Below are 72,089 nucleotides of genomic sequence, written 5' to 3'. Positions count from 1 at the left end.
CTGCCCCACCACTCATCAATCACCCTTCCGCCATACTCTACTCCAGCCGCTCAGTTCCTCAAATCATATCTTTTATTTCTAGGTCCCTTCTTATGCTTTCAGAGACAGTTTGCATTGTCTGAAATCTCCTACCAAATGATCTTCCAGCCTAAAACCTTCTTCCATTCTCTTACCGAAAAAATATATAAAGGAAGAAGTTTTAAGATAATCATTAGAGGGTAACCTGATAGAGGAAGAGGAGAAAATTGAACATAGTTTTTATGACAATCTTTTGATGCTCAGGTCTGAATTCCCTCTAGGGTGTCTGCTTGGAGGGATCCACAGGGAAATCAGCCTTAAAGAGACACCTAATGAGCAAGTCCAAAGCGGGTTTATAGTGGCTTCTGCCATATTCAAATAAAGCAAGGTGGAGGTTTCCAGAGTGAGAAAGCGTTGAGAAGCTTAAAGGCCATGCTTCGGTAAGAAGGAGTTTGAGGAAGAGTCTCTGAGGGGCACAGCATGATCTGTAGCTTTGGTCCAGCAGTGACCTCAACAGCAGGGAGGCCCAAGCCTGCTGCCCAGGAGAAGCTTCCTATATGGCCCTGTCTTGATTCCACCCACCCTACAACTTCCCTTCTCCACATTTTGGCTTGAGCATCACTGTCCAGCCAGCATCTAGGGGTTCCTCCCATCTTCTGGGTTCCTTGCCAAGGTGTTAAATTCTTATCACCAAGGAATGCCCACAATCCAATACGCTCTCCACTGATCAATGCTTTACTAACCTTCTTGCTCAGGCACCTCAGAACCGAGTCCCATTCATACTCTTCTAATTCCTGCCAATGTGTGTTATGTCTCACAGCACATTTGAGGTACATTCCCTCTCCTCCTTTACCAGGCCCAGCACATCCCAGCACATTAATTCTGGAAACAGGCCTCATGGCTGGGAGGAAAGATAAGGGAAGATACCAAAGGGCGCCTCTGAATCACCTTCAACAAAGGGAGAGTGCTAGCTATTGATAGGGGGAGGGATGGTTCAGACTCAGAGAGGTCAGGGGAATCTGGGAATTCAAGACTTGGGGATCAGGCAAGTGGGATTTATTCCCAGGATGCAAGGGTGGCTCAATATTCACAAATCAATGTGATGCATCATACCAATAAGAGAGAGGATAAAAACCATAACTGCATTTCAATAGATGGAAAAACAGCATTAGATAAAGTATAACATCCATTCATCATATAAACCCTCAACAAAGCAGGTCTGGAGAGAACACACCTCAACAAAATACAGGCCATCTGTGAAAACCCCACAGCTAACATCCTATTCAATGGTGAAAACCTGAGAGCTTTTATCCCAAGGTCAGGAGCAACACAAGGATGTCCACTCTCAATGCTTCTATCAACACAGCACTGGAAGTGCTAGCCACAGCAATCAGACAAGACAAAGGAACAAAAAGCATGCAAATTGGTAAGGAAGATGTAAAACGTTCACTATTTGCAGATGACATGATACTATACACAGAACACCTTAAAGACTCCACCATAAAACTACTAAACAGATGAATTCAGTAAGGTTGCCAGATAAAAAATCACTGTACAGAAATCCATCGCATTTCTATACACTAATAATGAAGCAACAGAAAGAGAAATTAAGAAAACAATTTCATTTACAATTGCACCAATATGATAAAATATCTAGGAATAAACTTAACCAAGGAAGTGAAGATCTACACTCTGTAAACTATAAAACATTAATGAAAGAAATTGAAGATGACAAAAATAAATGAAGACCTTCCACCTCATGGATTGGGAAACAAATATTGTTAAAATGTCCATACTACCCAAAGCAATCTATACATTTAATGCAAACCCTACCAAGATACCAACAGCATTTTTCACAGAACTAGAACAAACAGTCCTAAAATTTGTATGGAACCACGAAAGACCCCAAACAGCTAAAGTAATCTTGAAAAAGAAAAGTAAAGCTGGAGATATTACAATTCCAGATTTCAAGTTATACTAGAAAACTATAATAATCAAAACAGCACTGACACAAATGCAAACTGGTGCAGTCCCTGTGAAAGACAGTAGGAAGGCTCCTCAAAAAATTAAAAATAGAACTACCTGACAATCCAGTACACACTACTGGGTGTTTACCCAAAAATACAAGACATTAATTCAAACAGATACATACATGCCGATGTTTACTGCTGCATTGCTTACAATAGCCAAACTATGCAAGCAGCCCATGTGTCCACTGATAGATGAATGGATAAAGAAGATGTGACATATATCTACAATGGAATGTTATTCAGTCATAGAAAGAATGAAATCTTGCCATTGCAACAATATGGATGGAGCTACAGTGTCTAATCCTAAGCAAAACAAGTCATTCAGAGAAAAACAAACGCCATCTGGTTTCATTCAATGTGGAATTTAAGTAACAAATGAACAAAGGAAAAGGGGAGAGAGAGACAAACACCAGACTCTTAACTACAGAAAACAAACAGATAACCACCCCTACCAGAGGGTAGGTGGATGGGTGAAATAGGTGGAGGGGATTAGGAGTACACTCATCTTGATGAGCACTGAGTAATATATGGAATTGGTGAATCACTATACTGTACACCTGGAACCAATACCACCCTATATAGTAACGATATTGGAATTAAGATTTAAATTAAATTTTTTTTAAAATTTTAAACTTTAAAATACTTATAATTTAGAGAAGAAAATATTTGGGGATCAGGGGAATCACTCAGTCTATGTGTCAAGGTCCCCTTCTTTCTCAGTGAGGGAGCTAACCAGGACATACCTGCTGTGGTTGGGAGTTTAACCCTCTCTGGAGTTGAGCTACTCTGACAATTAAGTGCTAGGCCTGTCTGCACAGTCTTCTCTGAGCTCCCTCTTTAGAAGATGAGAGCCTCTTTATAAGATACCTAGGCCCTCTGGCTTTCACGCTTAGTTTTCACTGCCTATTGAAATTCTCTCAGCCTTTCATCATCATTTCCTAGAACATCAGTCAAACTTACCCAGTTCCATCAAAATCTACTGTTCTTAAAGTCACAATTTCCTCTCTACTTTTCAAATACTTGATACACTGCACCAGCTAGTGGAACCCTTTTCACCAGCACAGTGTCCCAATTAACCGCCAGTAAAAGTTTTACCCACTGTAGCACCAATGAGAGCAATCTGCAGCCCACCTTCCAGAGATGGGTCTCTGGTATCATATCAGCCCCACCTTGAGTGATCTAGCTTCAGAACCTATCCTTTTTCTGTAATGAAATTTTTTTCCAATTGTTTTTGAAAAATAACTGACCCGCATCACCATATAAGGTGCAGAGCATGATTGGTTTGATTTACATACAATGCGAAACGATTACCACAGTAAATTCAGGGATCCACCCATCTTCTCATAGAGGTACAATAAAAAGAAAGAAAAGAAGGAAAAAAACTTCTCCTTGTGATGAGAACTCTCAGGATTCACTCTGTTAACAATACTTTCCATGTATCACACGGCAGTGTTAGCTGTATTCATCACGTCATACATCACATCCCTCGTGCTTATTTATCTTTACTTGGAAGTTCATGCCTTTGACCACCTTCCTCCAATTCTCCCTCCCTCCACCCCCTGCTCTGGTAACCACAAATCTAATCCCTTTTTTGAGGAGTTTATTTTTTGTTTTGAGATTCCAAATATAAGTAAGAGAATAGAATATTTGTCTTTCTCTGACTTATTTCACACAGCATAATGTCTTCAAGGTCCATGATGTTGTTGCAAAAAGCAAGATTTCCTCATTTTTTTATGGCTGAATAATATTTCATTGGGTATATATGTATGTATTACAACTTATTTATTCCCTTATCCTTTGATAGGCTGCTTCAATGTATTCACTGTTATAAATAATGCTGCCATGAACATGGAGGTACAGCTATCTTTGGTTAGTGTTTTTGTTTCCTTATGGATATATACCCAAAATCAGAATTGCTGGATCATATGCTAGTTCTATTTTTAATTTTTTGAGGCTCCTCTGGGCTGTTTTCCTTAGTAGTTGTACCAACTTAAAACCCTACCAACAGTTCACAAGTGTTCCCTTTTCTCTACATCCACATTAGCCAAGTGGAAAAATAGTTACAGCCCAGGCAATGACAATGGAGTTTAGACCTGTGTTGGTCATGGAAGCTTTGGGGCAAGGGTGATCTCATCAGAAGTGGGCATTGGGAGGATTAGTATAGTACCATTCATCACTCTCACATTCATTCAACTAACAGATATTAAGAAATGTCAACGTATTATTCCCAAGGTTGTATGCACTTGGGTCCTTGCCCTCAAAGAAATAAGCAACAAACAAAGACAATGCTGACAAAATATAACTACAAACGTTGTCTATGGGAGGACGTCTTTAATACCGGGCTCAATGTGGAGGCTGCTGTAATGGTCCAGACAAGAAACAAAGACAACTTAGTTCAGGCTCTGAGGAATGGCACTGGCAACTGAATGTTCAGGCCAGAAATAAAGCATGAACATCTGGAAGCACAAGGGGAGGGCTGTGTGATGGTGGCAGTAAGAGAATCGGTATTTTAGGAACTAAGAGGCGTGGTTAGTTGGATTACAGATGCGATGAATTTTAGATAGCCACAGGATATCTAGAGGGATACTATAAAGAAAAAGAAGGTTTAAATAATAATAAAGCCTTTGGTAACACTCTGGGATTTCAGGAGGAAAAGAAGAGCCTTATCGATTCACTTCATCTCACTGCGGCTCAGCTTCGTTGTACTGCTAATATTACAGGGCCTGAAGGAGGATTTAAAAAAAAATAATAGGTGTGAAGACACTGGTAAATGGCAGACAAGTAAAGCTTTCTAAGAAATGGCCTCAAATGATACAGGAAAGTCAAAGCAACTGGGGAGCTGCAAAGGCCCCCTGGTGCCGCCATTTGGTGGTAGAGGAGCAGATGAAATAGGAAGAGAGTAAAAGTGGCCTCCCTTCTTGAGGCCCAAAGATACAGTGACATGACAATGATGTGCTCCACCTCTCTCTCTCTCAAAAACAAATACTTAAAAGATCAAATTTAAAGAAATCTTTATTTTTTTAATACATTTTTCCTTTACTTTATATATAGAGAGAGCATGCACACAGGGGAGAGGGGGAGAGGGAGAGAGAGGAACACAGAGGGAGACAGAGACAGAGAATCTCAAGTAGGCCCCATGGTCAGTATAAGCCAACACAGGATTCAGTCCCACAACCCTGGGATCATGACATGAGCTGAAATCAGGAGTCAGACGCTCAACCAACTGAACCACCCAGACACCCCAAAAGAAATCTTTAAGATACTTTATTACCAAACATCTTTTTTTTTCTCTTTAAACTCAAAGCCAAAAGCACTGTATGCTTCCCTTCTGTATCCCTGGCATATAGCACAATGAGAGACGGTCAATAAATAAGTTTTGACTGATGAAAATACACGAGGAATGGTGATCCCCGTTGTACTCCTACTCGAGTATCTCATTTATTCCTTCAGCGCTTTTCCTCTCTCCTGGTAGCTCTTTCCAGTTCTTCATACAAATTATAGTAGGCGGTCAGTTATGCTTTTAGACATCCAAGCACTGTGTGTGCAATAAATATTAACTAAGATTGACTTAAGATAACACGTAGTCTTTTAAAGTCCTTTTCTATTAAAAAAAAAATATGAGGATATATTTATCCTTCACCCCATAAATACAGAATAGGAATCAAGCAAACATATTTTCAACTTTTTATTTTCAAAAAGCACTTGGATTTTTACTAAGCCCGTTGCTGATACTGCAGGTTTGCATTTTTTGTCCTCATAAGCTGGAGGATGCTGCCCCCTGCAGGAAAACTTAGGTAATTTCACAAACGGTAGTAGATAAATCGGGAAACGGGTCATTACCCTTACTGGGGAGAAAAAACTGGCCTGAAAAGGGCGTCTGAGAAAAGGCAATTTGGAGAAAATGGCCACTGAAGTGTAGTATTTTGTATAAATTTCAACAAATCTAGGTGAAGAGGAAAAGCTCATTGTTTTCTCCTTCCCATAACACCTCAAGCAAAAAGAAGAATGAAACAGGAAACTTACTCTTCCTGGTCTGGAGAATAGCCATGGAGTCTCTGATTGAGCAAGAATATCTCAGGAGATGGCTGAGAAGGTCAGGTAGCTTGGACTGTTTCCTAGAATGCCCTGACAAGTTAAGGCTCATTTTCTGCCTGGGACTATTCTCCTAGCTCGGGGTGCAAATGTTTATGTATTCAGCTTTTAACATTTTATTTGTTCATCTATTTTGTTTTGATAATTCACATGAGGTAAGGATATAATGGTATATCTTTTCCATATTTTTAAGCATTTGGCCTAGATATATTTGACATTTCATCTACATTGAACTATACAGGTTTCAAACTCAGAGCTCCCTTTTTCACCAAAAAATTCACAATTTCAGATACTCAGTAAGTGGTGATGGTAGCCAACAATTTGGTAGAGATGGCTGCCCCATGCCAAAGACAGTGAGGGAAACAGAAACCATTCTAGACATTTCAAGCAGAAAAGGATTTAATACAGGAAACTGAGTGCTTGTAAAAATTGCTGATCCTGGGGCGCCTGGGTGGCTTAGTCGGTTAAGCGTCCGACTTTCACTTAGGTCATGATCTCGCAGTTCATGGGTTCGGGCCCCGTGTCGGGCTCTGTGCTGACTGCCAGCTCAGAGCCTGGAGCCTGTTTCAGTCTGTGACTCCCTCTCTCTCTGACCCTCCCCTGCTCACGCTCTCTCTCTCTCTCTCTCCTAGAAATAAATAAAACAACAACAACAAAAAATTGCTGATCCACTCTAAGCCAGGAGCCACCAGCAGCCAGTTTAGATTTCAAAGTCATACTGCTCAGCTTTAATTCAGACATCGGGTAGGTGCTGATGCTACTCTCTTAGCTGCTGCCACCACAACTGCCTCACACCTGCGAAGCTGATACCTACAGGGGCATCTGCTACTGAAAACACACACATCTATCCAACTTTTCTCACCAGCAAGCACAACAGTAGGAAGATANAGAACCGGGCATGGCGCTCAAACTCACAAACCATGAGATCATGACCTGAGCTGCAATCAAGAATCAGATGCTTAACCGAGTGAGCCACTCAGGTGCCCCCTTCATGGGCAGAATCTAAATCAAGTCCAGAACTATAGCTGCAAAGGAGCCTGGAAAAATGTAGTTGCTAGCCTCCATCCTTTCACAATATAGGAGAGAATAAAGAACACACATGAAGCTCATTGCCAAGAATATCATACCCAGAATACAACCTGATCTCAAAAGTGAGAAAAGAAAAGCTTCCCCTGGATTCTCCCCTCTTCAACTTCTACATCCAGTCACTTCCCAGGTTATCTTCTAAGTACATCCTCTTCCTTGCGCCTCAACTGCCATGTCATACATAGCCCAGGCTGTTGTCATCTATCCACCTGGACTACTGGAATGGCTTCCTAACCAGGCCCTTTTTCAAGGCCTCAACCGTCACCAACTTGTCTTCTAAACTGCCTTTCTGAAATGCAAATAATCATTCTTTTCTCTGCTGCAGGCTGTTCGGTACCCGGTTTCCCCTGAGCTACAGAATAAAGTGCAAGCTCCTCCAAAGGACTCACTAGGCTCTTCATGACTTGACAGCTGCCTTCCTCCCGAGTCTTATGCCAGATTTCCTCCTCGCTCTCATCCCTCTGCCAATCCTGCCATTTATGCTTCAACCACTCCAAACTTCTAACTCCCTGCAGATGCTCTGCGGCCTCACAATGCCATCTTTACACATACTATTTTTTCTAACTGGCACATCACATCATCCTTCTCTGCCTAGAGACTAGTTTTTCCTAGTTCACACACTGTATTATCCAGAAGTATTTATATGACACCTAAGATCATTAATCGCTATGAACTATTTCAGTACTTGTACTGGGGAATTTAAAAGACCAGAGAGTAGATGCTCTCAAGTGGAATTAGCATTGATGCCATAGGCATTCAATTTGAGGGCCAAACATCCTTCAGCAGATGACAGTTTGGTCTGCATTCCTCTCCTCAATGTTCTCTGAAGGTTTCCTCTTAAGCCTTACTTAGTTGAATAACGTTCTACAGAGCCCTTTTGTAAGAGCACCTAGTTACCTAAGCAGAGCTGAAATGTTTTACCTTAATGTCTGTGCTATACAGGATTTTGTGCAGTCCTCACGTTCACCTAATTTATTGAGGACTGGATATTGGTGTGGGCACTTAGGTCCTCAGTAATGTCTGTTACGAAGCAATCTAGAAGTTTGAACTAGAGAGAACGTTTATATAGTGACCGCTCAATCCTGCCTATTATATGAGCTCCAAGAGAAGAGGGACAATGTACACTCATCATTGTAAACCCAACACTAATTACAACAGGGAATAAGTAGGCATAAAATACATGGCTGCCGAATGAATGAATATAAGGGGTCTGTATATAGAGCACATGAGACCTTCAAGGATGAACTCTGTCTGATTAGAGGTGAGAGGGTACACCAGTTCTACTTGGTAACAGGGCTACTGCTCCTGCTTTTCCTGAGAATGGCTTCTATTGCTGGTTTTGGAAGGTCAGTATCGCGGCAAAAAAGATCACTGTGAAGAATATTTAAATGTGGGGAGGGACTTCGCTTATATAAATACGTTTTAAAACTTTATGTTGGTCTGCATCACCTTATCAACTATTCCTATGACATATTAGAGAAAAAAAAGAACCCTCCTGTCCCAGAAACACTGTCTTTGCAAGGCAGTGTACATATACCAGAATTTGTTTTCTCAGCATTTTCACGGTGGGGGTAGGCTTCCGGCTACTTCACCCAGGGGCCCTCTACTCCTATTTTCTTGTAGTTTTCCAGACCCCTCAACACACTTCTCATTCTCCATAAAGGGTTGCAACAGCTCAAGAAGTAACTCTCCTGGAATCTGATACCCTTATTTATTTTTATTTACAGCAATTTTGAAAGCTGTAGTATTCTCTAGCTGTGCTGAAAGCATGGATCATGTGTGGTCTTGTTGCGTTTGTTATTGTTCGGTATAGTTTCTGGAGGATGTATAGATATGGATTTGGGAGACCTCCATTATCCTTAGAATAGTGGGTTCCAATGTTTTTATTTCCCCCTTAGCCAACTGATTTTTAGAAACCCTCCATGATACAAGAGACTGAGTAAGGAATGGCAGCACAGAAAGAATACTTTGCACTGTCATACACCATTTCTACTTGACAGCAGTGTGACTTGGACATGTTCAGGTGATCAAGTGATAATCCAGTTCATAAGACTTTCTATTAAGGCCTAACCATTAGCTAAGGGCTGTTTCTCAAAAGGCAAATTATTCATCTCAGAGAACCTTGCTTTGTTCCAAATCCTAGTGGTATTCTCCAGTATGTGTCATACACAATTAGTGACATATTTTAAATACTCTGGACCCATGGAGTCAAAAGCAGTGAAGTACATAGCTGCTTATATTGTTCCATTTACCACCTGGGTGTGTTTTGTCCTGGATCCCTACTCAAAATACAACTTCTTAAAAAATTTGCTTAACATTTATTCATTTTTGAGAGACAGAGACAGACCGCAAGCAAGGTAGGGGCAGAGAGAGAGGGAGACACAGAAGTGGAACCAGGCTCCAGGCTCCAAACTGTCAGCACAGAGCCAATGTGGGGTTCAAACCCATGAACTGTGAGATCATGACATGAGCAGAAGTTGGACCCTTAACTGACTGAGCCACCCAGACGTCCCTCAAAACCCATCTTCTTATCACTAATCATTGTAGCTTTCCCTAATGTATTTGTGTTCAGATTATGGTTCATTAGAGATCTTCATTTTGGTTCTGAGAAGTTATGTCTTTTTACTTTACAAAAAGAGGAGGGGCACCTGGGTGGATCAGCTGGTTAAGCCTACGACTTCGGCTCAGGTCATGATCTCACAGTTCATGGGTTTGAGCCCCACATCAGGCTATGCGCTATTAGGATTCTCTCTCCCTCTGCCCCTCCCTGACTTACGCTTTCTATCTCTCAAAATAAATAAATAAACTTAAAAAGATAGATGATAGGTAGGTAGATAAACAGATAATCTTACTGTGTCTGGAGTAAAGGGAATGTTAAAGTGTGATCTTACCTACTTTCTCAATCACTTAGTTTTTTCTATTCCCTTCCAGTGTTTGGTATGCAAATATAAGCACACGCAATGGTTTTCTTCCTCTATACCCAAAATACATATTACACATATTTCTTTTTCACTTAACATTATCTTTCTATATTGGGAATAAAAGTGCCCTTACTCTCTTTTGTACAACTTCTTAATATGCACCAAAAAAATGTATTATTTTATTTAATCAGTCCTCTAACAATGGGTATTTGAGCTACACAAAAAGTTTCAACGAATCACCTTTTTACATATATCATTTTGCACACACATGCAAGTATATTCTAGAATTAGGATTGCTGGGTCAAAAGACTGAAATATTTGTAACTTTGGACAATGGCTGCCAAATCTCTTTATATGAATTATACCAATTTATAACCCCAGTGGTAATGCATGAGGTTTCTTTAAAATCTCACCAAAACTTTACCAAGCCTTTGAATTTCCGCAAATCTGAATTTCTAGTTTGCATTTCTAAGATAAAGCATCTTTTTATACATTTAAGTGCCACCTGTTATCTGCCTATTCATAAATTTTATCCATTTTTCTCTTCAGTGAATGTTTTGATATTTAGAGATGTTAGAGATTAGCCTTTTGTGAAAATAACTTGCAATTCTTGTTCAAGTTTATCATTTGTCTTTTGACAAATGGTACTTTCTTGCCAGGCTGACTTTTTAAATTGGACTCGTATTTTCTGGAATGGCTACCAGATTTTGTCATAGTTCGAGAAATCTTTCCCACTGTAACAATTCTAAGAACTACACTAGAGAAATAAGGCTAAACTTTCTGCATAACCTTTTCATCTGTTTACAAGGGATTTTATGCAAAATGGATCATAAAATGGATTTTATGAGGAATACAGGACCTATTCCTCAGCCATGGTCCCTTGCACAAAGGTGCACAGAGAATTTTCTAAAGGACTGTCTTTAGAATTGTTTCCCTGACCCATGAGCTATATCAAATGACTAAGAGGTTTATGAATAACAGCTTGCGGTCAACTAACTAGGGAAGCCCTTATTTGAATCAAAGGCCTTACAGCCTATGCTGTAAGAATTAAAGCAGGAAATAATTAGCAGCTATGTTCACAAGCCAAATGAAATTTCATATGCAGTCTGAAAAAAATTAACTGCTCATCTATAATACATAAAGGGACAGTGTTTGACATGAATGTACTGATTTCTAGAGTTCTGCTTGAAGGGAGAAGACATGAAATGCTGAAATAGTATATGATTTATATAATTATACCCAAATAATATCAGCTACCATTTTTGAGTGTTTTCTATTTGCCAGATGTTTTACTTTTAACATTATAATGTATAGATCACCATTTCAGAAATGGAAACATATGACCCAGACAGATCACTAACTGTGCCCAAGTTCAAAGAACTGTTACTTGGCAAAAGTGATAATCAAATATGATAGCCAAAGCGTACATATTTTCTATATTATTATGGATTTCCAAATAGACTATGTGGCTGGTAAGTTCTCTTAATTGCCTGTGGGGTTTTATCTTTTTTTGTTTATTCATTTTTTTAAAAAATCTTTTAATGTTTTATTTATTTCTAGGAGAGAGAGAGAGACAGCGTGAGCAGGGGAGGGTCAGAGAAAGAGGGAGTGACAGACTCTGAAACAGGCTCCAGGCTCTGAGCTGGCAGTCAGCACAGAGCCCGACGCGGGGCTCGAACCCACGAACTGCGAGATCATGACCTAAGCGAAAGTCAGACGCTTAACCGACTAAGCCACCCAGGCGCCCCTGTTTATTCATTTTTGAGTGAGAGACAGAGCATGAGTGAGGAGTGGGAGACACAGAATCAGAAGCAGGCTCCAGGCTCTGAGCTGTCAGCACAGAGCCCCATGCAGGGCCCGAACTCACAAACCATGAGATCATGACTTGAGTTTAAGTCAGCTACTCAACAGACTGAGACACCCAGGTCCCCTTTTGTAAATGAAAAGGTACAGTAATGTGTTTATTCTGGCTTGAAATCTGAGTAACCTCTGTATCCCAAGGATATTAGCACAGTACCTGACTGAATAAACACTTCATGTTTGCTGAAGGAGTGATATGAGCCTGTAAATCATGGTAATTAAGTTGCAAAATCTACACAATTCACAGTTATGTCAGGAAAAAACACTGGTTAAGTATGGTGTCTATGCTCATTTAAATTAGAAAATCTAAAATTAACAACCTGGGAAGTACTGCATATGGTTATATGGAATGAGCCTTCTATACAGAGGGTGAAAAAAAAAAAAAGACGAAAGTTGACCCTTGAACAACACAGGGGGTTACGGGAGCCAACCTGACCCTCCCACACACACATAGTCAAAACTCCACATATAAGCTTTGACTCCCTCAAAACTTAACTAAGAGCCAACTGTTGATCTGAAGCCTTACCAGTAATATAAACAGACTATCAACACAGATTTTGTGTATTATATGTATTATATACTGTATTCTTACAATAAAGTAAGCTAAAGGAAAAAAACCATAAGGAAAATACATTTACATTACTGTACTATATAAAAATCCTTGTTTAAGTGAATCCATCCAGTTCAAACCTGTGTTGCTCAAGGGTCAACTGTAATTTACTCTCCATATAGCTTCTTTATTATTTTTTTAATGTTTATTTATTTTGAGAGAGAGAGAGAAAGAGTGAGCAGGGGAGGGGCAGAGAGAGGAGACAGAGAATCCCAAGCAGGCTCCACACTGTCAGCACAGAGCCCAATGCAGGCCTCGAACTCATAGACCATGAGATCATGACCTGAGCCTAAATCAAGAGATGGACACTTAACACACTGAGCCACCTAGTTGTCCCTCCATATAACTTCTGCTAGAAACTTATACTAGTAGAAGAAATTATCTACAACCATTTCATATTCTGTGTATGCAAATCCCACGTCCTCTGCAGCTATATAATGAGTTAATCAACAAAGTTAACAGCTAGTACCTAAGAGCAGAAAAATTTTTGTCTCATTTTCAATTATGTAAACCATCATTAGAAATTCATTATAGGGGCACCTGGATGGCTCAGTCGGTTAAGTATCTGACTTCAGCTCAGGTCATGATCTCATGGACCATGGGTTCAAGCCCCGTGTCAGGCTCTGTGCTGACAGCGAGGAGCCTGGAGCCTGCTTGGGGTTCTGTATTTCCCTGTCTCTCTGCCCCTCTCCCACTCCTGTACACACGAGTGCTCTCTCTCTAAGATAAATAGCAAATACTAAAAAAAAATTTTTTTAAAGAAATTCATTATAAACATACTTCACCAAACCATTAAACACTTAAAATGACTGGATTTATTAAGTATTCATTAAGTAAAAGAAGGAAACTTTACTGGCTTTACCAACAAAGTATTTCTATTGGCTCCTGAAAAGGTATGTTCCACCAAACTAACAATCTTCTGCATGCACTATCCTTTGCTTTGGTCCCATGAAAAGCTCAAGGTGATTATAAGAGCTAATTTTCTTATGCATACTAATAAACAAAAATAAAACACATGCGTATTAGAAACATCACATATTTAATGTCAAAGAATTTGAATTCAAGTACAAAAATTAAACAACACATGATTTCAACATTAAAAAACCATTAACACTTATTCAAACAACTATATAGTGAATATCAAAAACAAAAGAAGCATAACTATAAAAACCTGAAATACATTAACAGCAAAATTATAATTTATTTCTATAACAAATAATTAAACAAAATATTTATAGTTATTTTCAAGGACCACAATGGTAGACTGCTTTTTCTCGGTACTGCATAAAATCTGCATCTTAATCTTTTTTCCCTTCATTACTTTCTACATAATAGTTAGATGCTTCTGGTTATATAATTCTTATAATCTCTAATATAGATAGTGATCCTTGGTAATCAAATCTAGTGTAACCATTGTTTGCAAGTGCTTAAATATTTGTAAAATGCTATTTAGCAAAGTTTTTATGAAAAAATTTAACATAAACTACTGGGTTCATTGCCCACTCAGGAATTAGAAGTATTAAAAATCCCAAAAGTTTAAAAAGAACAGTAGTTTGCTATACCTTTATCAAGAGAAACCACTGAATAACTTTTTAAACTCAGCACTTTTGTAAGTTCTACAACTGTAGGTTATTCAGAATTATGACTGATGTTTACTATGTTGAAATAAATATATATTTATCATTTTAAAACCAAATGTGCAAACCCAATTCTAAAATGAAACAGTATTTTAATCTGCATGCTTTACAAAGAAACTTTCATACTCATGTTTACAATATCTTCTTCAGAAGAATGAGGCCTGATTGGAGATATATAGTCGCTGTCCAACATGGCTGCCATTAGCAAGTGATATTGTTGGTGACAAGGGATAGCTTGGATAAGAATAAGGCCTTGAAGTATAAGGAAGCACGCTGGGAGTCGCAGAAGAGAGGGTAGCACTAACAGGGGGAAGACTATTTATTGAGCTGCGACGGAAATTGTAGTCTGTAAATAAATACATGAACAATTATGCTGCACATCTTTATGTATACAAATTTAATTCAAAGAGACAACGCATTACAACTATAATCACAGTTTAACATCATGTTCTAATATTCGAAATCCTGCTAATACTATTTTGCTGGTAAAGACTGAGCACTCACTGCATTACAAGTTTTGATAGTTTTATCAGTCAGCATTACGTTTCTTTCACTGACTCAGCGTTTCAGAGATCTACTAGAATGCATTCTTGGATATTTTTTTCTTACATATCTTTTAAGTTTTGTGTGTTTTTCATCACAGAAAAAAAGAGAACCTCTGATTTCTCTTGCTCCACAATGCAGCTCCTTTTAAATTTGGTTCTGATGCTAAAGGCTAGTCCATGAAGAAAAGATAAAAAACAGCAAATTCATATTTGCTTATTTTTTCTTGAAACTGTATTAGGCATCAAACTAGCAGAAGCATTCCCCCCTGGACTGCAAAAACATTGGTGTAAACTAACTGACCAATATTTCATTATTTAATATTATATAAACATTTCTATAACTCAATACACCAATTTAACATTAGAGTTCCTACTTGTACCATAAAACAGTAAAATGAATCAGGTTTATAAAATAAACTTCAAGAAACCATTATCAACTTACAGTACAGAAAAATCCAAAAATTAAAACCAAATTATTTTTTTAAAAACCAATTATATTTGAAATATTACTATTCCACAATAAACATTCATCTTATGCATCAATAATTTCCTGCTTCATTAATTGTAATGTTTATATATGTTTATGAATATTAAAGACCAAATTTGTAAATCCTGTACTTTCCAAAAACTCAACTATGTTCTTTAGGGTAGAATAAGCCAAGGGTCTGACGCTGACTATAAAATGATTATTTATAAAAGTTATGGTGTTTCTAGGAAGGAAAGAAAAGGAATTAGGTAATCCAATGTACAAGTAAAGTTTTTTCTATATTTTCCTGGTATTATGGATGAGGCCTAAAACATATAAGCATTAACTTAACGTTGTCATGGGACTTAATATTTAGCCAACAGGAATGAGATCAACTGCAGGAGAATAAGCTCAAGCAACATCAGTAAGGACCTGGTTAAGAAAAAAATGGAAAAAATAAAAATCAGTTAAATATAGGTTTAATTTCTAGCACTGTAAAACTCTAACTTAATTTTATAATCTTTTTATTTTCTATGAATGGTACCATAAGATCAATAAAAGCATTCTGTTCCAAGAAGAAATATAAAATTAAAATAAATTTAAAATACTCTGAGACCATTTGCTTTTCTAATATCCAAAGTAGGATAAGTAGGTATCACAGAATTGTTTTTCTTCTCTTAAAGGGTCCAGTATGCCTATGAAAGGTATGTTATTTAGTATTAACAGAAACCTTAGTGCTCCTATAACTCAAATTAATTGCTTCAAAAAAAGTTATGATTCTCCCCTCCTAAAGATTATTACACAAATACAGTCAATTCCTTATTAGCCATGTATCTATGATACAACTAGTTCTTTCAATTTTTAACAGTGTGGTCATAGACAGTATGATTTAGAAAAACAGATCTTTTAATCGTTAGACTTCTCAGGGAAAATGTAGTTTTCAGAGAAATTACTTTCACGTTAGGCTTATACCCATGCAAGAGTTAACGCAGCCTATTCACTGAAATGTAAATAAAAGAGGTATCTTCAGGAAATGATTCACAAAAATGATAGCCAGGCAACTGGCTACGGGCATAGTACTTAGGTCGGTAAATGAGCATTTCTAATAGTTTCCTACAGTAAACCTTTAATTTAAAAATACACTAATCAGTGTGGGTCTTCTCACATTTCTAAAGAGGCTAAAATACACAATTAAATGTTGACTTTGTGATAGAACAAGAGAAAAAAAATCCCCCTAAAACTACAAAGCTTAAGAAACGAAAGCTTCAATGTTTATAAGATTTTACAAGCATTTCAAAAATAAATTTTATTACAATATAAGATTCTAAAATCTATTCAGAAAAACACATCTGGGTGATTAGAAAATACAATGCATACCAAATAGTAACTAGTGACATAAACCTAGATGAATCCTTAGCTCTAACATACGATATATATCACAAAAAATAAAATCAGAAAGCATCACTTTCTTATGAAATAACAAATTAATAAGTGAGTCAAAATTCCTAGCATATACTTACTTGCCCACCCCTGGTTTTGCTTCCCAGTGAACATCCTTAGCTCTTCAATCCCACTGTTTCTGCCTCAGATTGGGATCTACACTCCCCTTTCCCTTTATGAAGGGAATGCTAAGAGTTTTACACTGAGATGTATTCAACTGTCTTAATACTGTTTAAATTAAGGTATAATTTACATACAATAAAATGCATATATCCTACGTGTTCATTTCAGTGAGTTTTGATCACTGTATAGCCTATGCCAACAACGCTCAAAACAAGATCTAGAGCAGACCCATCAATCCAGAAGTCTTCTGGACTCCTTTTTAATAAACAGCCCCTCTGTTGGAAGCAGTCACTTTCTGACTTCTCACTATAGCTTAGATTTGCCTATTCTTGGACTTCATACAAAATGCATTTTTTATGTAATTTTTATATCTAGCTTTTTTTCTCTCAGTATAATTCCTAAGATTCATTCATGTATATCATATATGTCAGTTTATTCTTTTTATTGTTCACCAGTATTCTGTTGTATGTAGGGACCATAATGTTTTTTTATCCATTTACCTCTTGACAGGTAAATATTTGAGTTGTTTCTAAATTCCGACTATTATGAACAAGGCGATTATGAACATTCTTATACAATTCTTTTTGTGGATACAGATTTTCATTTCTTTTGGGTAAATAAGTAGGCATGAGATTGCTGAGTCACAGGGCAAATAGATACTGCTGAACCATTCTCCAATGTGACCATTTTATGTCCACACCAGTAAAATTCAAAACTCTGGCTGCCCCACATCCTCACCAACATTTGGTATTGCTAGAGTTTTTAATCACAACTATTCCAGTGATGTGAAATGGTATCTCCATTTTGGTTTTAATTTGGATTTCCCTTGTGACTAATAATGTGTTCAGTTCCCATTTGAATTTGTTCTTTAGTAAAGTATGTACCAAGCCTTTTGTTCATTTTTATTGGTTTGACTTTTTATTGTTGATTATTATTATTAAAGTTTTTAGCTAATCAAGTTCTCTAATTTAAAATCATAAACCAGTGATCAGTTAAGTCCTCCTCAGTAGCCTCTAATTCCAAACACCTCTTTACACTGAAGAATGACACAGACAAAAGACGGCTGATTAAGTGGCTGTTCAATACTCCCAGAGTTGAAAAAAAAAAACAAGTTAGAAATTAGGCCTCTTAATTCCTAGAAAACTACTCTTCTCAACCACACTTTTTCACTCCGGCAATCTTCTCCGCAAAGGCAGGTTGGGCAAAGTGTCCCAAGAGGTTGTCGTGGCCCGGGGAATAAAAATATGGTAGATGGTGCTCTAAGCTACCTGCCTGAGGCTTGCACCTACCCAGCCCCCACACTTCATTTCAACCCACACAGCTCTGCATTCCCTTGTTTTATATGCGAAATGTTGTCTTAATAATTTCATTTGAAGAGAAGGCCCAATTGCAAAAGAAAAAGTGTGAGACTAACTCGCTCTAATTAGAGATAGCATTTTGATCAAATCCTCTACAATTTTGTTATTTATATCTTGAATGAATACCCACATTTTCACAAAATAACTTTGATCTATCTATAGACTAGCAAATAGGCTTAACCTTAAATGCCAATTCTAATCAAGTAGTAATGGCTAAAAGGATCCCGGATTCCAAACGATTTGGAAGCTGAGTCTAGAATAGGCAGGAAAGTGAACAGTTAGTAACTGCTGCAGCACTGACATGAAGCAAGTGCAGAAACTGGCGGTACATTCACCACCTACTTATCAATCACACTTCTGTAAGCGATACTTTGGCCTACTGCATTTTTCTGTCCAACACAAGAGACAAATACCACTGATACATTTCTCACTGAAAATCTACACAATGGACATACACTGCTTTACTCCAGGTTTTTGTTTTTTTGTTTCTAATTCTCTTATATACCTTGAGCAAACACCATGGATTCTCTGCTTTTATGCTTCATATAAAGAGGGAGGAATCCCTTAATAGAGACCTTAAGTTGAGTTCAATGAAAGTGTCTTCTTATATACTTATTTTGGCTATCTTTTTCTTTTAATTTGTTTCTGATCACTCTCTTTAATTTTCCAATAATAAGGACATTCCTCATAGTTGTTTTTTTCCTCTCCTTCTTAACTATTTAAGTTCTACCTTCACATCCACTCCCTCTTTCTGATGTGCCCTTTTTAGGTGTACAATTCAGTGTTTTAAAACATTCGCAAAGTTGTGCAACCAACACCACCATCCTTCTTGATAGNTTTTTTATATAAATGAGATCATACAATTTATGTGGTCTTTTTTAACTGGCTTATTCACATAACATTTTCAAGGTTCACCCATGTTATAGCATATATCAGAACTTCATTTGTTTTTATAACAAATTAGCAGTCACCACCACCCCCAATTCTCTCCCTCAGACCCAGCATCCAATAATTTTTCTGTTTCTATTGATTTGCCTATTCGGTATTTTTTATATAAATGGGATCATACAATTTATGTGGTCTTTTTTAACTGGCTTATTCACATAACATTTTCAATATGTTATAGCATATATCAGAACTTCATTTGTTTTTATAACCTTTGTGTGAATATACCACATTTTGTTTATCTAGTCAGTCAATGGACATTTAGGTCGTTTCTACCTGTTGCCTGTTATGAAAAATGCTGCTAAAGAATAACATGTACAAAATTTCATATGGACATATGTTTTCCATTCTCTGGAGTAAATTACTAGAAATGGACATGCTGGGTCATATGGTAATTTTTCTAATGTTTATTTATTTATTTTGAGAGAGAGAGAGTGTGTGTGTATGCAGGAACAGGGGGAGAGGCAGCGAAAGTGAGAGCGAAAATCCCAAGCAGGCTCCACACTATCAGCGCAGAGCCTGACATGGGGCTCAATCTTCCCACCATGAAATCATGACCTGAGCCAAAACCAAGAGTTGGAAGCTCATCAAATGGTAACTTTATGTTTACCTTTTGAGGTACTGCCAAACTATTTTCCAAGGTAGCTAAACTATTTTCCAAGGTAGCTATATACTGTTTTACCCTCCCAAAAGCAATGTATGAGAATGAATCACCTGTTTTTGATCTATAAAATACATTTCCCGTGTCATTAACACATATCCCTACCTTTAATATATATTTTAAGTAATTGTTTAGATTTCTTTGGGGCTTTATTAAAATGTCTTTAAAATTTTCCTCGTTTCATCATTTTATTATTTCAATTTCTAATATTCAAACAGCCACAACTGAAATAACTCAGTAACTTTCTTCACTGTACGCTAACTACAAAAGTGTTTTTTAACAGCATTGTATACACACACAATATAAAAACATGGCTGGGTTCAAACAGATTTTAAAAATCTATATTGTAATGTAAATAACATTTATCATTATTTTGTACTTTTCATCCTAGTAAAAAATATCAAGAGCTAACTTTAAAGCAAAGGAAGGAATTTTCAAAATTGCTAATTATCAAACAACTTCTAAAATCATTAACTAGAAATTTTTAAGTAATACTTTGGCTACCACATGAGTTATTAATATTATCAAATTTATGGGCATTTTTATCTTATTGATTTTCCCTATTACAATTAAATTTTGGACCAAAAAAACAGTACTTTTATCCTCTACTTATATTTTGCTATACGCAACTGACAGCAAAGAGCAAGAAGAGACATGAAGTCACCAAAGTTTTTTTCTAAGACTAGCCTCACAGAGTACCTTAGGTCAGTTCTTCTGTTTTGAGATTTTTCAAAGGCTTTGAGAATGCTAATTTTAGTAATGGCGGCTGGATGAGAACAAAAGTTATGATCTCTAACTCCTTTCTTATAAAGTACAAATTAGTTAGTTCTCAGTTTTTACTAAAGTCATTATATCTCTCAGATTCAGTTTTGGGGTAGGGAAAAATTATCTGCTTTTGTTTTCAATTAAAGTGTTTTTTTAATTTACAATGTATTTTTCCATATAACTTTGGAAGAGTAATTTAAGTTTCAAATTCTTACTGTGAAACTTTTGACAGCACGTAACAATTTGCATAAACGTAATTGTCAGATATCTGTAGTTTTATTTTTAAATTAAAACGGTTTCATTCTAAATTATCTAAAGAGAGCAATTTAAACTTTCAAAAACAAAGGTTTGAAATGCTAGATAAAGCAAACTAATAAACAGTGCCAGCAAGCAAGTCAGTGGTGGCCTGGGAAAGAAGGCCAAAGGAGTAACAGGTTACATTAGAGATGTCAGAAATGTTTGTTTTCTTGATTATGATATAGTTTCACAGATGTATACATACATCAAAACTGACCAAAGTGTATACTTTAAATGTGCATTTTATTGTATTTAAATTATACCTCAATAAGGTTAAAACAAAACCCTTGTTTCTTTGAGCTAGTTTCAGGGTTTCCCAAACTACCCCCATACAATTCAGGTACTTCAAAACAAGAATCCCTTAGCCAAATAAAATCTTGAAAAAAATTTAGTCAAAATGGGTTTAACACTTACATAGGTTGCTCCTACAATGATTTTCAACATGCTAATAAGCATTATGATTTTCCCAAGGGCAGTATGTAGTACACAGTTTTTCCCAAGCTTGTCTGACCTTAGAAACGTTATTTCAAGGAACAACTTTGCAAATGACTTTGGAGAGAACTTTTAATGGGGCCAATATGTGATGGGAAAGCATTGAAAGTAAAACAGGAAAATTCTTGAACTATGTTAAACACAGTGATTACAAATTCAAAAGCCCCCAGAGGCTAAGATGTAACAAACAAAGAACTCAAAGAGGACCAAATGTAAAACAGCAGGTGTCTAGCTATTTGTACTACATACAATTAAACCAAGCTGCTTTCTTTTCAAAAAACAAAAGAAACCAAACCATATCTAGAGCTTTCAGTTTGCTACCTTTGTTTAATAGATTATGTCAAATTCCTTTTAATGACAATTTCTAAACCGTTTGGAAAAGATTAACAGAAAAGCAACCGATAAGACAGAGAATTACGATCTGAGCTACAGTTTACCTATCTTCAGTATGGCTCAAAAACTGCAGCTCACTAGAAAAACTATCTGGGCATAAGTGAAGAGAAGAAAAAAGCCTTAGGAAAGACAGCAACTCTTTTCAAGTTTCATTTCTATTGGTAAAATTAGTCATCATCATTCAAAATTTCAACTACAAAAACTTGTAAAAAAGGTATTTCTGAGAAGAGTAACACATACTTGAATTTTTATGTTAGGGTTAAGATATATAAAGTTAAAAGCCTCAAGCATAATAAATATATTTCCTTATATCTTAAGTGTTAATTCTATTAGTGAGTTAATATTTACTGAACACTTACTAAGTGCCAAAAATAACTGTGCAACATCAGCACTACCTTAATCCTTATAATAGCCTTACAATAAGTACTGTTATTTTCTTCTTTAACAACCAGGAAATTGAGGCACAGAAAGATGAAGTAACTTACTCAAGAACACAGAACTAGTACATGGATTCTGCCCAAGGAACAACATTCTTTTTGCCTCAACATGTGAAAAGGAGTTTGAATGGTAATTATTATTCAAACTATAAGCCACCTTTAACGATCTACTAAAACTTATCCTTCTCAGTAGACTGTTGGAAAAACTAAAGGGTGAATCCTAGTAAACATAACTTTTATTCTAAATTGTATCAAAAATAATTTTGGTTTTATAAGTTCAAAAATATTCAAATTTTTCAGATAAGTTTGAGAAATGCTGGATAATCTACATATTACATTCACTCCAACTACATCTACATTAAAATACTGTTTATCATGTTTGGTGGTTCACAATGTACACTAGTATGTTTATAAGCTTTGAGAAGACCTGAAATATGGAAACTAGTTTAACTTTTTAAAACTTTTGCTTAGTGAATCTATAATTAAAGCTATTATAATCAAAATATTTCACAAGCTTTCATTAGACAATTTAAAATATATCTTCTTATAACCATAAGAAGAATAATTTATAACTGACTTTCTAAAAACTAAACATATCACTTAATACTCCTAAAAGACTTTTTCTTACCTGTTTATTTTCTCCAAATTCTTCTACATAGGTCCAGGCTGAAGAGATTGTGTTCCCTGTCTGTAAGCAGTGAAGACAGAAAAGAATTGAGTCTTTAGATTGATGTTATCCCTAATCTTGGAAGTGCATGGGATCCTTGATGACTTTAGTTAAAAACCTTCTGATCAGTAAATAGGAAAATAAAATTAGAGAACAAAAGAAACAAGTGACAATTATAATTTCTGAATTTCTGCAAAGACGAACAAAAAAACAGTATTCTGAACAAAAAGTATGAGTTAATACATTACCAAAAAAAAGATCTTCCTATACAAACTAAGTCATTAGTTGGTCTTCCAAGAAATATTAGTCTACTAATAAAATAAAGAAAGGACTTTAAAAACAAATAGGGTGCCCGGCTAGCTCAGTCGGTAGAGCATGAGACTCTTAAAAACAAGTAAGACTGCCTCATTTCTGGTAAGTAGACAGCCAAAGAACCTAAACAAATTTGAAAAATATCAAAATCCTTTCCTTCTGTCTTAAAAAGATATAGATGGCTAAAATAATACTAACCTTAAAAAATGTTATCATCTGCTAAACTTTACCTACTTAAAGCCTAATGTAACCATGTATGTATAGTACAACTTTGGACATTCATACATTTTAGTGGTTATCTCTTCATATCCCTTAAAGTTTTCTGGTAAGGATGTACACCCAACTCCATGCTAAGATATTGTGCAAAAAAGTATGAACAAATGAAAATGTTTGATGATCCACACAGAATGATAGACTATTAAGTTGCCATCTTAAAGGGTACAACTCAGTAGAAAAAAAATTTCACAATACTTTGATTTTTATATGATGAAATTATATAACTTCAACGCTCCTGGTAAGAATTAGAAAATGTAGGTAATTATTAAAAGCAAAACCTATCCATCTGAAAGCACTGAGAAGAACCAAGAAAGACAGTGAAGAATTATGGGACTATGATCTTGAATAAGAAGGAAACTCAAAATGGTTTATACATCTTTTGTAGGTGTGTTTCCCCCCCTAGAAGGTTTGACCAACTCAAGAGGGATCTGACAGACCAGGGAAGATAACAAGAGACAAATTTCTGTGCATAAAAGGGCAAAACTAGAGCTAAGGAGCTAGTGATAAGGCATGATTGCAATCTGAATAAAACTGAACTAAAAGTAGACCAACTTTAACTGAGACTAAATTCAACTTCAATTCTTCCCAATCCCTGCCTGGATTAACGCAATTTGGGATTGCCAGTCCTTTGGCCATCTTTCTGAAGTAAATCTCTGAATAAACCTAACAGCATACTAGCTTGCAAATTACCTCTATATTTTATAGACAATATATGACATTCAATAAAAAATAATCAGCAATACAAAAATAAAACAATGTGACCTAAAACCAACAGAAACAACAACCAATAGTATCTGATCTACAGAGAATTTAGATAAAATTTTCAGAACTGAGTATTAAAACAACTATGCCTAATATGTTCAAGGAAATAAAAGACTGAAAATTTTGAAAGAAAAATATAAATCATATTCAAATGAAATTCTAGAACTGAGAAATAAATCTAAATAAATGGTTTATCAGAATGTTAGACACAGATTTAAAAAAAGAATTCATGAACCAAACAAAGGTCTGAAGAAAATACAGACTAAGCATACAAAAAAATGAAAAATGCAAAAAGAACATAACAGATACATGGTATACACTAAGGAGGTCTAACATAGGTGTAACTGGAATACAAAAAGGAAGAAAAAAATGAGACAAAAGCAGTATTTGAAAACAGATTAACTTAGAATTTTCTAAAAATAAATAACATTGATCTACAGATTTCAGAAGTGGTGAAAAGTGTCAATTAATATAAAAACCAAGAAAATAATAGGTAAGTCCATCACAGTGACACTTCCAAAAATCACAGATAAAGAGAAAATATTAAAACTTCCCCCAGGGATGGAGCAGTAAGTAAATTACAGCTGACTTTTCAACAGAAACAATGGAAGCCAGAAGACAGTGAGTAAAATTATAACTTCAAAGGGCTAAAGAAGAACAACTGATCTAAAAAAACTTTTTTAAGTTACAAAATTTTAAAAAATACCCTTTTGAAAGGCAGGTGGACATATTCAGCTAAATAAAACTGAGATAATCCGTCATAAGCATATCCACACCAAAGGAAATACAATGAATATTCTTTGGACAGAACATAAAGAAACAATCATAATAGAAGCTTAGAGATTTAACAGGAAATGAAGAGTGAAGGAAATGATAAATATATAAGTGGTAAATGAATACAAATGTATATATTAACAAAAAGCAATTATAATTAGGTATGCAGGGGTTAAAATTACAAGTTTAAAACATATGGAAATACCAAGACACTACAGAAATTTGAAGAAGAAATAAGTATATGAAGGTTCCTGCATTGTTTAGAAATGTGGCAAAAGCATTAATTAGTATTAGATTTAGATTAGATTAGAGTGCATGTTGTAGTTTACAGAGTAACCACTAAAAGAAAGCAAATACTCTACATCTAATAAAGCTAAAAGAGAAAGGGCCAAGTAATCATCCACCTAAAGAAGGCAAGAAAAAAAGAGAAACAAGAAATAGAAAGCAAATGGAAAGATGAGAGATTCTAAGCAAATCAATAAGTACATTAAATGCAAGCTGACGAAACACTCAAAGAACAGACTTTCAACAAAAACGAACAGCAACAAGAACAGAATCTAACTATACAATGGTATCATCTTACGACTATGATACAAGAGAAATACTCACAAAATGGTAAAATATATAATATGCAAATTCTAACCAAAAGACAGCTTATAGGCTTATGTTAATATCAGAAAAAGAAAGTACACTTTAAGGCAGGAATGCAAGAAAGAGATAGAATGACAATATGATAAAAGGTATACTTCACCAGAAAAATAGAACAATCCTAGATTTCCATTCACCTAATACCTAACCTCAAAATATATAAAGCAAAAACTGACAGAACCAAAAGGAAGAAAAACATGTATCTACAATCACGGTGAGTAGTTTAACCCTCTCTCAATAACGAATGAACAGACAAAAAATCATGAAAGATAAAGAAACTTAAATATGATTAACAAACTTGACCTAAATGAACTGTATGCCCCAAAAAGATATGCTGAAGTCCCAACTGCTCTCATCTCTGAATGTGACCTTACTTGGAAACAGAGTCATTGCAAATGTAAGTAGTTAAGATGATGTCATAGTATAATTTGGCAGGCCCTTAATCTAATATGATTGGTATCCTTACAGGAGTAGAGAAAAAAGAGAGGAGACTGCCTTGTGAAGACACAGACACACATGGAGAAGACGTTATTACAATAGAGTGACTGGAGTAATGCATCCATAAGCCAAGGATTGCTGACAAACACTAGAAGCTAAACTAGGCAAGGAAATTCTCTCCTACTGGCCTCAGAGGGAACCTGGCCCTGCCAACAACTTGACTTCTGGCTTTTAGCCTCCAGAACTATGGGAGAATAAATTTCTGTTGCTTAAGCTACCCAGATTGTGGTACTTTACCATTGCAACCCTAGCAAATACTGCAATTAAAAACCACAAACATTCTTTTTAAGCAGGCATGGAATCTTTACATTAGTTGGTTGCTAAAACAAACAAACAAACAAACACAAACAAAGGACTGAAATGCTAATATACTTTATGATCATAGTAAATATATATATAACTACAAAAATTCCATATATTTAGATTTTTATACCCATGTTCAAGATGAAATCAAAATAAAATATTCTGAAAAAAATTATAAAAACAAAATACAGCAAAAGATAACTGATGCAGCTATACCCATACTTTATTAGAGAAATTTGTAGACTGAATATACATATATTGCAATAAAAACAAGGTTGAAAACTCTAAACTAAGATCAAAGAGAAAAATCTTCCTGTTTTTAGGAGGAAAGGTCTGGGCCAATATCACTAATGACCACAAATATAAAAATCCTAAATATCAAAAATGAAATTCAGCAATACATTAAGAGGATAATGTGGGATTACCAAACTGCATCTATTTCAGAAATACAGAGTTTATATTGACACATCCATGCGATTCAATACATTAAAAGAATAAGATAAAAATAATGTAATTAAGTAGATGCAAAAAAGCATTTGATGATCACCACCCAACTCATCCTTGATAAAAGATCTCTTAACAAACTGGGAATGGAAGGAAATGTCCTTAATGTGACAAAGGACTTTTATTAATAAAAGCTACAGGAGCACCTGGGTGGCTCAGTCGGTTAAGTGTCTGACTTCAGCTCAGGTCATGATCTCAGGGTTCGTTAGTTCGAGCCCTGTGCTGACAGCTCAGAGCCTGGAGCCTGCTTTGGATTCTGTGTCTTCCTCTCTCTCTTTCCCTCCCCCACTCACACTCTGTCTCTCTCTTTCTCAAAACTAAACATCAAAATAATTTTTTAATAAAAAAATAAAAGCTACAACAAACATCATATCTTAATGAAAAATACTGAAAGTTTAAAAGGATACCTTCTATTATCATTTGTATTCAAAGCTGGACAAGTGGTTCTAGCCAGTGCAATAAGGCAAGAAAAAAAGAGAAGTTTAAGGATAGAAAGGAAGGAAAAAGCTCATTATTTGCAATTGACATGACTACATAGGTAGAAAATCAAATAGTTTTATTCAATACATAAAAAATAAATTGTATTTATACAAACAAGATCAGAAATCAAAATTAAAAAGCACCTATTACAATGGTTAAAAAGCACCTATTACAATGGTATTAAAAAACATTAAATGTCTACAAACAAATCTAATAAAAGATGTAGGAGAAATTTACACAGTAAACTACTGAATGTTTGGAGAAATTAAAGAAAGCCTAAATAAATGGAGAGAGCTATAATGTTCATGGATCAGAGAAGTTCCAATACTAAAAATGTCATTTATTTGCAAATTGATCTACAGAAGCAATTCAATTTTAATCAGAGTCCCAGTAACACTTCTTTTTGGTATAAATTTGATCTAAACTTACAATCTAATTGTAAAGTTAATATGGAAATACAAGGGCTGAAAAGAGTCAAGACACTTGAGGGGGAAAAAAAGGATAAAGATATTCTCTACCAAATATTAAGACTTTTCACAGTCATGTAATTAAAACAATGTAGTAAATTAAATTAAATCAATGGAATAAAGAATCCAGAATAAGGCATGTATGAGTATATAGGTGTGCATGAGTGTTCATACACACATATACATATAACACATTTGGTTTACACTAATGATGGCACAGGAAAGCAAAGAGAAAAGAGTAGTCTTTTCAATAAATAGTGCTTTGTAAATGATTATACATATTAAAGGCAAAATAAAACTTGAACACATACTTCACACTAAATTTAAAGGATAAAAATTTTCTAAAATTTAATATAGGAAAATATTTTATGAATGTGAGGTAAGCAAAATTTTCTTAAGCAGGACACAAATAGTACTAACTTTAAAAGACTGGTAAATTGAACATACTAACAGTAAGAACTTCTATATTTTTCAAAGTATATACCATGAATAGAATAGAAAGTTAAGCACACAGAAAAAGATATTTTTTTTCAAACACAGCATATTTTAATTTGTTTCAAATAAAGCAATATTGTTTTTTTCCCAGAAAAACACCAGATATTAAGTTCTACAAAAGCGCGTGTGAAGCCGTGTGTCTTCAGCAGATCATGTTTGTCTGATCAGTAAGATTTTTTTCTTCCAACATTAACTCTCTAAAGACAATCAATGGACTGACATCACTGCTACAACACAGGTTGCTACTGAGCCTCTGATCTTTAGCCACATGTTGATTTTCCTAACAAATGAGTAAGTACTGCCTGGCTAAAATGCTGCAATGGCTTGATGAGAAAAAATGTCAGCAGATCAGGCAAAGCCATGGAAGTTATAAAAGCAAGCGAGAGCTGATTATCACAATTAGTAAAAATGACTAAGAGAGGATAACACAACCATATAGGATTTGTATATTCTGATTGACTCTTTTGCCAGCAAACTGGGTCAGCACCTCAGGCAAGGAACCAAAACTGAGTGAAAACAGCTTTTTTTCCTCCTAGCTCAGGCTACCAATGTCAAAGATATTTGTAAATATGTATCAAACAAGGACTTTATCTTAATAAAGAAAAAAACCAAAGAACCCAATACAGAGAAAAGAGACTTAAAATTAGACATTTCCATCAAAAGGAATACCTTAGTACCATATTATCCTATTAAAAGATGTTCAATATTATTAGTAAACAGCGATATAAAAGTTATAATCTCAATGAGATAGCAATATATCCTAACCAGAATGTTCAAAATTTTCAAAGACTAAAAGACCAAGTGTTGGCAGTAATGTGAAACAACTAAAACCCACATACTGTTTGTGAAATGTAAATTTATATACTGACTTTGAAAAGCTGGCATTATTTATTAAAGTTTTAAAAATATGACCCACTTTTACTCCAATGTATTTAACAGGAATGTACGCAAGAATCTTCACAGGGGCGCCTGGGTGGCTCAGTCAGTTAAGCGGCTGACTTCAATTCAGGTCATAACCTCACCGTTCATGAATTTGACCCCCACATCAGGCTCTCTGCTGTCAGCACAGAGCCTGCTTCAGACCCTCTGTCTCCCTCTCTCTCTGTCCCTCCCCTGCTTGCACTATCTCTCCCTCTCTCTCAAAAATAAACATTTAAAAAACTGAGATAAAAAAAGAAACTTCACAGCATCATTATTCGAATAACCCAAACTGAAAGCACGTCAAACTTCTATCAACAAAAGAAAGAGCAAATAAATTCTAACATTTGGATGGATCAAAACGGGATCAGTAAGAGTGAATCAACAGTACTATCACAACACGGACCAGCTTTATTCATAAACATAATGTTGAAAGGAGCCAGGCAAAAGTATATAAAATGTATAAATTTCAAAAACAAAGAAGTGAAAAGGATGGTTTCCTTGGGGAAAAGAGAAGGTAATGTGTCAGTGGGACTACAAACAAAGGAGCCTTTTGGGGTGTTGATATTTTATGTCTTCACCTGGTAATTTAACAGATGTGGTCCCTCTGTGGTAAACACAAAGCCCACCATCACAATTTGTGGACTTTTGTTTGTATTTAACATAATAACTTACAAAGTTAAAAAAGGAGGGAAATTACAACAGTTTCCATTTATATATATAGTGATACACAAATATGAGAAATTAATCATTTACAGTGATGATTAAAAAATAATACCACTGATTATAAAACAGTTATGGTCAAAATAAAATAAAAATGATTTAGAGTAACGTAAAAACCATAATGGTGATTTTCAGTCGAGATGCTAATTGAAATTATTATTAAATGTGGAATCAGACTTGCCTCCATAAGGCCTTCACATACTACCACCTAAAGTTTTACAATTAACTTTTTGTTAATCTTTAGTCAAATTTAACAGGAAAAATGCTAGGATTTAAATTGTCAATCTAAGATAATTACATTTCTGCTAATATACACAAGAGATGATGATAATCCTCAAAGCAAAAGTAAAAACCATCAGCAGAATTTCAAGTAAATGTCAATACAAGGTTACTACTAGTACTTTAATTTGCCACTTGTTAGTATCATTTCCTTTAAAAAGTATGATTGTTAATAAATATATTCCAAGAAATTACTTCAGAAGAATTTTTTATTTTTTTTTTTAAGTTTCAGGTATACAACACAGTGATCATTTAGTAAGGGATTATTCAGTAATCGAGACACAGGGAAAAAAACTAGGGAGAAGAAAAGGCATGTTGGAAGGTCAAGAATAGGATACATTAAAGCTCAAAGTTCAGAGACAGGATCTTATTTTCTATAAAACTGGAGTCATCAGATACATTACTTTTGTCTTCTGTTATATAAGAATAAAAGTCAGAAAGAGATAAACTAGTAAAACTACTGCTAATTAGGGTATTAATTTTCATTGTATCCACTAGGACCTAACATTGTAGATATAAATTGTTCTATAAACATGTGATGAAAAGGTTTAAAAGTCACTTAAAACTAACAATATGAGCATATTATACATCTTTGTAGAAGATTTTACTCATTTTCAGTTTGAAAAATTCTACGTAAATTTTAAAATAACTGGTATGCAAAATGAAGAATTATTTTTAGACTCTCAAATATGGAATACTGCTATTTCTTTTCAAAACAGAAAATAACTAAATGCACAGGATTCCAGTATATTCCAAATAAAGTATCTGTATTAGCAACCTGAATTTTCAGGGGTTTTCCTGCCTTTAGAAAAATATACTGAAAGAACTCCATCTTCTCAGTCTTTACCTGTGTAGAAGAATGAAGAAGAAATGTAAGCCATTATAACCTAAAGTTTAGAACTAACATACAATAAGCTATTGCCAACTATTTTCCATTTGTAAAGTCTTAACAAATGCTATAGATGGCATGAAATATAACTGTGGCTTATGTAATGAACTTAAGCTATCATAATGGTTAATGAAAGTATAAAATGGTATGTAATATAGATCTACTATATTCTATACTACTACAGTCATAGTCTCCTATTCTTCCACTATACAAATTTCATTTATATATATATATCTATATATATATACACATAAATAAAATACATATGTCTTTAATACAAAATAACCCATATGACTCAGCCTGTATTTTAAGGGTTTCACTATTTTGAAATACTCATTTAATCAGCATTAAAAAAAATTTTTTTTAATGTTTTATTTATTTCTGAGAGAGAGAGAGAGCATGAGCAGGGGAGGGGCAGAGAGAGAGGGAGACAAAATCTGAAGCAGGCTCCAGGCTCTGAGCTAGCTGTCAGCACAGAGCCTTACGCGGGGCTCGAACCCACGAACCGTGAGATCATCACCTGAACCAAAGTCGGACGCTTAACTGACTGAGCCACGCAGGCACCCCCCCTTTTTTTAATTTTTTTAATGTCAGCATTTTAAAAACTAGATATTGATCATTTCTACTTAATTGAAATATAAATCTATAGTGTCCTGTTAACCACCATGCATAATGTAATTGTTCTGTACCTACCAAATCCATATCTCAGATATTTATTTTCCAATCTATTTTTACTTTCTGCTCAAAGCATAGCCAAATTTCATTTTTCCTAAGAATCATCATCTTTTAATCTTACAGCATGTATATCATTTTCAATTATTTGAAAAGCACTACACGCTAAGTATTAAAAGGAGGAGATAGTACTGACCTATATAAATGCAGGAAAAGTAACTAATTAAAAAAACTTACGTACAAAGTCCCCTGGCTTTACAATCCTGATGGATCAAAAATATAACAGTGAATAGTAATATAAAAATCACTAAATTGTTGAGTAATATTATGAAGAACAAGTCATTCTCAGTTACTCTAAGAAAAGCTTAACGTAAGAAGGTAACTAATAAAAGCATGTAGAAGAATATTCTAAGCGGAGTGAACAATACTAAGAAAAGCCTGGAAGTACCAATAATCATGACAAATTCAGATGATCAAAACAAAGGGTATTTGTCTGTGGTTTGGCAAGATGGGGAAAAACAGCAGAGTATTCTGAAAAAGAGAATGTGAAGTTCAGAGGACCTGCTCATACCACAATAGCAAGCCATTGGTAGGTTCCTAAGCAAGGGAATAACAATGAAAAAACACAGTTAAATATAACTGGAGTGAAAAATTATATGGATGAATCATATATTCAGATGTTTTTTAATATAATCAGATAACAAAATGAGAGTACCAAGCAACAAGGGACCATGAAATAGATAGAAATAAACTCTGCGTATTTGAAATTCTGTCTAGCATCTGATAGACGGAAAAAGAAAACATCTATCATCTGCTAACTTGATACAACATACACTACTGGTTGTCAATGCTTATCTTAAAGTAAACTTAAAAATCCCACAGTTAGCTTGTAAACAATGTATGTTTACAAGATCTTTGTAATTTAGAATGATTCGCTTAGGCTTGAGAGATCTCTGAGGTCCACACTACACTGAAGTGGTCTAATATATGGGCTTGAAAGGCTGATACGAAAAAACTGTCTCTGAAAAGAAGTAAAACATGGAACACATTCATTTTAATGTTTAGAAGAATATCCTACAAGTTCACTGTCTGTTATCATATTACTAACATTAGACTAAGGTCAGTTTTTCACTAGAATCACATGATTACAGCCTCTTAGCTAACTGAGGGATCGTGAGCAAATTATTTAATCTACTAAAGACTCAGTTTCTTCATCTGTTACCAAAAAAAAGGGTAGACATTAAAGTAATATTTACCTCAAAGAACTGTCAGAATAATACATAAGGACATTTAGTATAGTACCTACAGTAAGTGTTCAAAAAATCTTAACTATTATTATTAATAATAATATTTATTATCGGAGCTCCTGGGTGGCTCAGTCGGTTGGGCAGCCGACTTCAGCTCAGGTCATGATCTCACAGTTCGTGGGTTCGAGCCCCGTGTCAGGCTCTGTGCTGATTGCTAGCTCAGAGCCTGGAGCCTGTTTCAGATTCTGTGTCTTCCTCTCTCTCTGACCTTCCCCTTCTCACATGGTCTCTCTCTCTCAGAAATAAATAAAATGTTAAAAAAAAACTAAAAAACTAAAAAAATAATAATAATATTTATTATCATAAATGATTGGAAACTCGACTGTTTTGAATTTGTTTTCTGAACAAATATTTTTCAGTACTTATATGACACATTTTAATATACAAAAGGCACTATTATGGGCCTTCTAATTTTAATTCATTTAATACATATAATTATCCTTCGAGATAAACACTGTTAACATTCCCATTTTATAGATGAGGAAACTGAAGAACCTGAAGAACAAAGAGGTTAAAATAACTTTTTCCAAGTAAGTAATGAAACTGGGCTATAGACTCAGGAAATCTGGCTCCAAATGCCAGGCTCTTTTAGTCTATGAAGGCTATATGCTATACAAACTAAAGTACTGAATTTTATTTTGCTGAAATTCTTTCTAAATGCAATGTACTATTTCCTGACCCTCTCATCCCAGATTAGGTCAAGTCATCCAACTACATATTCTCATACACCCTGTACCTCTTTCACAATGTTTATCAGAATTTTAACTATCTCTCTCAATGGAATGTAAACTCTATGAAGGCAGCAACTGGATGTGACTCACTACAGATCCTCAGGACTTCATAAAAGCAGTGTTCGGTATTTATTTAACAAACATACATATTAACAAGGATTAACAATCAGCCAGCTGTCAGGTAATAAAGCAAATATGAGAAAAGAAAGCCCACAAGAGTGAATAATAATAAACAAAAGGGTTATTCATATAAGAATAAGAATGCCGAAAACAAACTTTCTTAAGTCAAAGTTTTAAAAAATACATTTTTCAGAGAACTTCAAAACAGCAAGGCTAATATTCTCAAAGCATTGTTAAAGAAGATAATTCTGAGTTATTATAGTTTAGTAAAAACTCTTTCCTTTCCCCAAACGTTTAACAATTTGAACAGATTTAAAATAAATATTAATATTTTTTTCTTTTTTAACTGAGAGATATAGAGCTTTTAGTACTTTAAAAAACTTACACAGTTCTGGGTTATATTAAATCATAATCTGCCTCCCTGAAGCTTTCCTCTATTAGATTTAATTCCAACCCCTGGAGCTTCATATCAAAGTCTTTTTTTTCCATGTACCAGCTCTACAAACAGTTAAATACAGCAATCATATTTCTCCTATAAATATTAGTATTTACAGACTAAATAGCCCCATATTCTTTAGTTGTTCACTGTCCTACTTCGCATTACAGAGCTTCCAGGTCCTCCATTGTTGTCAAGTTTTAATTAAACTCTGGTGCCCAAAAGAAAACATTTCAGATATAGTCTGAGCAGAATAAAAAGATCTGGTCTAGAAACTACACAACTTTCCTTTATTACCCTGAATTATATTAATTAATTTGAGAATCTCTAAAGTACAATGACTCATTCTAGTTTTGACAAAATAATTTAAGTTCTTTCTCTTGGCTGACTGGCTAACTTTCATCTTTGACAACTTAATTACTTAATTATAAAATAATGTTATACAAACAGAAAAAGGTATAATATGTAAATGTATGGCTTACAGTATTTAAAAAATAAAAACATGTACTCACCACTCAGGCTTACAAGCAGAAAATTATCAATAACTTAGAATTCTCTCTTGCATCATTTCCAATTTCTCCTTCTAACCCTGAGAATTATCATGATCCTGATTTTTTTCAAGATCCTGATTTTTAAGTGTTAATCATTCCCTTGCTTTTCTCTATGGTTTTGCCACATATTTATACATTCCTAAGCAATAAACTGTTTAGTTTTGCTTGGCTTTATTTTCCTATTCATAATTCTCCATTGCTTTAATTCTTTCAAATTAAAATTTGAATCCTTCTGTATTTTACATACTTTTAATAATCCATATATTTCATAGAATGAGGTAAGATTAAAGGGAATAAGCCATCCATTGCCAGTTAAAAAAAAAAAAAAGGATAGATATTTTACGTAAGTCCATGTACTCCATCACTATGAAACAATGCCACCCCTCCCCAATAGAAAGCTGAGCTGAGGGTAAGTTTCCAACTTTTCCTAATAGATTTTATAATAGGGCTTTAGAATGTATATAAATTCCCTGAATTGATGAACTATACATTTAAACAGCATCCCAGGATAAATGTAAATAAATAAGCCAATTATACTTGGATTATTTACTTCTGGTTTATTCATACCTCATATCTAAATATAAATATTTGGGAGTTGACTACAAAAATTTTTCCTATTGTAGAAAAGCTCTCAATATAAAATATCAGATTGAAGAAATTAAAAAAATTACCAGAAAATTGAGATAAAATCTCAATGAAATAATTCTCTTATTTCCTGATTCAAATTAAAGAGTGATTGACATCAATAATCTACTTTCAGAGGCTTGAGAGAATTAATGAAAAAGCTTGTCTATCTCTCTCCCAAGTCATATTCACTAATGTAGTAACTCCTTGTTTACACATAAACTACAATAAATAAGTAAAAATAAATAAAAGTACAAAGACTTAAAAATCAAGAAAGGTGAGGTTTTTTAAAAGTGCCAGTACATAAATAAAAAGTAGATGACTGGAAAAAGAGCAGAAAAATCACAGATATCCTAGATGCACTGCAATACAAGAAGTTAAAAATCTTAAGTCTACTACTAAGTAAATCATAGGGAAAAATTTATGAAGTGAAAAAGGAAAAACAATCCTTTCATCATATTCATAAATCCACCTCAGAAGCTAGGAGAGTGCTTTCATAGGGCAAGTAATCCTATTTTTGCTTCATTAAGTCCTTTTCTTCTCTAGCTTAAGAGAAAAGGAGTAATGTTCCAATGCTCTTATATCATCACTATTTCTGTGCTTGATAAACCTAAATTTCATACCAAGGAATCCCTAAGGGATTCTTGATCATACAATGAAACCTGATTTGTGAGATCTCAAGGAAACACGTAGACACATAGTACACACAGGTAAGAATCACTGAAATTAGTAAACACGTCCCTGCTTGAATTATTATTTTTTCTTACTTTTGGTAAAACTTGTAACTTTGTAGTGCTGAATACAACATTAAACCTGTTTCTTAAAGATTCATAATGGCTCACTTGGAATCTTATAAATTCTGTGCCCAAAATAATCTATAATTTTCATCAATTCATAACTACAGATTTGGTCACCCTTGAACCAAACATTAACAAAGCAATGGAAGAAAAAAAAGCCATACACATATATGGCACATAAGCTGCAAAATGATCTGTTTACCGCATAACCTGGCCAGTAAACAAGCAGACTGGAACAAGTATTGCTGAAACAAAGGTAACAATAAAAAATATTAAGTTAATGGGCTTGCACTGCAGTCTTATAAAAACCTACATATAAAACAGGATTACCAAAAAAAAAGTTAAAAGAAAGTAAGGTATCTCTATTAATATCCTTAGAAAGCATAATGAAAGAAAATCAAAATGTACAAGAAAAAAAGTGAAGGTCAACATAGTTATCTACTGTATAAGGAAGCTGGAATTGTACAACCTAGTTTGCATGTTTTTATTCAACTTTATTTATTCAAATGCCAATCCCCTGAGTTGTATATAAAAAATAAGCTACAGTTTAAACACAAAACAAAAGAGATACTTCAGAGTGTGCTTACCAAATTATCAGGCAATAATATTACATCAGATTGTTTTCTAATAATTGTATTACTATCTTTTTATCCTAAAATTATAGATACAATTACAGAATTCATTATCAGTATGATACATAGATATTTACTGAATCAAAACAATGCAGGGAGGTATATAGTTAGACAAATCATTTTCTTAAAATATGAACTACATTATGTATAAAAATGTATACATTAAATGATGTATACCTGACATTTTTATAGTTCAAATGTCACTTACTACGAGATAAATAATGCCTCACAGGTAACTAGCATATCTTTAGGTCAATCCTACAAATTTAAAGAGCAAGAAAATCCAAGTACTTATTAATATTTTGGTGATTTAAAACTTCTAATTAGATGAAGAGACTAAAGTTTTTTTATTTTGTTTTCTTTGTTTTGAATCTCCAAAGGTAAGTGCACCATTTTCGGAGGTAATGCACTACCACGTCTTACACAGAGGATGTATTACTCTAGAACAGAGGATAAATTGCTCTAGAATAGTTGATAAATCTGAAATTAACTAATAAAATTAGATATTTTTAATCTAACCAAAAAGCCTGAAAGCAACTGATACTGAATAATTTTAAAGTAGTTAAAAGCCCAGATGATCACTTGAATAAATTCATCACAGTAAAACCATTTTCCAAAACATTCTCTCTCCATTCACTAGTCCACTCACTAAATTATACTGCTATAGCATAAGCAATTATTGTCTACTAAATTTTAAATAGGAAACATAAATAAAGGCATGATAGGCAGAAGTCTAAGTACAGCTTCTCATCCAGATTTTACTGATACTAACCACCCACTTCTACAAAAAAAAGTAGCCCATAAAGGAGAGAAAAATCAATATAATGTTTAAATTTCCTTTCTAAAGCCACACTAAAAAATATATTTAGGTGATATAATGTGACAAAAGTATAAACTGCTGCTGACATCTAAGAATGAAGTATATATATGCAAAACTTATTGTGACATTTGATACAAGAGGGGAAAATTTACAAACCATTATTTTTTAAATATTAAATGACAAAACCAGATGTTAACTTTCAAAAGAAAGCAGTAGCTACTGTTAAAATGTGTAGTAGAACGAGTATTTTAGGAATGTATTAACCACAGATACCAAGAAATTATAGAATAAAAGATCAAATATGATTAAATAAACGTATAGAGTAAATGAAATCACAGATTCCATTAGCCAGTTAATAACATGGGACAATTGAAACAAATACTGGTCACATGGTCTATTTTAATACGCATTGTTTTCCTAGATTCTGTTATAAAAGAAAATGAATTTCCAAACTTTTAAGTAATGACATTGTTTTATAAAATCTTGGTTTTGATTATATTTAAGAATCAAATTCAGAGAAGGAAACAGCCATAAAGCAATTACTTGCCATCATGCAAATAAAACAGGCCACTGACTCTCTTTTTTTTTAACCAGATGTTCTGTTGGGAAGTAGACAGATAAAAGCTTTCAATTATATATAGGAAGGGATATTAAAAGATAGTTAATTCTTACAAAAGCTGTTTTGATTTTAAAACTATTTGAATCCAAATATGTATTTTGGTATACATGAAAAAAAAATCTATTACTATTTTTAGTCCTTCATAAGGTTTTTAACTATATTTTAAAACAAAACCATGAACTGGAGGCGATAAAGGAATCCTTAAATCTCACCAAGTAAAACCCTGATATTTTAGAAGTGAAGGCACTGTGGTCCACAAAGAATAAATGATTTTATTTGTCACCTAAGGTCACAGTTTGTTGGTGGCTCAGGCTACATACAGGCTCTTGCGTTTTTCCTTAATACTCTGTTAAATAAGCTGCTTCTTTCACAGTACTAACTCCATGAGAATTATGGTTCATTAATACAAAAGTGTTAGTAACATAAGAATTACAAATAATACCAGATTGATATTTCAGGAAAATAAAGTTTCAAGAGGAACAGAAATACATTTTAAAGAGCACTAGGCCTACTCAAAGGGTCAAAGACACATAGTTGAGTTAATGGAATTTTCATCGCACCATTTGGTCATATGAAAATAAATTAATGTATAAATGTTGATGCTAATCCTACTTCTTATTTAACTGGGTGAATTTTAAAGCAAATTCAGCAACTTATTTTTGTTCTTTAAAGTATCGATTTGAAATAGTACCATCAAAGAGAGGTCTGTAATTAAAACTGGAAAAAATAACTTATAAAAGTATTAGTTTTCTTTTAATTATTTCTTATAAATTTCATCATGATATGATACAACCATTATACTGTATTTAGTGTCTCCCAAAACTATTTCCTAAATTAAAAAAACATTGGAGAATGGTTTCTTTTTGTTTCAAAGCAATTTATTAGCAAATTTTTTAATTTAAAATTTTATTTTTGCTTTCTGCCCATCAATCTGGAAATAACAATAGCTCATACGAAAAAAAGCACCAATTATTTTTCAGACTAAAAGTCAGAAGTTTCACTTTCATCCTGTTGTGTCTTTTATTTTGTAACTTTCTACTAAGTTACAAGTGGTAACATAAATCAAAACCTAATTTTAATGATACTGAAGGGATAGCAAACATAATGGTTATCATGCTGAGGATATATATTTTACCACTCCACAACCATGAAAAAATTAAACATTCTAATGATGTATGTCATCACAAAGTCAAATATGAGAAACAATATGCAAGTCAGCAATAAAATGAACACTGAAAATAGACAACACAGGAGATATTAAAAAGATGACCACAAAATAACACATAAAATAGTCCACACAAATTATGATGGATTCATCCAGAAAAAATTACTTGTTCAGAAGAAAAGCAACAAAAGCCATCATAGATGTACAAAAAAACAAAACAAAACAAAACTTGCAAAGTTTTAAAAAGCAAGAAAGACTGATGAAATTTTAATGTCCTTATCTTTTCAATTTCTAATCCTTAAAATCTGACTGAAGTACCCAAAGCAAACACTATCTACAACTGTTTGCCATTAAACATACCACTATGCTATTTTTCCAACAGGTATGTGCTCACATTGTGCCCCTCTCTACCCATAAACTCTTCTGAAGATCTACAACTCAAATTAGGTGGGAAGCGTGCTCTTCCTCTATTCTCAAAACAACTTATGCAAAGTTTGTATCTCTGCCTTCTTCAGTAGACCATGACTCCTTAAGAACAAAAACCAGCTTTTATTTATGTTTAGCTCCTGATTGCTTACGAAAGTACACTTAGCACTTGTGAGAGGCAAATAAGAAAAATTGGTTCTTTAATTTTATTTCTTCAGTGAGAAATAAAGTTTTGTCATTTAAAAAATAAAATAAACTTCATCTGTCATAACCAAAACAATAGTACACAAGTCAATGAAAATTAATAGCACAAGCTGGTATGTGACAGAGGTTCTTTACTCCTGTTTGAAAGTTTTGTGTAGTCATACAAGTAAAAAGCTGCCACGTGCATTAGTATTATACAAACATGGAAACACGAAAGAAATGTCTTGCCTTTGATTAGTTATTAATTATTTAACAAAATGAATTGCCAACACACACTGAGGCTACCTCCCTTCTTCCAGTAAATACTCTCCAGGACTTTCTTTCTTCAAAACTATAATTCTCCATTCTCCAGGGCTTTCCTTTATTTCCTTGATTTCTGCTTATTCCACTCCTAGGTGGCATAGAATCCTCCAAGGTAAAGCAGTGACAAAATTGGAATGCCCATATTCAAAACAGAGGCACAGTTTTAGGAAAAGCAAAATTATTCACACTGATAGTGCAATCCATTATTAAACAGATACAAAATTATGAAACAGAAAATGCTTACTTAAAAAGATGTAAGTAATACTGAATGACCCATGATTTCTCCATACATCAAATATGTAGATGTAGAACCTATTTCTTGGCCCGCAAGTATTAAACCCACTGAGTATCCCACTTTTAATAGGTTCCTAAATATAAAGTGGCAATTAATTTATCCCATTGGTTGGGTGATCAGTTTCCAGTGAGCTTAGGGAGGTCATTCTCTGACATTATGAAGATGAAGACAGTCTCCAACTTTGAAGTAAAAACAAACAAACGAACAACAACAACAACAAAACCACTGAGGGTTTGATTTTGGCATTAATCCCAGAATTCAGCTTTTATTCTATTAGGGGTATTTTGCTTAAAATAGAGCTCATCTTAAATGGGGCCAAAAAATTCAAAATTTTTGAAAAATTGATTTTAAAGTACTACCCATTAAGAACTTTTGAGGTTCTGGTAAGATCATTAAATAGTCACTAGAAGTAAACTCTTTAATATCTAGGACTCATTTAAATGCCTGTTAACCCTTTAAGAAGACTTCTATTTTACTCCTAACACCAATGATAATCATTTAACTAAATAACTAAATAAAGGTTATTTTTTTCTCTTTTATTTTTCAAACTTCAAAAATGGGCATGATAATACCAAAACAATGTGGGTATTAAAAGTATGCTTTTATAGAACTCTGAAGTAAAAAAGTAAATAACTATATCATATATAATATAGTCAAAGATCATCAAGGTAAAATTGAATAATGCTAAAAATAGCATTAAATTGATGCAAACTGAAGCAAACTAAAAAAAAAACAAAGGAAAAATTACTACACCTAAAGAAAACATCTTAAAATAGTAGTTAAATTCACTATCTAGAAAAGTAGATTCAAACTATTTAAGAAAATAGAGCCAAAAGATTATTTAATACTCAATGAACTCTATTTGAGAGACTCCAGGAACCAACAGCAATCTCTCAAGATCGCAGAAAAATCCACTGCTTGAAACACGAGATATTTAGCAGTATATGAATAACATACCACCCTACCACCATTAAGAACACACCAACAACAACTGGTCTCAACCCTTAGCCACCCAATAAAAGCTTGCAACCTTTAGATATGCGAATTTGTGCCCAAAAAGGCATCAACTCTTTAAAGCCCAGAGGCTCCAATATTAACAGAAGTAAGAAACAAACCAGAGTATTGCCACAACAATATTCAATCTATATCCTTTACTCCCATATAGCAACATGTAACATCCTGGCTATGTATAGTTCCTGTCTTACTTTAATAACCTCCAAATGTCAGACATGTGTTTTCTAATAAAAAATTCCTAGACCCCTGATTTCTGAGTCTTAACACTTCCCTAAATTCTATCCCTCCTTCTCCTCTAACTAACAGTTGCCTCTAAGTCAACCTTCACTCATACTTGCACTAAGGATTTTTATGTTACTTCCTATAGACAAGGCCTCAAGCCTTGTATAGTGCATCCAAACAAATCTTCATGCTTAATCAAAAGTGTTGGCTTATATTTGGGTTTTAGGCCTTCTCTCTGATGGTAATCAGAACTGAGAAAATATATGAAACACAAATTGTCCAATGTTTTATAAGTAGCTTTTAGATAAGGTTTATAAAATCTGAAATAGATGACTAAAGCAAACCATGCCCTGTAATAAGTATTTCATTTACTGAAGCTAATTTTATCCCTAAATAATATCATCAAGTTGGGAATACTATACCTGAATATGGGTTTTCTTTGGGAACTATAAGGTCAATACAAGTTTATTATGGTCTTAGGACCATAATTATCTAAGTAAATCTAAGTAAAAAACATCTTAATAATGGAATTAAAAGCTGATGAAAACCCTCTGGTTCCATATAATATCTGATTCTTTATGGGATAACAAGATGGGCAAATCACATCAAATAGAAAATCTGACATAAACTAAAATTATATTTTAAGAATCTCGGAAATTTAAAAGAAGTTAATTTGTTAAGGGAAATGAGTGGGAACAGAAATATGCTTCAGTAATACCCTATTGGGTCAGACACAAGTATCCTAGGAAAATCTTGCTCAGCAACTAATTATCTATATTCCATTCCAAAAAAATAATTTAATCCATTTTTCTCTAAGAGACCTAATTTGAATTATTTGCTGTCCATATAATTTTATCTTTAAACTTCTGTTTATTAAAAGAAAAAACAGGTTTCTATTTTGTGTATTAATGAAAATCATACATAAGAATTTATTAACTTGTATGACAGTAAAATTCTAAATTATTTCCAACTAATAACTGAGGACATAACTGAAAAGTTTCTTTCAAAGAAACCCTACCTTAAACCTTAAAATTCTGATGATCAGGATCTCCTAAAAATACGCTTACACTGGAGTGGCTATAATGGATAAGCACTGTATGAAATCAATCTAAGGGGAGCCTGGGTGGCTTAGTCGGTTAAGCGTCCGACTTTCGCTTAGGTCATGATCTCGCGGTTCATGGGTTCAAGCCCCGTGTCAGGCTCTGTGCTGGCTGCCAGCTCAGAGCCTGGAGCCTGTTTCAGTCTGTGACTCCCTCTCTCTCTGACCCTCCCCTGCTCACGCTGTCTCTCTCTCTCTCTCCTAGAAATAAATAAAAAACATTAAAAAAAAAATGAAATCGATCTAAGCAATGTATAAAATTCCCTCTCCCTTGAAAATGTTTTCTTTTTAGACTGCCTTTTCCTTACAAATTTGACAATATCAATTTTAAACATATATAAGCTTTAGTAGTATATGGTTCTGCAACCATATAACAAATCAATTTTAAGCTAAGATTTGACAATTATAATCAAGAAATAATTATAATCCTTAGTAGGAGACTTTTCTTTTTTATTGTTATTTTCAAGAAACCACTATTCTTCTAATAAATATTATTTGAGGCACAAAATAATAACCAACTAAAATCTATAGCTGCATTAAAAAAAAAACTGAGAAAAACCAGTGGTAGGGGAGATGCTAACACAATAAAAAACAGAAGCAGAAAAACACCAGAGTGATATCACATCTCTTCCTTCACAATACCAAATTTTTGCTACTATATGGCCCAAAGCCTTTTTAATTATCCCTCAAAGGCTTTAGAAAAACTTTTTTATGGGGCGCCTGGGTGGCTTAGTCGGTTAAGCGTCCGACTTTCGCTTAGGTCATGATCTCGCGGTTCATGGGTTCGGGCCCCGCGTCGGGCTCTGTGCTGACTGCCAGCTCGGAGCCTGGAGCCTGTTTCAGAGTCTGTATCTCCCTCTCTCTCTGACCCTCCCCTGCTCACGCTGTCTCTCTCTCTCTCCTAGAAATAAATAAAAAATATTAAAAAAAAAGAAAAACTTTTTTACAAGCATAAAATTAAAGAAGAGAACGGTCATAAACATCTCTTAGTGATGCTTTTTGTCTTTCATGAGTAATGACAAATTTCCAGATTGGTGAGCATAAGGCTGTGTCTACACATGACCCATCTGAAATACCTCTGATTTTACCCATCCCTACCCCCAGTCCCCAAAATGATTACTGTGCAGACTTCACCAAAGATGCAGGGACAAACTACTTAGAAACTGGTTTAAGTAACATCCTATAACTTATATAGAAATTATTTCAAATGAGGATTAGCTATTACAAAAACAATAAGTTAATGCAACAGGATCATGAATGCTATAAGGTGAATCAAAACCAAATTTTCCCCTAATTAAAGTTTAAAAAGCTAAATACAGAAATATTATACAAGAGAAAAGTCTCAACAAAATTTACCATGAATTCATAAAACTGAAGTGAAATTTATGTTAAATATCACTGTTGAGTTCAAAATAATTTATAATAAAAGTATTTCCTAATTTCATACTCTACAATTATTATTTAAAGTATTTTTAAGCTTACCCAAATGAAGGAGCGTAAACTGGGCTGCCAGTTCCTTTGCATCTTCTAAGGTAGTACAGAGTTTGTCTGGCATAAAGTAACTCTGAGATCCATTTGCAATAGCAGGAATAACAATTTTATATACCAAGAGTACTTTCCCATCTTGACTTGTTGTTGAATATAAATAATATTCTGGTGGTGACCAATTATTTTTGTTGCAGTAATAATCCAAATGCATTACTGCAGAATTGAAATGATTGGATTTTAAAGAATACATACTAATTGGAGTAAGCTTTATTCCAGGAAAAAATGGATAAGTGCATCTTTCGATTTCAGGAGGGCTTGGGCTATGCTGACCATTGAGACGAGCTGGAAGAGTTGGTGGCTTGCCTAGAGTTTTTGGGTGGCTCTCTTCTTTGTTAGCAAACACAATCAGGTTTTCAGAATTAGGGCTAATCTGACCATTAAGATGTTGTCTCCAAGTGTTTTCTTTATTTACTGGTTTTGCCAGTGTTACCTCAATACTTGCTCCATCAATGCATTTTCCATTCATAACAGACATAGCAGCTACTGCATCTTCTCGGTTGAAAAAGTGAACAAAAGCATAATCTCTAAGTTTCTTTACTCGTTCAACTGCACCAGGTTTGAATTTGTTGAATTCTGCTTTAATTGTTTCCTCTGTAGTTGAGATCATTAAATTTCTTACATAGAGAACTTTAACTCTCTGCATGGTTTCTTCGTCAACTTCTTTCTCTGGGTCAGCCCAATCTACCTGAATGGTATGGCCCCACAGTTGGAATGTACCTGTGAAAAAGAATAAATTAACCTGAAGACAGTTAAAACAACTAAAAGTCAAAAACTATGAAGTAAAATTTTCTCCAAAAAACCATCAGTAGATTTGGTTAAACATTAGTTTCTCACAAGAAAACTCACATGAAAGATTTTATTAAGGCAACCCAGCCAGAATTTATGATAGAATTCATTTCTGAGAGTCAAAAGAACAAATACCCCTCAAAAATAGACCTTTATCAGAAGAATTAGGTACTATCCTTTGGATTTTTATCAAACAACAATAAAAGGGTATACATTCAGTAAATTAGTATATTATTACAGGTAATGACTCATTTGATAGGAACTTCTTGGATTTTAGAAGAATTTATTTTACTTCCTAACGCAAACCATCTCTATACCTCTTTAAGGGCATTATATATTTTCAAAATACCGATCTATGAAGTACTGTCATTTTTCCATATTTATAATAAAGCTAATACGAAAAGGTAACCTTTAAAAGGACAAGTTTACCTGGAATTAGTTTTCTCCTAGCCATAGCAGCAGCTCTGTGGGATTCATATTCAACAAATGCAAAACCACGATTTTTGGTCTTATCAGTAGCACTTGGATAAACAATGACATCTACAACTCCTTCTGTAACTTTCTTCATTTCATCCAAAATTTCTTCTTTCTTCTTTTCCTTAGGAATAGCTCCAATAAATAGCCTGCAATTATCTAAGCTTACACACACACCAATAAACTTCCCTGGTCGGATCTCATAATTATTAAGAATTCTGATGGCTAATTGGGCTTCTTCTTTTGTAGTATACATCACAAAAGCATAACCTCGATTTTCACCACTAAATTCCATCATAAGTCGAAATTCATATATCTTCCCAGCTCTTTCAAATACAGGAACTAACTCATCTTCATACATATCACGAGGTATTTTTCCTACAAAAACTTCACAACCTCTAGGTGGAGGTGGACCTTCCCAACCTGAAAGACAAAAATAAACTAATTCTAGTAAGATATTTAGATGCACTCATTCCACAAATGAACAGTGCCTTCTATGTGCTGTGCACTATTCTAGATGTTGAGGATACAACAGTGAACAAAACAGAAGACCTTTCCTTCATAAGGCTTAATTCAACAGAGAACATATACCATGGTTGATAAGGGCTATGAAGGAAAATAAAGCCAGAAAAGAGTTGATATTTTTAGCAGTCAGGTAAATCTTCTCTGAGCACATGACATTTAAGCAGAGACTTGAATGAAACGAGGGAATAAGGTTTGAGAATATATCATTAAGAAAAAGCTAGTGTTTTATACATTAGAACAACAAAGAGCACACAGACCTGTATGACTAATGCGTACCTGAAGCAGTATTAAAGTGGTAGTCAGTGCCACTGACCAGGGGCCAAGATTTTATTTTAGGTGTGATAGAAAGCTAAAGGGAGGGTGTTGAGCAAAGAAACTGCACTGGCTACTAGTAGGAAGGCAAAAACATCATATTTATTTGGCTGTTTTCATCTGGTTTGCCTCTAGTATAAACACCACTCCTGTACTCACTGCTCTTTCAAAATCCTCCCCAAGTGACCTCTCCTTTAGTAGCTAGGATACTCTTTTCCCCAGTAACCCAATCCTGGCTTCTTTATAAACCCAACCTGGAAAACCCAAAAGACTCCACCAATACATTGCTAGAACTGATACACAAATTCAGCAAAGACACAGGATATAAAATCAACATACAGAAATCTGTTGAATTTCTATACACCAATAATGTAGAAGCAGAAAGAGAAATCAAGGTATAGATCCCATTTACAACTGCACCAAAAACCATAAGATACTAAGGAATAAACCTAAGCAAAGAGATATAAGACCTGTGCTCTAAAAACTATAGAACACTTATGAAAGAAATTAAAGAGGACACGGGAAATGGGAAAGCATTCCATGCTCATGGATTGGCAGAAAAATTTTGTTAAAATGTTCCCACTACCCAAAGCAATCTACACATTTAATACAATCCCTATCAAAATACCACCAGCATTTTTCACAGAGCTATAACAAACAATCTTAAAATTTGTATGGAACCACAAAAGACCCCAAATAGCCAAAGCAATCTTGAAAAACAAAGCTGGAAGCATCACAATTCAGACTTCAAGCTATATTACAAAGCTGTAGTCATTAAGACAATATGGTACTAGCACAAAAAAAGGCACGTAGATCAATGGAACAGAATAAAAAAACCAGAAACGGACCCACAACTATATGGTCAACTAATCTTCGACAAATCAGGATCAATGTGGTCAACTAATTATATGGTCAACTAATCTTCTGACAAATCAGAATATCCAATGGAAAAAAGATAGTCTCTTCAACAAAAGGTGTTGGAAAAACTGGACAGCATCATGCAAAAGAATGGAACTGGACCACTTTTTTTTTACACTATACACAAAACAAAATTCAAAATGGATGAAAGACCTAAATGTGAGACAGGGAACCATCAGAATCCTAGAGGAGAACACAGGCAATAATCTCTTTGACTTTGGCCATAGCAACTTCTTACAGGTTTCCAGAGGCAAGGGTAACAAAAGCAAAAATGACTGACTCGGATTTCATCAAGATAAAAAGCACAGTGAAGGAAACCATCAACAAAAAGCAACGTATGGTATGGGAGAAGATATTTGCAAATGACATATCAGGTAAAGGATTAATATCCAAAATCTACAAAGAGCTTATCAAGCTCAACACCCAAAAAACATAATCCAGTTAAGAAACAGTTAAGAAACATGAACAGATATTTTTCCAAAGAAGACATCCAGATGGCCAACAGACACATGAAAAGAGACTCAACAGCACTAATCATCAGGGAAATACAAATCAAAACTACAATGAGATACCAACTCACATCTATCAGAACGGCTAAAATTAACAACACAGGAAACAACAGATGTTGACAAGGATAAAAGGGGAACCCTCTTGCACTACTGGTGGTAATGTAAAGTTATGCACCCACTCTGGAGAAAGAGTATGGAGGTTCCTCAAAAGTTAAAAATAGAACTACCCTATGACCTAGCGATTGTACTACTGGATATTTATCCAAAGGATACAAAAATACTGATTTGAAGGGGCACATTCACCCAGTTGTTTACAGCAGCATTGTCAATGATAGCCAAATTATGGGAAGAGCCCAACTATCCATCAGATGGATAAAGAAGATATGGTGCATGTGTGTATGTATGTGTGTGTGTGTGTGTGTGTGTGTATGTGTGTTAATGGACTATTATTCAGCCAGCCATCAAAAAGAATGAAACCTTGCCATTTGCAATGATGTGGATAAAGCTAGAGTGAAATAGTCAGACAAATGCCATATGATTTCACTCACATGTGGAATTTAAGAGACAAAACAGATGAACAAAGGGGAAGGGGAAAAATAGAGACGGAAGCAGACCATAAGAGACTCTTAACTATAGAGAACAAACTGAGGGTTGCTGAAAGGGAGATTTGCGGGGAGGGGGTGATGGGCTAAACAGGTGATGGGTATTAAGGAGGGCACTTCTGTTAAGCACTTGGTGTTACATGTAAGTGATAAATCATTAAATTCTACTCCTGAAACCAATATTACACTATATGTTAACTATAATTTAATATAAATTTGAAAAACCCGAAACACCCAATTTCCTTTTCAGCTGTTTCTTAACCAATAGCAGAGTTGAAAAATATGTAAAGATCAAACAGGCCTAATATATATAATATTATATGTGCATAACATATACAATACCTCTTTTCCCTCACAGCTATAAAAACAATTACTAAGGTCTTAAAGCAGTTATAAGAAAAAAATTTCTGTTTGGGATACTTATGATACATACATCTAACGTATATTAAAGATTCAATTTTTTTGAACATTAATACATCCACACCTGGGGGAGGACCACCAAATTTCCTTTGCCCATTTTCTTGAACCATGTTATAACCAGTCTTTTCCATCAAAGCAAGTAATGCTGCTTCATTCTGAGTACCAGTTCTGACTTTACTGCATCCATTTGTTCCATCTACGTTTTCTTCATTCATGGTTGTAGTTCCTAAAACAAAATTCAAAAAACAGTGTTTATGACATGAAGCACCAGGGATCTATGAAGGATTGCTCTGGGTTGCAGGAAACCAAAGACAGTGTGGCTGCTAACATCTGGTGATCACTGTGGTCCTGCCCACAAAGTTCTGCTCCACAGTGGAAGCTAGAAACTCCATTTAAAGTCACTGATCAGGGGCGCCTGGGTGGCTCAGTCAGTTAAGCATCCAACTGCAGCCCACATCATGATCTCGCGGTTCATGGGTTTGAGCCCTGCATCGGGTTCTGAGCTGGCAGTTCAGAGCCTGGAGCCTGTTTCAGATTCTGTGTCTCCCTCTCTCTCTGCCCCTCCCCTGCTCATGCTCTGTCTCTGTCTCAAAAATAAACTACGAAAAAAGTTTTTTAAATAAAAAAAATACAAAATAGAGTCACTGATCAATGGAAACCAACTTGACAATAAACTATAAAAGAAATAAATAAAGTCACTGATCAATTAAGCAGTAACTTTAGAAGGTCTAAGCTACAAGAAAGGGAGGCAAAAGTAAAACTGAGGAAAAAACACAAGTTAAGTGAAAAGGAGTTAGAGAAGAAAGAAGAAAGCAGAAGGAGAAACAAAATAAATACACTGCCATCAGTCAATAAATGATCACTGCTGGTCTATACAGCCCAAGGTTTAAATTATTTTATCATACAGGCCACCTGGATTTTACTGTGCCTTATACTTCTCAGATAGATGTAGCCTAATGCCAATATAGCTCATGTTGTCAGCAATCTCTAAGAACTCCCAACAGTTATCTGAAATTGAACAGATGCTTGGAGTAAACAGAATTTCAAATGAGTCCCTCCCTGTTCCTAAAAGAAGCTACTAAGGAACATAGGTATCACAATAACTTGTACTCAGATCAGAAATAGGACCTACTGTGATTTCCAACTAGCAGCAGCTTAAGAATTACATCAGTGGGTGGACAGCAGCTAGAAAGAATCTGAAATCTCTGCTGACCACTGTACAGAAAAATGTGTTTTTAGTTTTTTTTAATAAACTTAATTACCATGTCCTTAGGTTGTCAGAGAATTCACATTGATCTTAAAGATTAATGTTTTGTTTCTTAATTTTATTTCTCTCTCACTTGGTGTTACTATGAACAAATACAAAAATTAAAACCCACAGTATGGCAAATGCACAGGGAAAGCCATTTTGGCTTTCAACAGAACTTTGGTAATTATAAATGGAAAGTAAGTCACTGTAGCACAGCATTTCAAAAAGTATGAAATTTTTACTCACAGCACCTCAATTTCGATTTTAGTTCTGCCATTTTCTGGCTGTACAAACTTGATCAGCTCATTGTTTCATTGCTTATTATAAAATGGTAGTACTGGGGCACCTGAGTGGCTCAGTTGGTTAAGCATCGGCTTTAGCTCAGGTCATGATCTTGCAGTTCATGAGTTCAAGCCCATGTTGAGCTTGATGCTGACAGCTCAGAGATGGGAGCCTGCTAAAAAGGATTCTGTGTATCCCTCTCTCTCTCTCTGCCCCTCCCCCATTAATGTTGTCTCTCAAGAATACATAAACATTAAAAAAGTTTTTTTTTTAAATGGGAATACCAATATAAATTATTGCAAGGTTGCTGTTAGGATTCAATGAGGCAATGATATAAAAGTCTTCTTAGAATTACCTAAGGCCAAATAAAGATTAGTTTTTATTAATACTAGAGAAGAGCACATCTTAATTTTTCATGTACCCACACTGATTTTGTTTTTGCTTTTTTCAGAAACATTTTGTGCATTTTCTCAAAGGTTGGGTGGGGGGCTGTGATATGGCAGACACATAGGTAGGGAAGAGTATTTGCATCTCTATAGCAGATAGAGGGTAAGAATGGAAAAGACATCACTAAAGAATCACTGCTCTCAAGTAAGTGAAACTGTCACTGTAGTTATACTCACTAGTACTTAGTATAGCACAATAGCTCTGAAGTCAGACTGCTTAGATTCAAATCCTTTTTTGCTTACCAGCTAAAATTTTGAGTAATTTACTTAGCCCTTTGATATCCTAAGTTACTCAGCTTTAAAATGCAAATAATGGGGCACCTGGGTGGCTCAGATAGTTAAGGGGCCAATTCTCTTTTTTTAATTAATTAATTTATTTATTTTCAATGTTTTATTTATTTCTAGGAGAGAGAGAGAGAGACAGCGTGAACAGGGGAGGGTCAGAGAGAGAGGGAGTCACAGACTGAAACAGGCTCCAGGCTCTGAGCTGGCAGTCAGCACAGAGCCCGATGCGGGGCTCGAACCCACGAACCGCGAGATCATGACCTAAGTGAAAGTCGGACGCTTAACGACTAAGCCACCCAGGCGCCCCCTCTTTTTTTTTATTTAATTTTTTTAATGCTTTATTTTATTTTGAGAGACAGAGACCTAGAGTGAGTGGGGGAGGGGCAGAGAGAGAGGGAGACACAGAATCTGAAGCAGGCTCCAGGCTCTGAGCTGTCAGCACAGAGCCTGATGCGGGGCTCGAACCTACGGACTATGAGATCATGACCTGAGCTGAAGTCAGACACTTGATCTCTGACATCAAAACCATGTTGGACTCTGTGCTGACAGCACAGAGCCTGCTTGGGATTCTCTCTGTCCTCCTCTCTCTCTGCCCCTCCCTGACTTGCTTCCACTCTGTCTCAAAATAAATAAATAAACATTAAATAAGTTTTAAAAATACATAAAATGAGGATAATACTGCTTATCTCATACCTTCTATGAATGTTAGCACAAATACTAATTTTATGCATTTATTGGAACCTTTAGAATCACTAAACATCTAGGAATAACTATAGCTTAAAATCCAGATATTTATCGTTACAGTAACCAATTTCAGAACAAAGTATGACACCAGATAGAATTAGGCTAACAATAAGACTCAGAAGAGGTTCAGTTTATTTACTAGCCTAATATAAAACCACAGAATTTCTACACATTATCTCTAGCTTCTACAACTACTAAAAGGGAATCTCAACCTTGCAAAAAGAAAATACTATTTCCACAGATGAAATATTGGAGGCTAACAAAGATAAATTATCCAAGATCACAGAGCCAGAAAGCGGCACAGACAGAATTCAGTCCCAGGTTGGCCTGATCTCAAATATCCCCTCCTGCCAAGAAAATGATTTTGACATACCTTTTGCCACAACATTACCTTAAAAAGTCCTTCAAAAAACAAAGAAGCATCCAAATTGACTTTTATGCAAGTGGAATATGCAGAAATTATAAATTAATATACCTTAGTCATGTGACTTCTACAGTCCCTCCTAGTTGTAAAATATTTTCTGAGTGGTGAATATAGCTACAAACACATTCAAATCACACACCACACACATACAATCTTTTTACAGTCTAAAGTTCTTTTCAAGCTATTATATTGCATTCAACGGAGTAATTCTGAAGAAAACAAGGCAAGAAAGTAGCCCCTGGATCCATATAGTTTCTACCAGGCATCTACCTAATTTCCTTAAACTTACTAGCCCAGTTTTCTTTATGAACCTAAGATTCATTTATCAAACTAACGAATGTATTGAGAATCAGANAGTCGGAAGCTTAACCAACTGAGCCACCCAGGCGCTCCTGAATGTCATTTTAACTTCTAAATCTGTTTGAGTTCCTTCGTGTTTTACATCTCACCAATTCATTCATTCAACCAATAAATACCACCACAACAAACATACTCCCTTTCCTACAAACTGTCAGAGAGTTTCACAATCTGAGTTAACCCAAAGTCTTCCTTTGACTCACAGCTATCAGTCACAAAGACTTGCATATTTTACCTCTGAATAGATCTTGAAATCAATCTTTTCCTGTCCATCCCCACAGTCTGTTCTCAATTATTTTTTAATGGAATTAGTACTAGATTCCTAACTGTTGTTACAGGTTTTAGTCTTGTGCCTTCAAACAAAATCTCCATGATGCTGTTAAGGTGATATCTAATCATCTTAAGTTGTGACTACAAATCAAAACTAAGGGAAAAAATGAGTACACTTATGTTTTAGTCTTAGAATAAAGAAAGTCTTTCTAAAAAATGAACAAAAAATCCTCAAAGGAAAATATTACTGTATTATTTTTACTACATAAATATTAACTATTATTTTAGAAGGCAAAGAAAACAAACCATGACAGAAAATCACAAACAGGGAAAAATGATCTGCAACACACACAGTTAAGGCTAATTTAAAAATAAAAAAAGAGCAGCATGGTGTCATAAGTAAGAACAAATTCAAGTACCTAAATAATGGCTTAAATGAAAATCCTGGTTCTCCCCCTTACTAACTCTGTCTTTGGGCAAGTTTGGCTTCAGTTTACTTGTCCCTAAAAAGTAGATAAAAAGAGTTTCTACCTCATAGCATTGTTGCCAGGATTAAGCATAAAGGGCTTAAAACAGTATTTTGCATATAAGCACTATACATGCATTTACTCTCTAATTAATATATGAAAATAAAGTTAACTTCTGATAAAATATTGTGTAATAAATTAATAATTAATAAAATCATAAGAAAAACACAAACAGCAGACCAAGGATTGCAAACTCAGACTCATTCACTTCTTCAACAAATGTTTGTTGAGCACCAACTGTGTGCTGGTACTATTCCTTATGTCTGGGATACATGAGTAAATAAAAGAGCAAAATTCCTCCCTGGCATAGCCTGTTCACCAATGGAAGAAAACAAGCAATAATAAAAGTAATAAGTAAGTAATACATGTTAAAAGGTAATGTTGGGGGGGCAGGGATAGGACACATGGAAGGGATCAACAGAAAACAGAAGACAGGGTGCAATTTTAAAGAGGATAACTATGGGGCACCTGGGTGGCATCACTGGTTAAGTGACTCACTCTTGATTTCAGCTCAAGTCATGATCTCATGGTTTGTGGGTTCAAGCCCCACATCAGGCTCTGTACTGACAGTGTGGAACCTGTTTGGGATTCTCTCTCTCCCCCCTCATTCTGCCCCTCCCCTACTCATACTCTCGCTAGCTCTCTCTCAAAATAAATAACATGGTTTTAAATAAATGATAAATAAATAAATAAATAAATAGGATAACTAGTACTGACCTCAATAAGGAGGTAACATTTGAGCAAGGAATTAAGAAACCTATCTATCCAGCACTCCACACAAATGGAAAAATGAGGACAAAGGTACAAGGTAGAAGTGTGCATGACACACAAAAGTTACAGCAAGGGGGCTGGTATGGTAAAGCCAGGAAGAGAATAAGAATAGTAGGAGATGGAAGTCAGAGAGGTAACAAGGTGCCACGTGACACAGACCTTGTAAGTATGGGAACGAAGGACTTCAGCTCTTACTCTGATTAATGAGGAGCCACTGGAGATTCCTGAACACAGGAGTAATATGATCTTTCCTTTTAAAAGGAGCATTTGGCTATTATAGTGGAAGTCAAAAGAAGTGGAGTGCCTAGCTGGCTCAGCTGATAGAGCATGAGACTTCTGATCTCAGGGTCATGAGCTCCAGCCCCATGTTGGATGTAGGGATTATTCAAAAATAAAAACTTTAACAAACAAAACAAGAAAGGTAGCAGCAGGGAGACCAAGGAGAAGACTACAACTAAATCTCAAGTGAGAGATGATGGTAGCATGGACCGGAGAGGGTGGTGAAGGGAAAAAGAAGTAGTCCCCAATATGAGATATATTTTGAAGATATATCCAACAGAATTTTGTGACAGACTGGATATGGATTGTGAGATAAACATAGTAGTCAAGGATAACACCAAAGTACTCACCAGAGCAATGAGAAACAGAAAGATGAGGAAGGCAGAGTTAGAACAGATTTTAGGGGTAAGATCAGAGTTCAGTTTTGAACACGGTTTTTTTATCCACTAAATGACCAACTGAAATGCCTACAAGGCCCTGGGAACAAATGTTAAATGAGCAGAAAGGCCAAGGACAAGACTCTAAGAAAAGCTGTGTAGCATTTGAAAATGACAATGACTACTCAATTCTAGTAAACTGTTTCCACAATCAAATCCAGTTTGGCCAGTTATGCCATATTTTCCAATTTTAAAGACAGAAGCCAGAAATCTGTAGATTTTTATGTGAAATCTTAATTTTTAAAATGTGAGAATCAAAGAGCTTAATTTACCACCACAACTGCAAAACTAGTGGGCTATTCATGTACATGCAGACCCTGCTTGGATGCTCTCTCTCTCCCTATGTCTCTGCCCCAACCTAGATTGCATGTATGCGCACGCTCATGCTCTTTCTCTCTCAAAACATATAACTTAATAAAAATCTTTAAAAATTAGAATATTATGCAATTGTTAGAGAATATCATAGATTTGCATGTGCTGATATGGGAAAATATCTAAGAAATATATGAGAAAAAGTATGCTGGAGAACAATGTTTACTAGTTTACCAACTGAATGTTTTATTTGAAGTTACTCATGTACACATTCACACGTTTTATAGGCATATAAAACTTTTAGAAAAATTTACAAGAAACTTTAACAGTAGTTATCATTGGTAAGTAGGAATGAGAAGTCAAAGTACCTTAACTTCTCACTTTTCTGTGACTGTCAAGAACATAGGCTACTTGTATTAAAAGCAGGAAGCCTTTTCAGGGGTTTCCCACTGTTCCTTAAATATAAAATTTAAACTCTTTAAAAAGCCATAAAGGTCCATTCCTAATCTGGCCCAGCCTACCTCTCAACTTCATTTCTTACTATATGTCAACAACGATACTTACCTATCTGCCATTTGTCAAATGTGCCAGTTCTCACATACCAGCCTCGGTGTAGCTTGCTCCCACAGCCCTTTCTCACTCACTTTGCCTTTCCTGCTCCTAATATTTTCCAGAAAAACCACCCCACCTCCCTTCTCAATGTTATACTAGGCATTCCTCTATTTATACTACTATCACAGAACATACCTCAGAGTACTGGTCTGTTGATCCCTTCTACTTCCTCCTCCCCTAAACTCTGCCAGATATCAAGAAGGGTCTAGTCTTTTATTTCCAAATTTCTACTACCACGTACACTCCCTAATATCTGATAAATATTCAATGAAAGAGACAGAAAGGGAGGGACACTGTGATTTAATTGAAAATAATAGACATGAGTGAGAGAAGACCTGGGTTCTAGTGTTTAGTCAAATCTTTGACGAATAACTTTACAACTTTCCCTTTACTTTCCTCACCTGTGAAATTCCATTTTATGTTTATTTCTGCATTCATTTTTTTAGCACCTTATATACCCTGCACAATGATAGGTAGTTTATATACATTATTTCATTTAGTACTGATAATAACTCTGTGAGATAGGTGCTATTCTAAACCATTTCAAAATTAAATTGAGACTAAGTACAGTTATAGTGCTAGGAAACTGGTAGGATAGATCGCCAAACCTATCTGCCTAAATATTGGGCTCCTAAAAAGCCCTACTTTATATTACCTTCATTTCAGATATTAAATAATCTGAGATCTCCAAAAGATGATGTGATTTGCTGAGGTCATATAAATTAAAAGCCAGCACATGAATCCAGATCTTTTCAGATCAATAATTTTTCTTTTAAACACAATTGTAACAACTACTCAATTATTTATGCCTTCTTTGGAAAACTAAAGCATGATATGTTTTAAAAAACAAAAAAAAAAAACCCTGTTATTACCTTAGAGGGAAAAAAAATCAGTCAAAAAAACTTTTTGGAAAATCTCTAATAAAATAAAATTTCAAATTTATTAGAGATCTTAAAAAGCATCTCATTCAACCACCAGGCTGATGTACACATCTTCTTTACAATATTGGTACAAAGCAGGTGCCTTCCTTACTCTTGAATTCTTACAAGAAACACTATTCCCTGGAACAACTTAACCTTGGTTAACTCTTTAAGAAAGTTCTTCCTTTTTTTTTTTTTATGTCTTTTTCTTTATTTATGAGAGTCAGAAAGAGACAGCACAAGCAGGGGAGGGTCAGAGAGAGAGGGAGAGACAGAATCCGAAGACAGGCTCCAGGCTCTGGGCTAGCTGTCAGCACAGAGCCCGACTCGGGGTTCGAACCCACGAAGCGTGAGATCATGACCTGAGGCTAAGTTGGACGCTTAACCAACTGAGCCACCCAGACGTCCCAGCAATCATCATTTCTTATATGCTTCTCATCTATAAAAGACTTTGACATTGACGTACCTGTGATATTACTGGAAAACATTTTTTTAATGATTCCTTATTAATTTTGAGGGAGAGAGAGACAGCAGGAGAGACAGAATCCCAAGGAGGCTCCGTGCTTAGCACAGAGTCTGACTCAGGGCTTGACCCCATAACTCTGGGATCATGACCTGAGCCCAAATCAAGAGTTGGATGCATAACCAACTGAGCCACCCAGGCACCCCAAGAAAGTTCTTCCTTATAATGGATCATAGTTTCTTCCCTTGCAACTTTCACAGATAGATCCTCATATTACCCTTCTGGCCAAACTGAACATGCCTCTTTCACATAACTGCACATGAAAAATGATTCTCTTCTTCTTCAGGCTAAACACTACTAATTCCTTAAATCCAGCATTTCCTAAAATGACGTCCCTGAGAGTATTAATCTAGGGGCTATTAACAGGCCTCAAAAATGTGTTCCATTCCTAAAAACATCTAAGAATGACTATATGTCTCTCTTAAGAGTATCACAACAAACATTAGCATATGAAAAGTGTCAGCTAAACAAATCTTTTAACTTTAACTCCTGTTTCTCAAACATTTCAACATGACACCCTAATTTTCCTTGCTAATTCTATTAACTTTCCACAAAGTTATTTGGAAAATGCTGCCTTAACTGCTCTTTACAGGATACATTTTGATGTTCCCTATGTTCCCTCATTGTCCTGTCTCTTTTTCCTTTGAAAGTATGGTGGCCAAAACCACAAAGATTCCATTAGTGTTCCATACAGCTGCATGATATTGATGGTTCAAATCAAGCATACAGTCAACAACACTAGATTTTTTTTACTTTTTAAAAATGTATTTACATCTGAAGAGTAAATGTGATATGCTGAAAACTTTTTTTTTTTAATAATAAAGCTACATTGTAAAAGACCATCTCCAGAGATGAGAAAAATCTGTTCAGCATTTCCTCAATTCTCCCTTCTGTGTTCATTACTATCATGATTATATATATACAGATATACATAGATATATATATACATATATATATCTATGTATATATATATATAGATAGTTCATTACTATCATGATTATATATATAATACAATATAATGTAATTATATATATGATTAAAATGATTACTACAATGAACTATGAGGATATTGTCTCTGCTATCTTTCCGTCATTTTTAGATTCTTCTAATTTACTGGCCTCACATATTTATTAAATGGCAGAATTAGGAAGTCTGTACTGTCAGCTGTGTATCTAATACTATACTTCAGGAACACACTTATGTGACATCAAATCAAATAAATAAATTTGTTATTAACAGATTCTGGTAAGAGTTAAGGTACTCTTGGGGCGCCTGGGTGGCTTAGTTAAGCGTCTGACTTTCGCTTAGGTCATGATCTCGCAATTCATGGGTTCGAGCCCCGCATCGGGCTCTGTGCTGACTGCCAGCTCAGAGCCTGGAGCCTGTTTCAGAGTCTGTGACTCCCTCTCTCTCTAACCTTCCCCTGCTCACGCTGTCTCTCTCTCTCCTAGAAATAAATAAAACATTAAAAAATTAAAAAAAAAAGAGTTAAGGTACTCTTTGACAATCAGAACCATCAATGAGATAAAGATTAATTAACCAAACCAACTTTCAGCCTTTTGTCTTTAAAAAAAAAAAAAAATGGGAGGGGTGCAATGTTTTTCTATCACTGCTTTAAAATTAAAAGCATTTTAGGGATGCCTGGGTGGCTCAGTCAGTTGAACGCCCAACTCTCGATTCCTGCTAGGGTCGTGATTCTAGGGTCATGAAATAAAGCCCCACATCGGACTCCACACTAAGTTTGGAGCCTGCTTAAGATTCTCTCTCCCTTTTTCCAACAAAAAGTATTTTAAATGATATAACTACTTTTTCTTCCATTTAAGATTGTTTTTACTCTACTAGGCTTTGACTATACCATCACTGATATATTTTCTACTAAGAAAATATCAGAATTACAAGTGGACCTTACACCTTACACATAGAAAACCAAGAGCAAATAAAACAGGCTTGCCTAAGGTCACAAAACTAGTAACTGAAAAGACCTGTGGCTTAAACTTTCAGACATTAATAAACTCTGGCTCTTTTCCATAATTTAGTCCAGAGGAACCTTAATGGACTAAACATTCCAAAGGACATGATACTGGCACATTGCACTAAAGAAAGACATCATGTTGAGAATAGGAATGTGGAGAATAGGAAAGTATGAGATTTATATTTTTTAAACATGCTGCAAGGATGAGGAAAAAAATAAGAATAGTTTAATATGCTGCCTTACATATGCTATTCACTGCCTATAAAACAATTGATAAATATACCCTCTGTTTCCATTTTACCCAAAATGTAGAAATTAATCAATACATAGGAGTTTTGTTTTTCTGTTACTCATAGCTTACTCTAAATGGCTGATTTGTGCAATCCAAACCACCCCTGCAATTACTTACTTACAGACATATATTTCGGGTCAACTCCTGTCTCTAAATTTGTATTTTTAAAGACATATATTAACTAGGGTCTCATGTTGAAACGAATGACCAGTCCCCACATTAAAGACTCTTTTTAATAAATAGACAATAACTGAAACATATGCTACACTTAGTACATTTAAAGAAATCTCCATCAAAATATTTTTTAAACTTAGTATTAGAAAAGTATAAGACACACAGGAGAGTCACCAATATCACCCTCTCTTTTGAAAGGAGTATGCTTTATATTAAAGCCTTCAAAACAAAAGTAACATACACAGATCTGTCATTCAAAAATCTAAAAATATCTAACTTTAATACCATATTTAATCTAACAAAATACATTTCTAAAAAGGCCAGAAATCAAGAACCTCAAACAGAGAATTAAAAATCAGATCTAAAACAGGCATACAGTAGCCTAATATTTGTTCCAAAATATTCCAGCATCAATCTGAAAATTACCAAAACTCCAAGAAAATACAGATGGCAGTCCTATACATTATGACAAAGCTGTCATATCAATTGAAGCTTCTAGGCTCAATTAGTACTGCTGACTCAAGGAATATGAATAAGGGAAGGAGGGTCCTCAGCAAGAGAATGACATAAACAGTACAAAAAAGGGAAGGGCAGATTAAAAGTTGTTTTACCATATATAAACTAGTATTCACAGATAAATCTTTTTTCCTAAACTTTGGACTTTCAAAGATTCCTTTCCAGCTCAGTTTCAAAATAAAATTAGAAGAAAAATTACAAAGAAAAAATTTTCTAAGCTATAAATTAGAAGGCCAAGATGGCATAGCCAAACACGGGACAGATATTCGATTAACCATTTGAATCAAGCCTTTAGCTTTAAATGCTAACTATATCTTCTAATTTTAAGAACCTTAATATATTAACAACAATAGAAATTTTCAAATCTGTACTGCTTTTCAAAATAGAAAATATATTATTAAAAAATTAATAGCACAATTTTAGCAAAATATACATGAAAATCACTTAGCTAAAGGAATTTCTATCAGCTGTGCTCAAACTACTCAAATTGACCCTTCATCTTATGAATTACTGTAAAAACTTATAAAGTGCAAATGAACATTTTATAAATTTTATTTTTAAAAACTGAATGCTATAGTGAAAAAAACTAATTTTTAAGGTATCAAAACACTTGTATTGAAAGCATATTAGTTATGGTATTCCTTAAATTACACAGTATTAAATTTCTGATTTGTTAGTTCAATTATTATGGAGTATGGAATGCTGAGACCATGGTTACCAAGTCAATGGAGGGTTTTTTTAGTGGTAACTCATTTTGGTGACAGATTGCACTATTTCCCACATGGTTGGAAAATGAGAAGGATTACTCAAAAGTGTATGTATACAGAAGTCTAACATTATTTCAAAATAAAAGGATATAGATGGATTGGTTCAATTCCATTTTAAATTATTTTTTATTAAAGAATGAGGACACATTTTTATTCCTACAAGTTAAATATATAATGAATAAAAAGTGTTGGTACTGGGTGTTTCACAACTTTTAGTAATACTGTAAAGAGCAGTATTTTTTAAATTTTATAACAATAAATATCTAAAATTTTCCACTGAACACAAAATTCTTTGAATTTAGTATAAAGATATCCACAATATAACCAAAATTATTGTATGCTACTACACAATAACACGGTGCTATTCCTTACATTAAGGTCTCCTATACGCTTTCATCCAAAATCTATTATATTTTGAACACAGAGATCACATTTTCTTCTCTCATTACTTTGTTTTAGCAACAATCAGGTAGTAAAATAAGACCAACCCAACACTAATATACAAATCTGGACAGATTTTACATCAATTATTTGATTTGTATTCACAAATCCCTCCTTAAACTGACACATCCGTTTCCTAACAACAAAAATGACACCATTAAAATATGAGGCTTAATATCAACCCATAAATTGGGCATATTCTTGTTCTTAATAATTCTTAACTCCCAATATACCCAGTAAGACACATGCTTATATTTCAGATGTTGATATGTATTATAACCTTTGGCAATAACGTTCAAATCCAATACTCTACCCTCTTAAATGAAAATTAGCAATTAAAGCAGTGCCTCAAACAGAAACTAAAGCACTGCTAATATTTAGCAACTGCAGCACTAACGGTCATCTTACTGTCCATTATGGCACACAGGTGCAAACGAATTTTTAAAAATGTTTTCTAGGTGCACCTTGGAAAGAAATCTATCATTTACAGATGATTAAGGAGTTTTAATTCTGAAAGGCTCTGTATGAAAGTCTGCCCAACTGCTCAACTATACACTGTAGTGATTCTTGAAATGAAAATTTCTTCCTGTTACTTAAATAAGGAAAATTCTACCAACACGTGAGTATGTTATTTATATATTCAACACATCCTGCTTCCTGGTTCTAACGCCATTATCAAATACAAAGCGGAAGATATTTCTAAGAGTAGCTAATTCTTATTAAAAAGCTCCTCCTGATAGTCCCTCTACAATACTGGCCTATATCAGAATCGTCGCCTATATTATAAACGCTATAGATTTGTCAAGAATATAAAGAGCTTAAAGAAACTTCAACATTAACTAAATTCACATATAAGGCAACTGGTGCCCAAAAACCTGGCCCTGGCTTCCCAGGGAGCTCACAATAACACCAATGCAAGGATTATTAATACCCAGGTCTCCTGACTCCAGGTTCAGGGGTCTTTCTAGGACGCCAAAGAAAATTTTTAAAAGGTTTGTAATTAAAACTATCTGACATTAGGAAACACAAATGGTACTACTGCGTGTATTACCGTCCGCGGCGAATTGCTGCGGCGTGTCGCGGGGTAGAAGGGGTCAGTTATCTTTCCCACACACCCGCAGCCTTCCACTGTTCAAGACCCTGCACACAAGACAGCACTTGGGGAATAAACAGAAAAGAGTCAACGGCGGAGGAAAGTTCGAGGCTCATCCCCAGTTAGCACTCCACGAAAACGACGACGTGATTGCCAAATCTCACCCAGCAGTCGGGACGCCCCGGACGTCGCCCCAAATCCTCTACAGGGGAAGCGCAGGCGCAACGACGGCCAGACACCCTTGACGTGCGGCGGCGGACGACGGAGGCAGGGCTAGGACAACATGGAGGGCAGCAGGTGGGAAGCAGGAGGAAGGTGTAGGGGAAGAGCGGAAATAAAGAAGAGAGAAAGGGCAGGGCCCTGGGGGGCGGAAGGAGCCGCCAAGGGGCCCCCGACGACACCAGGATCTGGGGGAGGGGGCGGCAGACGGCTGGGACCACGCTGCGCAAACTGGGAGGGCAAGAGCTATCTGGTTAGAAGATGCCGTCTGGGGCTGGGAAGCCGCGTCTATGACTCCAGCCCTCCCGATGCTCGACGGGACAGGGGAGTGAGGAGGGCAAATCCCGCAGACACTGCCTCCAGAGGGGCGTGGGTCCCCACTGCGTATCTGGCCTGACAGTGTATCGGACGGGGCCTTTTGCTTCCGGGAGGCAGGGTCTCCAGCCGTTACTAGCGGTTTGGCAGTGACCCCACTGTCCCCTTCCCCTCCTCACCCCTTCGGGTCTTCAAATGTTGGTCCTAAATCCCTGGGGCCAACGACCACAAACCGCCGCCACCGTTTCGGGGACCAGCCGGTCAGAGCGGGGTCGCCGCAGGGGGGAGGGGAGCCCACAGGGAGGAGCTCGAGCAGTCCTCGCGCCTTCGTTTGTCTCCCAGCAGGCGCCGCGCGCAATGGCCTAGGCAGCCCCACGCGGAGCGGAGCCTCAACCAATCAGTGACCAACCCCAGGGAGGAGTCAGGGGGTGGAGAGTGGGCGGGACGAAGGTTTTTTATCTGAATCAGCCTCTCAGAGGGCCATAAAAGTGCTTGGAGTGATAGGCACTTTAGCCAATTGGGACGAGGACAGCAAGTTTTAGGGGGCGGGCATGCATGTAATATTGCCAGGAGAAAATCCTGCCTGTTTTGTTGTGTGGAAACAAAGGCTGACTTTAACATACTTACTTTACTTAGGGGGGGCATATAGATACATTGTATAGGTTCTTCTCATTTGACGGAGTTTTCAAGTCTTAAACTCCTAGTCTGGACATCTTTCAAGGTGGGGGTGAGGGATGGGGAGGTATAAGCCTATTCTTGCTAAGGATTTGCAGATAGGGCTAGACGTATAGAAATCAGTGATTTAAATGCCTAGGAGAATGGACTGGATCGAGAGACCTAGTAATAGGTCCGATTCCACCGCTAATCAGTTTGGGGAGAGATGGCAGTGTCAGAGCTAAACAACCAGGCACTATGCTTGTGTAAAACCAACTTTCATAGATACAGTTGTGCATTATTCTGCATACACGCCTTGAATTTTGCATCCTTTGAAGATACAGCTTGAGTTTAAATGGCAAAAGGGGCGCCTGGGTGGCTCGGTCGGTTAAGCGTCCGACTTCAGTTCAGGTCATGATAACACGGTTTGTGGGTTCGAGCCCCGCGTCAGGCTCTGTGCAGACAGCTAGCTCAGAGCCTGGAGCCTGCTTCCGATTCAGTGTCTCCCTCTCTCTCTCGCCCTCCCCTGCTCACGCTATTTCTCTCTCTCTCTCTCTCTCTGAAATAAATTTTAAAAATATTTTTTAAAAAATAATAAATGGCAAAGAAAGAATAAACAGCTTTAGGAACCAATTCTGTACCCTAATAGATTCACAGAGTAATAGGACTGGAAAGAAACTAGATCACATAGTTCAGCTTTAACAAATGAAGAACTTGACCCCCAGAATAATCCATTGGGTTACACAGTAACACAGGTGCCCTAATACCCAATCTCGAGGTGCTTTCTTCCACACTAGTAATTTCAGTTTAATGTCTCCACGAATAAACGTACTAAATGCTCGCGTGTGTACTTCCCGTCCCAACCAAAGTAGGAATTAACAAGGACTTTGGAGTCTGACAGATCAGGCTAAAATCCCTGTTACCATTTTGTGGTTGTGATACAACTTCTCTGAGCCCCAATGTAAAATGAGGATTGGGAGGATTAATGAAAAATAGTGTCAACAAACATTGAGCACTTGTTGTGTGCCGGAAACAACTGTAAGCTATTTTCGCATATTAGTTCATGTAATTCTCACGGTAACTTTGGCAAAGACGCTAGTCCCATGTAGTTGCATGTTTCAGATGGAGACACCCAGACAGAGAGCCTGAGTTGTTTGTTCTAGGTCATACAGCAGGTAAGTTTAATTTGGCTATGAACTCTGCAGATATAACCATTATGCTATACTGTCTCAAAATGTATCCAGAAACAAGTGGCATAATGCCAGAGCATGTTAAGCAGAAGCTTGAGAAATACCTTCCTAAACTGCCCTCCTGTCAATGAATACCACTAATCTCATGTATATAGGCTATATACCCATTTAAGTAATAATAATAAATTAAGTAACTAGAAAACCTAGACAGAGAATGTAACTACTTGGCTGCTTTTTTTTTTTTTTAACATGCCAATTCTCTACTTCAGGAACTACAAGGGTGATAATTATTTTGTCATATTGATTACTATTTGTGACTGCTCATTCATTTCTCCAGAGATTACCCACATTATTTATTTTCATGTTGATGATGTCTCAGTTTTCAGTAAGAAATTCTAAATACATGTGTTTAAAGTTACACTAGCTGAAATTGTGTTAAAACATATTAGTCTTGAGAAGTTCAAACAACTGAACGATTTCTAGCAGTTGCTGTAAGATCCTTAAAACCTCACTAGGTGGAGATGTTATCTTACAAGGCACAAAAGATGGCTCTTGGAAGTAAGTAGCCTAGAGGATTATTTTACATTTCTAGCTTTCTTTTTTTCTTCCACCCAACACTCCTCCATATAAAGAAAAACAAACAAAGGCTTCTCAGTAGGCACTAGTCAGACCATAGAACCTTATGTAGATGAAGATAGTGCTATTTAAAGATGCTTGGAGTACTTACATTGCATGTCCTTTGGGTCATATTTCTTCTAAAGATGTATTTCTAAAGATGTATTTTTCAAAGGCTATAAAAACTATATTCTCTGTATGTAAAAGTAAAGGCATGGCCTTTAACTTTATTTCCAAAGGCTCATAGAAAAGAGACTATTAAATACCTTTACCAACTAGAATTGTTTTTCAGGAATAACTTCCAAATTAGGGTTTGTTTGCAAGTTTATGGCGAAAGGAGATCCAACTTAATAGGAAGAATGAAGATAAATGATACAGATTTTTTTTTTTTTTTTTTTTTTTACTGAAAAGAAGCCTAAGGTTGAATACTTGTTAGTAAGGAAGAAAATAGAAAGGCACTGCTACATGACTGTGGGACATGGCAAGAAAAAATTTATCAATAAAATTTGGAAGGGATATAAAAAATATAGTTGGTTAAAATAGTCTAGATATCATGTAAATGTGGTTTTTCTCATAGGAATGCAAATTTTTGGAATAAATATCTTCATATGCCTTCTGTAAAATACAAACCCCCAAAAGGGAAGAAAAGCAATAAAAAGTCTGTATAAATGTTTAAAGTCCAACTTAGTCTTAATAAGAGAAATGAAATGTGAAGCAGTTTCATACAAAAGAGCATTGTGTAGTATTAGAGGTTCCTCCCTCCATATCTGGCAGTGATGGCCCAGATCTACCAAAAACATGGCAGCGGTTTGCATGTTTATAGAATTAATGATCTTTCTACAGGACACACCTTGGGAACTAAGCACCATCCCTTTAATCTGATGACTCTTCATTCAAAATGGTATCTCAAAAGCCTTTCAGAGGTATGGGGGCTTTTTTTAAAATCTCAAAGTAAATATGTTTATACCAAGTCACTGACCCTTTGTTTGATGCTTTCTGCTTGACAGATTAATTTGCACTTTTGATGACTCTGGGATGTAAATGTCAGCATCAAAATGATTATAAGGTGGAATAGATGCTTCTCCCAGTTGTGGTGATAGTCCATCCTGAGCCATCTTTACATCCAGTCAGTGTACATCCTGTGATTAACAACCTATCTTTCCAAGGCAACGAATTACAAATAGATATTTTTTGTATATAACTTAATGGTCTATAAGGGACCAAACCTGTAACTAGGACGTCACTTCACATAGGTAAGGACGGAAGCAGTAGTAAAGGCAATCTTTGCTGATCGGTATTAGTTGTTAGTTAACATCAAGATCCAGTCATCCAATTATTATTTTTTAATCAACTACAATATTAGAAATAATGTTAGACAATCCCAGAAAGTCATCTTTTTCCCCTTTGAGAAATATAAACAACTCATATGAAAAACTAACATACGTAAAAAATAACTTGTTGATTAAAAATGTAAACACTGGGGGCACCTGGATGGCTCAGTCAGTTGAGCATCAGACTTGATTTCACCAGGGTGGTGGGATCGAGCCCCTCACTGAGCACCACGTTGCAGAGTGTAAAGGTTGCTTAGGATTCTGTCTCCCTCTGCCCCTCCCCTTGGCTTGTGCTCCCTCTTTCTCTCTCTAAAATAAATAAAATTTTAAAAAAATCAAACCCTTGGTTGGGGAGAAATTGGGATGAACTCTTACCTGTCTTATCTCACTGAAAAAGCTTATCTCATGGGTGCAGCTGTCTTAGGTAACAAATTATAATAGAACTAGAGGTGACAGGCACCCTTGCGTTTGTCAGGCTGGGAGAGCCAGAATGACTTGCCCCAAAACGCAGAGTCAGTTAATGGAAATACTAGCTCTCCAGCCTCTCTCTTCTGACTTTCAGTCTTAAAACCTCCCTCTCACAGAAACTTTTAAATTGTACTATTAACTTCTATATTTGTTTTTTAAAAGCCATCATAAATGTATTCAATGAAGAAAATTATCCTGGCTGAGGACAACAGGGTCAGCTTTGATTCTGGGACATTAGTACACCTGGCCATAAAGAATGTATGAGGCATTACATTGGGTAGTACATTTCTTTCTTCACACTCCATGTGTGGTGCCCTCCCACAGAGACTCCAGCTCTGCCTGTCTAACTTAGTTATTGTCCTAGCAAAAGAAGCAAAGGGGGATTTCTTCTCCTTGCCTAGGAGAGCGGTTTGCGTTTGCTCAAATGCAGGGAACTCTTAAGGGGGAAATAGAATACCAATAAAATCCACAGTGCGGTCTGTGTTTTAAATTAAAGCATCAGATCTTTCTAATAAAGCATTTGCTTTAATTTGCATCAACCTACTTATATGTACAATCTCCAGGGCATTCTTGAAATCACTAACCTTTTATGTTTTGTCAACTTTTACTTATTACATTCCTATCTTCATTCTTAATAAATGGGACACATTTCCTTCTCAACCTACACCTTACCACCACTGAATTACTAAGCCCTTGAAAGAAAGAAAGAAAGAAAGAAAGAAAGAAAGAAAGAAAGAAAGAAAGAAAGAGAGGGAGGGAGGGAGAAAGAAAGAAAAGAAAGAAAGAGAGGGAGGGAGGGAGAAAGAAAGAAAAGAAAAAGAAAGAAAGAAAGAAAGAAAGAAAGAAAGAAAGAAAGAAAGAAAGAAAGAAAGAAAGAAAGAAAGAAAAGAAAGAAAGAAAGAAAGAAAGAAAGAAAGAAAGAAAGAAAGAAAGAAAGAAAGAAAGAAAGAAAGAAAGAAAGAATCTTATTCTTATTCTATTGGAAAAATGTGTGTGAATGTAAACTGTGTATGTACAGGATTCAGAAGAGGCTGGCCTCCTGCATTCTCTGTTATGGCAAGAAGAAGATCTGGTTGGACCCCAATAAGACCAGTGAAATAGCCAATACCAACTCTAGTCAGCAGATCCGGAAGCTGATCAAGGATGGCCTGATCATCTACAAGCCCATGACTATCCATTCCCAGGCTTGATGCTAGACAAGCACAGGCATCCAGACACAGGGAAGCCAAAGGGCACTGCCAGTGCTCAAATATCTGAGAAGGTTACATGGATGAGGAGAATGAGAACTCTGTGCTGGCTGCACGGAAGAAACTGCAAATCATAAGACTGGCAGTCACCTGTATCACAGCCTGTACCTGCAAGTGAAGGGGAGCATGTCCAAGAGCAGGTGGATTCTCATGCAACAAACACATCACTAGTTGATGGTAGAAGCAGCCCCCAAGAGGAGTGCCTGGGGGGCTCAGCCAGTTAACTGACCAACTTTGGCTCAGATCATGATCTCGTGGTCCATGTGTTTGAGCCCCTCATCGGGCTCTGTGCTGACAGCTCAGAGCCTGGAGCCTGCTTTGGATTCTGTGTGTGTCTCTCTTTCTGCCCTCCCCCACTCACGCTCTGTCTCTCTCTGTCTCTCAAAAATGAACAAATGTTTAAAAAATAAAAGAAAAAAGAAGCAAAAGAAAAGAAGCAGCCCACAAGAATCTCCTAGCCAACGAGGCTGAGACCAGCAGAGCTGAGGCCAATCAGAAGCTCATCCAACCTATCTGTCCAAGAAGAGACTAAGAAATGAGCCTTCCCTTCTTTTGTGTGTATACTGTAACCGAGGCAGTTATATAGATCAATCACTCAGTAAAATTAGCCTTCATCTGTCACAGAAAAAAGAGAGATAACTTAATTATACGTCAGAAAAATATGTGTTGCATGTAGTTTTAGTAAGCAATCTGTTACTTCATTATACACCATTTATCTTGTCTAAACACACCCTCCTGATAAATGTAAAGTTAAGAAATAAAATCTAGATTCTGCTTACTCTGAGAACTAGAATCACCATGAATGGGTCAGTTTCTTGACTGAATGTATGCACTCAGAAGGAGTGTATGCTGTCACCTAAGGTTAACAGGAGGTCAGCTAGAGTATTGTGTTGCATTTAGTAAAGATTTAATGCTAGATTTCTCTTTACAATGGAAATTTACCTCATTAATCAAAAGACAGGAAAAAGCTTTTCTCTTAATTTAAGAAAAATTCAAATGTTTTATATGTACAGACTTTCAATAAACATTTATTATTTTAAACAGAAACTTGGGCATAAAACACTGACTGAAAGACTCCTTCCTCTTTTTTATTCTTTATTCTTTTCTTTTCTTCCTTCTTTTTTTTCTTTCTTTTTCTTTTTCTCTTTTGGTTTGCATGTTTGTTGGATTTGTTGGTGTGTTTGTGTGCCTTTGTTCCCTGTGTTTGTCTCTGTTTTCTATTCCAGGGCTACCTCAAGAAACAAGCCAAAGTACACATGGTGGAGAGTCCCAAATACCACTACAAGTAGGGAAATAAAATAACCAAAGTCTCAAAAAGGGAAACCAAGAGAGGTCATTCAAAGAACACTTCCTGAATGGACAGGCCCTGGACAGTCAAAGAGACGTCTTTAATACAGCAGTACTCACAGGTGAAGAGTACATAATAAGCTTTTAAAACTAACAATAGAAGAAATCTAGCCAAAATGATGAAACGGAAGAACTCGCCTCTAAAGAAATTCCAGGAAGAAATGACAGCTGAAGAACTGCTCAAAACAGATATAAGCAACAAAACTGAACAAGAATTTAGAACAGTAGTCATAAAATGAATCGCTGGTCTTGAAAAACACATGGAAGACAATAGAGAAACTATTGCTACAAAGACTATGGAGCTTAAAAATAGTTGTGATAAATTTAAAAATTACTATAAATGAGATGCATTATAAAATGGAGGTGTCCAGTGCACAGACTGAAGAGGCAGAGAGGAGAATAGGTGAACTAGAAGACACAATTATAGAAAAAGAGGAAGCCGAGAAAAAGAGAGATAAACTGATCCAGGAACACAAACGGAGAGTTCAAGAGCTGAGTGATACAATCAAAGGGAACAATATCCATATCATAGGAATTCCAGAAGAGGAAGAGAGAGAGAAAGGTGCTGAAGGAGTCCTTGAACAAATTATAGCAGAGATCTTCCCCCAATCTGGGGAAGGAAACAGACATTGAAATCCAAGAGGCACAGAGAACTACCCTCAGACATAACTTGAATCGATCTTCTGCATGACATATCATAGTGAAACTGGCAAAATATAAGGACAAAGAGAGAATTCTGAAAGCAGCTAGGGATAAAAGGGCCCTAACATACAAAGGGAAATCTGTCAGAGTGGCGACAGACTTATCTACTGAAACTTGGCAGGCCAGAAAGGAATGGCAGGAAATCTTCAATGTGATGAACAGAAAAAATATGCAGCCAAGAATCCTCTACCCAGGGGCGCCTGGGTGGCTCAGTCAGTTAAGCATCTGACTTCAGCTCAGGTCATGATCTCACAGTTTGTGGGTTCAAGCCCCGCATCAGGCTCTGTGCTGACTGCCAGCTCAGAGCCTGGAGTCTATTTCAGATTCTGTGTCTCCCTCTCTTTCTGACCCTCCCCTGCTAACACTGTCTCTCTCAGAAATAAATAAAACATTTTAAATTAAAAAAAAAAAGAATCCTCTATCCAGCAAGCCTGTCATTCAGAATAGAAGGAGAGATAAAAGTCTTCCCAAATGAATAAAAATTGAAAGAATTCGTTACCACTAAACCAGCCCTACAAGAAATCCTAAGGGGGACTCTATGAGGGAAATGTTCAAGGAACACAAGGTACCAGAGACACCACCACAAGCATGAATCCTACACAAAACACAATGACTATAAACCCATATTTTTCATTAATAACACTGAATGTAAATGGACTAAATGCTCCAATCAAAATATATAGGGTAGCAGAATGGATTTAAAAAAATCCATCTATTTGCTGTCTACAAGAAACTCATTTTAGACCTGAGGACACCTTCAGGTTGAAAGTAAGGGGATGGAGAAATATACATCATGCTACTGGAAGTCAAAAGAAAGCTGGAGTAGCTATACTTACATCAGACAAACTGGACTTTAAAGTAAAGGCAGTAACAAGAGATGAAGAAGGACATTATATAATAATTACAAGGTCTATCCTTCAGGAAGAGCTAACAATTATAAATGTCTACACACCAAATAGGGAAGCACCCAAATGCATAAAACAATTAATCACAAACAGAAATAATC

At 35.5% G+C, this 72,089-nt stretch overlaps 1 protein-coding gene across 3 annotated transcripts; it reads right to left on the bottom strand.

The window, feature by feature from the left end:
* Positions 1-13,725: 13,725 nt before the first annotated feature.
* Positions 13,726-63,793, bottom strand: RBM46 (RNA binding motif protein 46). Of its 3 annotated transcripts, XM_077770942.1 has the most exons (6): positions 63,709-63,793; positions 49,367-49,528; positions 45,972-46,439; positions 44,691-45,473; positions 22,805-22,864; positions 15,458-15,697 (listed from the first exon to the last, which is right to left on the bottom strand). In XM_077770942.1, exons 2-5 carry the CDS (start codon positions 49,515-49,517, stop codon positions 22,809-22,811), a joined length of 1,458 nt encoding a protein of 485 aa, XP_077627068.1. In that variant the 5' UTR covers positions 49,518-49,528; positions 63,709-63,793; the 3' UTR covers positions 15,458-15,697; positions 22,805-22,808. The 3 variants fall into 3 exon arrangements, with proteins under 3 accessions (XP_077627067.1, XP_077627068.1, XP_077627069.1); XM_077770941.1 differs by lacking the exons at positions 15,458-15,697; positions 22,805-22,864 and adding an exon at positions 13,726-14,600; XM_077770943.1 differs by lacking the exons at positions 15,458-15,697; positions 22,805-22,864 and adding an exon at positions 30,971-31,129.
* Positions 63,794-72,089: the final 8,296 nt, after the last annotated feature.

This window comes from Crocuta crocuta, unplaced genomic scaffold (assembly GCF_008692635.1).
Source record: "Crocuta crocuta isolate KB4526 unplaced genomic scaffold, BGI_CrCroc_1.0 scaffold166, whole genome shotgun sequence".
In the NCBI taxonomy this organism is placed as follows: Eukaryota; Metazoa; Chordata; class Mammalia; order Carnivora; family Hyaenidae; genus Crocuta; species Crocuta crocuta.
Note: the sequence above shows the minus strand (reverse complement) of the source record. Positions and strands in the feature narration are given on the sequence as shown.

What these genes read in the sequence shown, in the direction of transcription:
- RBM46 (XM_077770941.1), bottom strand. Translation starts at nt 49,517, where the DNA reads ATGAATGAAGAAAACGTAGATGGAACAAATGGATGCAGTAAAGTCAGA. An exon ending in ATTTGGTGGTCCTCCCCCAG is followed by an intron (nt 46,440 to 49,366) that starts GTGTGGATGTAT and finishes TTTGTCTTTCAG; the next exon opens with GTTGGGAAGGTCCACCTCCA. An exon ending in GTTTACGCTCCTTCATTTGG is followed by an intron (nt 14,601 to 44,690) that starts GTAAGCTTAAAA and finishes ATTTATTTACAG; the next exon opens with ACTACAATTTCCGTCGCAGC.